The following is a 72089-nucleotide window of genomic DNA, read 5'->3' as shown; positions in this document are numbered from 1 at the left end:
TGGAACTAAAAGATTATGATTGAGATTCCTGATACATAATCCTGTTACCTCACCATCACCCATCAGATGGATGTCCACAATCTGATCACATACCCTACAACTCTCTGTCTAATGTTGCCTTTACAATCTCTTCCCTGAAATTTGGACAGCTGTCTGTAAACCAATGAAGTTAAAATACATCCTCACGCCATACACAAAAATAAACTCAAAATGATTTAAACACAAATATAAGACATGATACCATAAAACTCCTGAAAGAGAACAACAGTAAAACAGTCTCTGACATAAGCTGTAGCAATGTTTCCTTTGGTCAGTCTATCTAAGCAATAGAAACGAAAGCAAATTTAACAAATGGAACCAAAGCAAACTTCTAAGGTTTTTCACAGCAAATGTTTTCATAAACAAAATGAAAAGACAAAATATGAACAGGGAGAAAATATTTGAAAATGATGAAGCTGACAAGGGATTAATTTCCAAAATACACAGATAGGTCATAAAACTCAATTTAACAAAACAAATAAATAAAAAAACACACAACTCAATCAAAAAGTGGGCAGAACACCTAAGTAGATATCTCTCCAAAGAAGACATACAAATAGCCAATAGGCACATGGAAAGATGCTCCCAAACACTACTTATTAGAGAAATGCAAATCAAAACTACAATGCGGTACCACCCCACACAGAGTGCTCATTATTAAAAAGTTTACAAATAACAAATGCTGGAGAGGATGTGGATAAAGGGAATCCTCTTATATTGTTGGTGGAAATTTAAATTGGTGCAGTCACTATGAAAATAGTGGCTAAAAGAATAGAGTCCTCAAAATAGGGTCATCGAAAAATAAAAACAGACTTGCCATATGATCCAGAAATCCCACTCCTGGGCATTTGCCCAGACAAAATTATAATCTGAAAGACTAAGCATAGCACAAGCATCTCAATGAAGAGCCTGGAATGTCTAAAAAGGCCCCTCCTAATTGATGTTCCTAAACTTTGATTTCACCACTGCCCCAAATAACTCAGGGTTGTTCAGCTTAACTTATAAGAGGCTCATTGATAGCTTTCTTCTGATTCCTAAAATTTCAGTTGTAGCTTTTTGTCATTGCATCAAAGAGGAAAACCAATGCCAAAAAATGGAGTTTACACTCTGTCGTTGCATCACTCTGGGATATTGACCAAGTCTAACTATCTGTTAACCTTGAATAAGATTTTGTTTACTACAATATAGTTCATCATAGCTAGAAGCGGAATTCTTGTTTATATTGATAAAAAAATATTTCTCTTTCTGAAATTACCCTAATATAGTGGAGATGGATATTTAAATATTTGAAAAAATATACCTCACAATTGGTTTTTTTCTCACTTGCAAGTCAAAAAATGTCTTAACAATAGATTCACATGTACAATGTAAGAAATATATAACAAGGAGCGATAACAACAACAACAACAACAACAACAACAACAACAAAAAACATCAACAGCATATTAACTACCATATGCCTGGGTTTTTAAACTTATGTCATTGCATAAATAAATCTGAAATATATGTCACTTTCTAGTTTTTGAACTGTGAATGTCTGCTTATTTTTGAGATTATCATAAATAACATCATGTTTTATGTTTCCTACAATATCCTGTTCTAAAGTTAACTCTTCCATGTATGTTCCCAAAGTACTTAGTACACGACTCTACTATTGCATTAACTGAGTCAGAGCTATCTAACTGTAGTCCTTTTTTCTTGCTAGATTATGATGCCTTTAGAATAAGAATTATATCTTACCCTTTGGGATAGCACAAACATTTATCACAGTGAACAACCAGGTGCTAAATATAATTCCTGATTCTTAATGCAGGATTCAGAAACAATAGTCAGAATGTCCATAAGTAGAGAACAGTAAGCCAGTGATTTTGGGTGGAAATAATAATTATACTTTACTAAAGTCTAAGTGAAATTGAGATTGATTATATTCTTTGCAGCCAAGATGGAGAAGCTCCATATAATCAGCAAAAACAAGACCAGGAGCTGACTGTAGCTCAGATCATGAACTCCTTATTGCCATATTCAAACTTAAATTGAAGAATGTGGGGAAAACCTTTAGACCATTTAGGTATGACCTATATCAAATCACTTATAATTATACAGTGGAAGTGAGAAATAGATTTAAGGGACTAGATCTGATAGAGTGCCTGAAGAACAATGGATGGAGGTTTGTGACATTGTATAGGAGACAGGGATCAAGACCATCCCCAAGAAAAAGAAAAGCAAAATGATTGTCTGAGGAGGCCTTACATAGATGTGAAAAGAAGAGAAGTGGAAAAAAAAAGGAGAAAAGGAAAGATATACCCATTTGAATGCAGAGTTCCAAAGAATAGCAAGGGGAGATAAGAAAGCCTTCCTCAATGATCAGTGTAAAGAGATAGAGGAAAACAATATAATGGGAAAGACTAGAGATCTCGTTAAGAAAATTAGAGAGACCAAGGGAACATTTTATGCAAAGATGGGCTCAATAAAGGACAGAAATGGTATGGACCTAACAGAAGCAGATAATATTAAGAAGTGGCAAGAATACATAGAAGAACTGTGCAAAAAAGATCTTCATGATCCAGATAATCACAATGGTGTGATCACTCACCTAGAGCCAGACATCCTGGCATGTGAAGTCAAGTGGGCCTTAGGAAGCATCACTATGAACAAAGCTAGTGGAGGTGGTGGAATTCCCATTGAGCTATGTCAAATCCTAAAAGATGGTGCCATGAAAGTTCTGCACTCAATATGCCAGCAAATTTGGAAAACTCAGCAGTGGACACAGGACTGGAAAAAGTCAGTTTTCATTCCAATACCAAAGAAAGGCAATGCCAAAGAAGGCTCAAACTACTGCACAATTGCACTCATCTCACACGCTAGTAAAGTAATGCTCACAATTCTCCAAGCCAGGCTTCAGCAATAAGTCAACTGTGAACTTCCAGATGTTCAAGCTGGATTTAGAAAAGGCAGAGGACCAGAGATCAAATTGCCAACATCTGCTGGATAATTGAAAAAGCAAGAGAGTTCCAGAAAAACATGTATTTCTGCTTTATTGACTATGCCAAAGCCTTTGACTCTACGGATCACAATAAACTGTGGAAAATTCTGAAAGAGATGGGCATACCAAACCATCTGACCTACGTCTTGAGAAACCCATATGCAGGTCAGGAAGCAGCAGTTAGAACTGGAAATGGAACAACAGACTGGTTCCAAATAGGAAAAGGAGTACGTCAAGGCTGTATATTGTCACCCTGCTTATTTAACTTATACGCAGAGTCCATCATGAGAAACACTGGGCTGGAAGAAGCACAAGCCGGACTCAAGATTGCTGGGAGAAATATCAATAACCTTAAATATGCAGATGACACCACCCTCCTGGCAGAAAGTGAGGAAGAACTAAAGAGACCCTTGATGAAAGTGAAAGAGGAGAGTGAAAAAATTGGCTTAAAGCTCAACCTTCAGAAACCTAAGATATGGCATCTGGTCCCATCACTTCATGGCAAATAGATGGGGAAACAGTAGAAACAGTGGCTGACTTAATTTTTCTGGGCTCCAAAATCACTGCCGATGGTGATTGCAACCATGAAATTAAAAGACGCTTACTCCTTGGAAGGAAAGTTATGACCAACCTAGATAGCATATTATAAAGCAGAGACATTACTTTGTCAACAGAGGCCCATCTATTCAAGGCTATGGTTTTTCCAGTAGTCATTTATGGATGTAAGAATTGGACTATAAAGAAAGCTGAGTGGAAGAATTGATGCTTTGAACTGTGGTGTTGGAGAAGACTCGAGAGTCCTTTGTACTGCAAGGAGATCTAACTCATCCATCCTAAAGGAGATCAGTCCTGAGTTTTCATTGGAAGGACTGATGTTGAAGCTGAAACTAGTACTTTGGCCACCTGATGCGAAAAGCTGACTCATTTGAAAAGACCCTGATGCTGGGAAAGATTGAGGGCAGGAGGAGAAGGGGACGACAGAGAATAAGATGGTTTGATGGCATCAGGGACCAAATGGACATGATTTTGAGTAAACTCCGGGAGTTGGTGATGGACAGGGAGGCCTGGTGTGCTTCGGTTCATGGTGTTGCGAAGAGTCAGACATGACTAAGCACCTGAACTGAACTGAACTGAAATGAAATGAAATTTAGTATTTTCCTTGGTTATTAATTTAGGTAATAAACAATATTATTTAATAGTATGAGCAGCAGCTATGACTTTTATTACCAAAAAATCCAAGATATTTTTATAGCAAATTAAATTTTTCTTAGAGAACTTGAAATACAATTTAAAGTCCCTAATTTATTTATTTATTTATTTATTTATTTATTTATTTATTTATTTTTTGGTACTAAAGCATTTATTCTTTATCTTTGCAACCCCGTGGACTGTAGCCCACCAGGCTCCTACGTCCATGGGATTCTCCAGGCAAGAATACTGGAGTGGGTTGTCGTTTCCTTCTCCAGGGGATCTTCCCAACCCAGGAATCGAACCCGGGTCTCCGCATTGCAGGCAGACACTTTAATCTCTGAGCCGCCAGGGAAGCCCTAAAGTCCCTGATTTAGAATAATGGTAAATTACTAGATTTTTTATTTACTACATTAACAGAGGAGTTATAGATGATAGATAAATAAATCAATCAATACAAAATAGAGAATTGTTTTAATATATTTATAATTCTATGTCATTCATTTTAGATATTTAAAAACATCACTCTGAGAAGATGGTCCTTAGACTTCACAAGAATGACAAAAGAGTCCATGGCAAAAAAAATGTTTATGCCCTCCTGGGAAACATACTCGTTTGAAGGGAAACTATCAGCAATACATCTTTACTGTCAGGAAGTAATTTGCCTTCTTTTATACTGATTGTTACACTTTGCCATTGACTTTTGAAATTCTGTTTTAGTACAGCTAGCTTATTTTAGAAAAATAAAAACTAACCTTAACATCATGATACTTGGTGCTTTGACAAAAAGAAATTTAGACAATATGTTCATTTCTTAAAACATGATACATTAAAATCTTCAAAATGACAGTCTCAAGCAGAGAAAGCATTGAAATGTTCATGTGTGCATTTATTTACTTCTGTTTGCCTAAGAAAAACCTTTCTTTCTTACATCATTCACTAATTTTGAAAACAGTAGAAAACTAGAAGTCACATACCAGGCAGCTCTCTTTTTCTTTCTGACTCTCTTTCTCTCTGTCAGTAAAGAAATAAAAATCTTGGTCAAACTTTTGAACATTCCTCAGAATTTATGGCCTTAATTCAAGAAAATACATAACTGCACTAACACTTAATTATAAGAAATCATATTCAATTAAACTGTGAACTGAAAAAAAGATGATTTACTAGTAATATAATTATGAATCACTTTTACTAATCCATTTTGTGTTTTCCATTTAGATCATAGTCATGCAAATTTAAAATCTTAAATAAAATAGAATCATTTACATGTAAAGTTAAATGTTTCCTATTCATTATTTATTTGATAAAAGCATTCCCAGTTCAATATTTACCTACAGTTCAATAAAAATGCATTCCCAGTTCAGTATTTACCTACATTTCAAGATTTCATGTAAAATATGAGTATCATATGAGAATAAGTAACATTGTGACTTAAAATAGTACAATTAAAATTATACACATTTTAATCAGAGTACAATCTAGTGTATTAAAATTAATACACAGAAATTATAATCTGAAAGTAATAAAAAATACTCCAGAAAGAAAGTTTCTTTTAACTTTAATATATCAATTTTTTAAACAAGGAAAGGAAGAAGGAATGACAGAAAGAGGGGGAAGGAAGGGAGGAAAGGTGAAATGGAGGTAAGAAGAGGACAAAAGCCAAAGTAAAAATCTGGAACAGAATGGAAAAAATATATAGCTACATCCATAATTATTTACAATGTATTATAGCTTTACAGTCTTAAATTTCACTGCTCAATAGTTGTACCTGTTGAAGTCCTTTACCATAAGGTATACTTTACTGCAGAACAGAGCCTTTCTCTAGAATCAATTTTCATTTACTAGTGGGTTAATAAAGGTGCTTATTAAAAAATTCTATTTTTTGGAGTATTCTTAAGAATTAAGATGTAATAGTCTTTACACATGCCTTAAAATGACGGTGAAAAACTTTAATTAAGTAAAAAAATTTAAAAAAAAACAAGAAATCAGAATCATATGTAAAAAATATTTCCCAAGGAAATTAGGATTTCAGTGCATACTGTGCTTCTATGTGAAGTCAAAGGCTGAAGTGTTGCATGTGAAGTCCATTTTTTCTATTGTAATATCTTTTCTACAAATCGAATATGGTCAGGTGTCACATAAATCTTGAATAAGAAGGTATGATGTTAATTTTAGCAAAGCTCCAACTGATCATAAAACAGAATAGCTTTAAGCAGAGGCCTCTGGGGGCTCTGCTTCCACTAGTAGAGATACAGGTAAATTGTAATCTCCGTTGCTGCAGAATTCATAAGTTAAACAGTAGTCATTTCTATAACACAAGCATTGGAATTAAAATGAGATTTCACAACTTGATCATTTTTGGTATATTAAGTTTCTTATACTGTGTGATGAAATTCATAAACAAATAATAGTCTAATCGACTTGTTAATTGATTGTCAAAAGTTAAAACAGTCTCCAAACCCCTGACAGACAAGGTTGCCCATGCAACATACTCATAATTACTTGCTTACAAACACTCAAATCTATTCTTATCTTCCCCGTATAAGTGGAAATCCTTAGGGCTGAACTTGGGGCCTGTGAAGGTCTTATCCTCCTGAAGAATAAAAATAAAAGGTTAAGAATAAAGGCAATTTGGGTCTTTCAGATCTATGGTGGCAAGAAGTGTAAATTTTAAGACACAGAGAAACAGAAGCCTCCAACAACATGAGAATAAAGCCATGTGTTAATGACTGAAGGATCAAGTTCCCTGATAAAAAGCAATTCTGAGCTGCAAAACCAGGTCCAAATTCTTCTCCCTTAACTTCTTGTCATTCAATATAAATAAACCCATTATCTGATTTTCATTACGTTTAGTGGACTATATTCCTAAAACTCACATATCACTCTATCATATAGTAAATCCTCATCATTCTTCATGGAAATCTTCTGAATTTTATAATCATGAAAATTATAATTCCTAGAATATTGAATAATTTTATTTGCGATTATCATGTTACACTAAAATCTAAAATATATGAAAACAACATTAATAATAAATATTTTACATGAAAACCCATATACATTTTTAATATTTCTTTCCATTGTGTCAGCAGTATCCACTAATATATTGGCAACTTTTATAAGTAAAAATACATCCAATTCATACACACAGTCATTTATTCTTTTGAATTATACCATTACTTCATTGCCATTATAACATTTTATTATTTTGTAACAAATAATCATAAAAATAATAAAATTTATAATTATATATTATATATAATCTGCATATACATTATATGCATTTATAATTAATAAATATATTTGCTTAGCAATTTATAAAAATAAAAAAATTCAATTAAATCATGGTCTTTCATGAAATTTTCAATTAATTTAAAGACTGACCAGTAGCTACAAATGAATACTATTCTTCATTTTGCTCCTAGACACTTTAATCAACCTGCAAGCATGTTGGGATCAATCAATTGCAGCAGTCGTGTTCATTCATCTTTGTCCTGCCATTCATCCCATGGCAGCAAGGAGCACACTGTGTAATTGAATTTGGTTGAAATCTAATATAAGGGCAAACTGTGACACAGTAGCTATAATCAGTTTGATTCAAAAATTTGAGCACAGATTTCTGTTGTTATTTTCAGCGAAAGGAGTAGGATACTCTATAATGGTCCCAGAAATGAGAGCTTTGGGGAAAGGGTACACAGTATACTTCAGGATACACCAGTGTTCAGATTTTCAGTTGAAAAATTACAGATGGTTAGCGGAAGGACAGTACCATGTACACTTTTTATAGAAAATAAGAGAATATAGCTAAGGCTTAAAAGTTTTTTTCAGGAAATGATGTCTTAAAAGTTTTCCACAAGTATTGTTATAAATTCAGAAAATGTTATGTGATACAATAAAGCCCTCTGCTTTAGAGATTTGGAGAATTTGAAATTTTTGCCTATACCTATAAACCTACTGTCATACCGATATTTATATATAATTGTGTTCTGAGAAGAGTTTTGTCTCTGTGTCTTTTTAAGCTTAACATGTATCAAAGTTAGCTGTATATGAGACAATAGCCTTCTGGAATTATTTGTTTACATATTTGAGAAAAATAATAAGATTTTTCCATTCCATTTCCAATTCAGTTCAGTTTGGTCACTCAATCACATCCAACTCTTTGCAACCCCAAGGACTACAGCACACCAGGCTTCCCTGTCCATCACCAACTCCTTGAGCTTGCATAAACTCATGTCCATTGAGTCAGTAATGCAAGTCCAAGATTAAAGTAAATCCTTAGAAAGTTTTTTAGTCTATATAATCAGCATTTTACTCAATAAATTGTTTTAGCTCATTTGCTGGGTTACATTTTTCATTTTCATTATATAAATGTCATTTCTTGTATCACTATAATTTTCTTACATATAACTGCACATGTTTTGCTCTCAAAATGATAAAGATTACATTCAGAGGTAAAAGATACACAGAGAAGTTTCTCTTAAGAAATAGTTTCAATGGAAAATGATCATTTCTAACTGGGTTTTTATCCCACTATTACCTTTATAATATAAACCTAAAGGTGAATATCTTTTAAATAATAGTCACTGTAATTATGTATTAATCTTTTTGTCCTTTATCATAAAAAAGAATCAAAAGAGTTTGATTTTAAAAGGTAAAAAAAAGTCAAATTAATCATCAAAATTTATTAAGTTCTTTAATCTGATATAAAAAATTTCAAAAGTTCCTTCTATCATTCTTTGAACCTGTGAATAAATAACTATGTAAGCCAAGCCATAGACTGCTCAGTGATTTTCTTTACCCAAAATTATATGCTACTTTTTAATTTCATGATACATTTGACTGACTAAATCATTTTATCTTTATTAAACAGCACTTTGTTTCAGTCATTCAGTTTTCTCTGGAATAAAAATAAAAAGTAGGTCTTATAAGAATATGACTACATTTTTTTCCTCCTATGAAACTCTACTGGATATTAGCTGTGTCTTCTTTTTTTCCATTAGAAGGGAGGGAGGGTTTGATGAGTAAAAAATGAGTAAGGAAAAATATACCTAGATTTTTCTACCAACTCTTCACTTTTCATAATAAGCCTAGTGAAAAAAAATTACATTAAGAATTTTTGTTTTTATTATGTTTTGTTTTATTTTTGACTTTGCTCTGACTATGAATTATCACTTCCATAAAATCAGTGAAAAAACAAGAAAGAGTCTCTAGAATCACTTCAGATCTTCCTTGTACCTCAGACAGTAAAAAATTTGCCTGAAAGGCAGGAGACCTGGGTTTGATCCCTGGGTTGGAAAAATCCTCTGGAAAAGGGAATGGCAATCCACTCCAGTATTCTTGCCTAGAGAATCCCATGGGCAGAGGAGCCTGACAGGCCACAGTTCATGGGGTCGCAAAGAGGCGGACACGACTGAGCGACTGAGTTCAAGAGAACTGTATATTTTCAAGAGGAATATATATCAACTCCAAAGAATTTTCAAGTCATATTAGTGTGCAAAGACAAAACATATTAAATTAGAAATATGAAATATTGTTCCCAGAAAATAAGTATGAAAACTTCTCATTCAAAATGAGTTTTGTTCAGTCACTGAATTGTGTCTGACTCTTTGCGACCCCATGAACTGCAGCATGTCAGGCTTCTCTGTACATCACTATCTCCCAAGTTTGCTCAAACTCATGTCTATTGAGTCAGTGATATCATCCAACCATCTCATCCTCAGTCACCCCCATCTCCTCTTGACCTCAATTTTCCCCAGCATCAGGGTCCTTTCCGGTGAGTCAGCTCTTCACATCACGTGGCCAAAGTATTGGATCTTCAGTTTCAGTATCAGTCCTCCCAGTGAATATTTAGGGTTGATTTCCTTTAGGATTGACTGGTTTTATCTCCTTGCTGTTCAAGGGAGTCTCAAGAGTCTTCTCCATCACCACAGTTCAAAAGCATCAATTCTTTGGTGCTCAGTCTTCTTTATGGTCTAACTCTCACATCCAAACATGACTACTGGAAAAACCATAGCTTTGACTACAAGTACCTTTGTCAGCAAAGTGTAACATAATTTATTGTACTAAATTATCCAATTAGTTGAAAAATGTTTCAAATAATTAACTGATATTTCTAACTTTGGCTCATAATTTCAAAGAAATCAATATTAGTTAATTTTGATGAAGTTGTTAGGGAATCATTTTTTTTTTAATTAGTTGGAGTGACTATGCCATTAAACTGCTTTGAGTTAATATAGTATAGTATACTGAATTTTGTATAGTAAAGTATGTATCAAATGCATTTTATCGCATGATCAGCAAAAATTTTACTAGTAAAATATTATTTCTCCTTGTACTAGTTAAAATAAATACATTAACATACATTTTATAGATTTATCTAAGGAAAGACAATAATGTAATAAGTAAACAGCAATGCTCGAGTATATGTGTGTTAGTTGCTCAGTTGTGTCCAATTCTTTGCATGGACTGTAGTCCACCAGGCTCTCTGTCCATGGGATATGAACATAAAACTGAAAGAATTGTGTGAAACACTTCTGGTACTATCTCAGTCTGTAGCTTTAAAATTTTAAAAATAGAATAAAACAGTAGAAAGATAAAGATAAATTTCAAGAAGTTATACATGCAATAATTTAAAACTATAGTAATTTGTGTATAAAATATAAAAGATTCATTTATTTTATTTGTGGTAAGTACCACACTGTGCTCCATAGTGAGTGGAAGAGACAAAGCTTCACATATTTACCTTTTATTAAAAATTGGCTGGTTGGTGAAAGCAAAGGATAGCAGATGGTAACTATTAATCCTAAACATTATTTGAGGATAAAAGTATGAATATCACTAAAACTTCTTTAAAATTTAATTACTCTGAGAAGATTCAGAAACTGTTTTCTTATTAAAATAAAACCCACAATTTTTGTGATCTACAACTTTACACTACTAATAAACAATTAGATGAACTGGAAATGTCAGTTAATTTAAATGCAAATGACTGCAAGACTTCAGAAAATTAAACATAAGAATACATGCAGATTTGTTATTGTTGTTCCATCCCTATGTCCTCTCTGATTCTTTGTGACTCCATGGACTGCAGCATGGACTGCAGCATGCCGGGCTTCTCTGTTTTTCACCTTCTCCTGAAGTTTGCTCTAATTTATGTCCATTGAGTTGGTAATGCTATCTAACCATCTCATCCTCTATCACTCCCCTTCTCCTTTTGCCTTCAATCTTTCCCAACATCAGGGTCTTTTTCAATGAGTTGGCTCCTACCATCATGTGGCCAAAGTATTAGAGCTTCAGCACCAATTCTTCCAAAATTCAGTTTTGATTTTCTTTAGGATTGAATGGTTTGATCTTGTTGCTGGCCAAGGGACTCTCAAGAGTCTCCTCCAGCACTACAATTCAAAAGCATCAATTCTTTGGAGCTCAGCCTTCCTTAGGGTCCAACTTTCACATATGTACATAACTACTGGAAAAAACATAGATCTGACTATATGGACCTTTGTAGGAAAAGTGTTGTATCTGCCTTTTAATATGCTGTCCAGGTTTGTAATAGCTTTCCTTTCAAGGAGCAGGTGCCTTTCAATTTCATGGCTTGCAGTCACTATCTGCAGTGATTTTGGAGCCCAAGAAAATAATATCTGTATCTCTTTCCACTGTTCTCCCTTCTACTTGCCATGAAGTGATGGGACCAGAGCGATGATCTTAGTTTTTTTTTAACGTTGAGATTTAAGTCAGCTTTTTCACTCCCTCTTTCACCCCCCATTAAGAGGCTCTTTACTTCCTCCTCAATTTGTCATTAGAATGAGATCATCTGCATATTTGAAATTGTTGATATTTCTTTCAGCAATTTTGATTCCAACTTCTGATTTATCCAGTCAAGTATTTGGAGTAATGTACTCTGCATAGAAGTTAAATAAGCAGGGTGACAATATACAGCCTTGAAGTACTCTTTTCCCAATTTGGAACCAGTCCATTGTTCCACGTCTGCCTTTATTACTTCCTGATTCACACACAGATTTCTTGGGAAGATGGTTTGGTATTCCCATCTCTTTAAGAATTTCTCACACTTTGTTGTGATCCACACAGTCAAAAGGCTTTAGCTTTCCTTGCTTTCTCTGTGTTACAATGAATTTTGGCATTTTGATCTCTGATTCCTCTGCCTCTTCAATGTTAGTATTTCTACTAGTTCAGATTGTAACGAATTTGCCTGTTATGAGGGAGACCGGTGTTTGATTCCTGGGTTGGGAAGATTCCTTGGAGAAGGGAATGGCTACCTACTCCAGTATTCTTGCCAGGAGAATTCCAGCCACAGAGGAGCTTCGTTGGCTATAGTCCATGGGGTCACAATGAGTCAGATATGACTGACTAATATATACTATAGGGTGTGCATATGTGTATACATATCTATATCTACATCTATCTATGTCACTGAAATTACTTTAAGGAGTTGACTCAGTGATTCTGGGGAATAACAAGTCTGAACTAGGTAGGAGACAAAGTTGATGTTGCTATTTAGAATCCAAAGGAAATCTGTTGTTGTTCAATCGCTTAGTCGTGTCTGACTCTGCAACCTCTGCATGCCAGGCTTTCCTTTCCTTCACTATCTCCTTGAGTTTGCTCAAGCTCATGTCCTTTGAGCTTACAATGCCATACAACCATCTTATCCTCTGTCACCCCTTTCTACTTCTGTCTTCAATCTTTCCAAGGATCAGGGTCTTTTTTCAATAAGTCAGTTATTGGCATCAGGTGACCAAATAATTGGAGCTTCATCATCAGTCCTTCCAATGAATATTCAGGACTAATTTCATTTAGGATTGATTGATTTGATCTCCATGCTTTCCAAGGGATTATCAAGAGTATTCTACAGCACCACAGTTCAAAAGCATTAATTCTTCAACTCTCAACCTTCTTTATGATTCAATTGTTACATCCATATGTGACATGTGGAAAAACTATTGGAAAAACTATAGCTTTGACTATACAGACATTTGTTGGCAAAGTGATGTCTCTGCTTTTTATTACACTGTCCAGGTTTGTCATAGATTTTCTTCTAAGGAGCAAGTGTCTTTTAATTTCATGCCTGCATCATTGTCCACAGTGATTCTGGAGCCCTAGAAAATAAAGTCTGCCACTGTTTCTATTTTCTCCCCATCTATTTGCCATGAAGTGATGGAACTGGATGCCATGACCTTAGTTTTTTTTTTTTTTTTTTTAAGTTGAGCTTTAAGCCAATTTTTTTGCTCTCCTTTTTCACCTGCATCAAGGGGCTCTTTAGTTCCTCCTTACTTTCTGGGATCAGTGTGGTGCCATCTGCATATCTGAGTTTATTGATATTTCTCCTGGCAGTCTTGATTACAGCTTGAGTTTCAATCAGCCCAATATTTCATGTGATATAGATGTACTCTTCCTATAAGTTAAATAGACATGGTAACAATATACATTCTTAACATACTCCTTTCCAATTTTCAACGTGTTTTTCCACTTCCAGTTCTAACTGTTGCTTCTTGACCTTAATGCAGGTTTTTCAGGAGGCAGATAATGCAGTCTGGCATTCCCAACTCTTTAAGAATTTTCCACACATTAAAGGCTTTAGCGTAGTCAATGAAGCAGAAGTGTTTTTCTGGAATTCTCTTGCTTTTTCTATGATCTAACTGATGTTGGCAATTTGATCACTGGCTCCTGTGCCTTTTCTAAATCCATTTTGTACTTCTAGAAGTACTTGGTTCATGTAATGTTGAAGCCTAGCTTGAAGAATTTTGAACATTACCTTACTAGCATGTGAAATGAGTGTAGCTGTGTGGTAGTTTGAATATTTTTTGGCATTTCCCTACTTTGGGATTGGAATGAAAAATGACCATTTCTCATTTTGTGGCCACTGCTGAGATTTTCAAAATGCTCGCATATTGACTGCAGGACTTCTAACAGCACCGATTTTTAGAATTTGAAATAGCTCAACTGGAATTCCATCACCTCCACTAGCTTTGTTCATACTGATGCTTCCTAAGGTAAACTGGACTTCACACTCCAGGATGTCTAGCTATAGGTGTGATCACACCATTGTGGTTATTTGAGTCACTGAGACCTTTTTAATACAGTTTTTACATGCATTCTTGTTACCTCTTCTTAATATCTTTTGCTTCTGTTGGGTCCATTATTTTTTTTTTTTCCCTTTATTGTGCCCATCTTTGCATGAAATGTTCCCTTCTTAGCTCTAACTTTCTTGAAGAGATCTCTAGCCTTTCCCATTCTGTTGATTTCCTCTGTTTCTTTCCATTGTTCACTTAAGGCTTTCTTACCTCTCTTTGCTTTTCTTTGGAACTCTGCTTTCAGATGGTTTTATCTTTGCTTTTCTCTTTTGCCAACCCCATGAATAGTATGAAAAGGCAATCTATAGGCAAATTTTTTCTTCCTTGGAAAGAAATGATAATCCACTTTACTCAAAGTCAGCTGATCTAAATGTTAATCATCTTAAAAATAGATTCACAGCAACAGTCAGCTAGATGTTGCAACATCTAGCAACATCTAAACACAGCAACTTTAAGGCATCTTTGTTTTTTATGGTAAATAACAATAAAATGTGCATATATTTGTTAAATAATTATTCATTTCATTAAAAGATACATTAAACTAGAAAGTTTCATACCTAAATAATGGATTTAAAGAAAACAGCACTACTTAGTTAATAATAATAATAAGAGAGAGTAATTTCTATGTTCAAAGCTAAATTACCGGCAGTGAGGACAGACCTGAGATCATCATAGACAATATAGAGAAAATATAACTCATTTAAGCTACAAGTAAGGAGACAAAACCTATAGAAGAAACATAAAGACAAATCAACCATATATACATCTCTCTTGGGAGTTGAGAAACTAAATGAATATAACAGAAATTTTACATTAAGCTGAGATGAAGAAGTATTTTCCTCCACTGGAAACTCCAATAAGAGAGCTATTTCAAGTGTATATTTCATAATAAGGCTGTAGTGAACAAATTGGTATTACAATACATTCTCATTATACTTTTGCTGGGCCAAAATAAAGACTTTATTTTTGACTTTCAAAGAAGTGCTATGGGGGGCTGGTAGGGAACACAGGCCACCTGAAGTAGAGAAAATCCTGGTGTGTCTTTTGATGTTTTTAAAAGAATTTTTAAAGGCAAACAAAGGTAAAGCAATATCCACAGTCTTGAGAACAAAAGACTACAATCTTGCATCATACTTCCTGTCATATGTGCATTTCCATGGCCAACAGCCTTTTGTTGTCAAAAAATTGGAGATCTTGGTAATTTGAATGTGCATTCAATTTCTCCAGAGGAAAAAATGTAGTGTTAAACATAAAATGTAATCAAACAAGGCAAAGAATGTAATCAAACCAAGAATGTAATCAAATAAAGGAGAATAATGATAGGAAGGAACCGGTTTCTATTTCAATATATTAATGAGTTTCACTTTATTTATTATTATAGAAAAAGGATAAAATATAAAACACCTTTAAATATTGATATAGTAACTGACTTGAAAATCTGGATTTATGGGAAAGCGTATATCTGAGAAAATAAAAGAATATAACCATCCATTTTTCACTCCTGAAAAAATATTTAAAAGGTTTTATACATAATATTTTATACCTTTTGACCTTGAAACATTTACTCAGGAACTAGTACTTTTTATGTTGGATAATTTAGCATTAATACCATTTGATGATTTTCTATTTTCTTTTAAAATGAACAAATTTATTTTAAAACAGTTATTTTTTTTGTAAATATCAAGCATGATATCTACCATTCTGTTATCATATGTTAATGGGAGACTGAAAAAGTTGGCTTAAAGCTCAACATTCAGAAAACCAAGATCATGGCACCTAGTCCCATCACATCATGGCAAATAGATGAGGAAACAGTGGAAACAGTGTCAGGTTTTATTTTGGGGGGCTCCAAAATCACTGCAGATTGTGATTGCAGCCATGAAATTAAAAGACGCTTACTCCTTGGAAGAAAGTTATGACCAACCTAGATAGCATATTAAAAAGCAGAGACATTACTTTGCCAACAAAGGTCCATCTAGTCAAGGCTATGGTTTTTCCATTGGTCATGTATGGATGTGAGAATTGGATTGTGAAGAAAGCTGAGCACTGAAAAATTGATGCTTTTGAACTGTGGTATTGGAGAAGACTCTTGAGAGTCCCTTGGACTGCAAAGAGATCTAACCAGTCCATCCTGAAGGAGATCAGTCCTGGGTGTTCATTGGAAGGACTGATGCTGAAACTGAAGCTCCAATACTTTGGCCACCTCCTGCGAAGAGCTGACTCATTGGAAAAGACCCTGATGCTGGGAGAGATTGGGGGCAGGAGGAGAAGGGGACAACAGAGGATGAGATGGTTGGATGGCATCACCGACCAGATGAACTTGAGCTTGAGTAAACTCCAGGAGTTGGTGATGGACAGAGAGGCCTGGCATGCTGCGATTCATGGGGTCGCAAAGAGTCGGACACGACTGAGCGACTGAACTGAACTGAACTGATGTTAATGAAAGTAATACATATAGTGGAAAAAACCAAATGAATGGCAGCAGAGTAAGAAAGGCCAGAATTAATTCCCTCCATGGAAACAATAATTCGGCCAGCAAGAATCATCACAGTCAACTATTTTAGAATTCTGGAATCCAGTCAAAATTTGCAGGTTTAAGGGATTGCTTAGTAAAGAACCTGGTAAATTTTGATTAATTTCAGTATCTAGTGTTGGGATTCTCTGGTAGCTTGTGAAAGTAAAAGTCACTCAGTCATGTCCGACTCTTTGCAACCCCAAGGACAGTACCCTGGTAGCTAAGACAGTAAAAAAAATCTGCCTGAAATGTAGTTGACCCAGGTTCCATCCCTATGTCAGAAAGATCCCCTGGAGAAGGGAATGGCAACCCACTCCATTATTCTTGCCTGGAGAATTCCATGGACAGATCGTGGGGTCACAAAGTATGACACGGCTTAAGGCCTCAGTATTTAGTGTAGCAGCCACCATTTTCCAGGCCCATTAAGTAGTCATGGGGGATTTGGCCTGCATTTCATGGTTCTGGTTTGGACAATAAGGACCTTATTCTCCAAGGATCAGGGTCGTGTCTTTTCACCTGCTTGAGTAGCCAGTACAAGGAACAGCCATTGTTTCTGTCCCCTCCATCTGAAGTAGCTTTCCTGATGGCACCGATTACAAGGAATTTAAAAATACAGACTATTTCCTTCCCCTCCACCCTTCCATTCTCCTTATGTTAGGTAACTGACTGACTATGGAAATAACAGAAGAGAGACAACTGGCCATGCAGAACAAGAAAAATAGCCCTTGCTGAACAGTTTGAAAAAGTCACTAAAAAAATGGAGTATCACAACTCTGTGTTGGTAACATAAGCAATCACCAGAAAAAGGGGAGAATATGATTTCCAGAGTTAGCACATTATATTACTAAAAAATGTCCAGCTCTTAACAACAACAAAATTAATTTCAAATAACAGGAAAAAAAGAAAAAAACAAACAAACAAACCAAAAAAAAAAAAAAAAAAAAACACCAAACAAACAAACAGGAAACTACAGTCTATTCACAGTTAAAAAAAACACAAGTTAATAAAAATTATCCAAGAGAAATCCCACATATTGGACACCCTAGAAAAGAACAGAACTCTCACATTAAATGTGCTTAGAGGGTTGATGGACACCATGGACAAATAATTAAAGGAAGGCAAAGGAATGGTGTGTTTGTGTGTGTGTTAGTCACTCAGTCGTGTCTGACTCTTTGCAACTGCACAGACTGTAGCCTGCCAGGCTTCTCTGTCCACGGAATTCTCCAGGAAAGAATACTGGAGTGGATTGCCATTCCCTTCTCCAGTGGAACTTTCCAACCCAGGGATCAAACCTTGGTCTCCTGCCTCACAGGCAGATTCTTTACCGTTTGAGCTAAAGGGAAATATCAGTAATGAAAATAGAGATTATATAGACGAAGCAAACAGAGATTTGGACCTGGAAAATTCAATATCTGACATGAAATTTTCATTTAGAGGGGTTCAGCAGTGGACTCAAGCAGGTTTAATAAAGAATTAGTAACCTAGAAAATGTGACAATTAATACCATGCAATCTGAGGAGCAGAAAGTAAAAGAAGGGAGAAAAATAAATATGGCTTAAGGTACCTGTGGAACATCTTCACACACACACCAATACTTATTATGGAAGCTTCATAAGCAGAAGAGAAAAAGAAAGCAGCAAAATAATATTTAAATAAATAATGCTCCCAAACATCCTAAACTTGATGAAAATCATTAAATTCCAAATTTAAGATCAAGGGAGTTCAAGGAGGATCAGTTCTAAACTACAGCTTACAGTAACACATTATAATCAAACTGTTAAAAGCAAAAGTCAAAAAGAAAATCTTGACAGCAACAAGAGAAAAGTGACACGTCAAGTGCAAGAAATTCTCAATAATATTGACAATTCACTTTTCATTATAAACCATAAAGGCCAGGAGGCAAGAAGACATATTTATTGTGCTGAAAGTAAAATTAAGAATTCTATATTCAACAAAAACAACCTAGAAAAGCAAGGGAAAAATTAAGACATTCTCAGATATACAAAAGCTAATACAGTTTGTTGGTATTAGATATGCCAAACAAGGAATGCTAAATTCAGTCCTTTAGGATAAAGAAGAGGAAACAAAATGGTAGATCAAAGCCATTTGAAGAAACAATGATTTCTACACAGATAAACATAAAAACTAGAATTATTGTAATTTTGGCTTAAAATGCTTTTTGCGTTTCCTGTATGCTTTAAAATGCATAAAAAATAATAAATACTGGCCTGCATTAATGGGGACACATTGTACAAAAGTAATTTGTAACAACAGTAACATCATAAAGGGAGAGAAAAGAGCTGGAGAGAAGCACAGTTAATTTGGGGTTGACCAGAGTTTCCTTGAGTTTTTAATTAAAAATAAAAGACACATTTTTTATTTTTACTAATAACTATTGAACAGCATCTTCACCATTTTGTTCCACTACCTTCTGCCATTTTGCAGGAAACTTCGTAATTCCAATTCCCAAAACTTTTTATCTTTTTGAGCAAAGAACTGTTCCAGGCGTCTTTTACAGTCTTCCAGGCAATTGAATTTTTTTCCATTAAAAGAACTTTGCAAACACTGATATAAATTGACATCCAAAGGTGCAATGTCTGATGACTGTGGTAGATGAATAAGAAATTCCTAGCCAAACGGTAATAGTTTTTGCCTCATCCTTGTTTTCCTAATGGAAGATTGTATGTTTTCTGTTGACTAATTGTGGATACTTTTTGTTGAGTGCTGCTTTCAATTAGTATAATTAAGAACAACACTAGCTGGAATTAATCATTTAGTTTTCTAGAAGGAACTCATAACAGAGTATTTCTACCAATTCCATGATATACACAATATCTTCCTCGGATGGGGACAGGTATTTGGTGTGGTTGGTAATGGCTCATTTCACTTGGCCCATGATCTCTTCCATTCCACATTATTTTAGTGTCCACTATTCATCACCTGTCACAGTTTGTTTTAAAAACAGAATGGTTGAGTAACAGGAGTATCCACCAGTTAATAATCCTGAAAAAAAAAAAAAAAAAAAAACCACAGAATGCTTTTGTTACATTTAAGTAGAGAATCACATGGGGAAATACAGTCTAGTAGATTTTTTTTCTTTTTTTGGCTTAACTTGTGTGGAATCCAAACATCAAAGTGAGTAACATAACCAAGGAGGTGCAAATGATTTTCCTTGTGTGACTTGGGTACTTTGAGTATGTCAGTTATTTATGCATGGGCTTCCCCTGTGGCTCAGTGGTAAAGAATTAGCCTGCAATACAGGAGCCACAGGAGACCCAGGTTAATCCTTGGGTCAGGAAGATCCCCTGGAGAAAGAAATGGCAACCCACTCCACTGTTCTTGCCTGAAGAACCTCATGGACAGAGAAGCCTGGCAGGCTACAGTCCATGGAGTTGCAAGGAGTCAGACAAAACTGAATCAACTTAGCACGAGTGACTAACACTAGCAATGTCTTGATTTGATCACTACTAACTTCAACTTGTCTACCAGACTATGGAGCATCATTCAGAAAGGAATATCCAGTATACAGCTTGACAAACCACATCTGACACATTCGATCTCTCACAACACTTTCTCCATGTGAAAGAAAGTAAAAGTGTTAGCTGCTCAGCTGTGTCCAACAAGTTGCAACCACATGGACTGTAGCTCACCAGGCAATTCTGTCTATGGAATTCTTCAGGCAAGAGTACTGGAGTGGGTAGCCATTCCCTATCTCAAGGGGATCTTCTCAACTCAGGCATTGAACATGGGCCTCCCTCATTGCAGGAAGGGTCGTTACCATATGAACCACCAGGGAAGCATCATCCAGCAAGAAATCTCCAGTACAAAACTTGGCAAACCACTTATGACACATTCCATCGGTCACAGCACCTTCTTCATACACGGCACAAATCTTTATTGTGTGTGTTTCAGTTGTGTTTTGCTTTTTTTGAAATAATAAAGCATAATATGCCCCAAATGTTTTTTCTTCCATCTTCAACATTAAAATGGCTACACAAAATTTTACCAGTTTTGATAAGTTTTTTTAATGCATCCTGATACCACAGTTGTCACATTACAATCTAACAAAATTGTTTCAAAAGAAGTTAAATACAACTAAGCTCTACTACAGCCATCTTAAGGAAAAAACTGAACAAACCTTTTGGTAAATCCTAAATATATGCTTTGCAAGCCTTGCAGAATAAAAGAAGCCACACAAAAATCAGATACACCCCCACCTAATCACGCTGTCTGAAAATGGTTGAGCTTGTTTGTGGCTTTAAACAACAAAATAAATGAAAAAAATTGTTTTTCTTCAAATGGTGTGACTTACTGCAGACCCGGTGATGTGTTTTGAATGTTTCAAAGCATATCATGAGGGATTTAGAACATGAAACTCAATAAAACTAATGGTTTTCTTGGCAACCCATTTCTGTTTTCTGTATTGTGTACCTGAAGACACATCAGAGCAAAATTCCTCTACTCTGGGACTCATCTAGGAAAAACAAAACTACCATTCAAAATTTTATAAGGTTTGAAGCTTCTTTCTCAGGCAAAAGCTACACCAAAACAAACAAAGAACTTTGACTTGCTTTGAAAGAAAATCATCTGCAAAAAAAAAAAAAAAAAAGAAGAAAAGCATCTGCAATATTTGGCAATATATGCAGTCTAGTTAAATTTTTACTTTAAAAGAAAGATCATTGTGTTCCATTTCAACACACATGGACATTAAATATAAGCATTAAAAGTGATTTGTTTTAAAGAAAGTGAGAAAATCATGCTAATATCCCAGAGTTTGTGGCATTGAGATAGTAAATTCTGAAGCACAAAATGATTTTCAGGTAGCAGTATGATTTCCTAAAAAGTACAAAGGATTATTCTCAGGTATTTTGACCAAAGTGTTGCTTGTTTTTGAATATATGTATTTGGTATGAAATGTTGATACAAAATGATATAAATACATGGCAATGAAGATAGTATTATGGATGTAGCCAAAGAAACACTGGCTTTATGACCGAGGAGCTGTTCTGAAAGGATGGTGATCATGAAGTCGCTAACCTTTAGACATGTTTCTGGTGCTGATATGAGAAAAGTTGTTTGTCATTTTTACAAAATTTTTTTTTCAAATGAAGACTATCTCTCTAAATCCTTAGAAATTTAAAATATCTATAAGGAAAAAAATATCTATAAGAAAGAACTCTCTTAAATCAAATCTATATGATAATTATAATGTCAAATTTTATTATTTATAAACCCATATAAATTATTTTTAAAGATATTACCAATTATGCAGTTATTGACTTGAGATATAAAATTGATTCATCATGTATGCAGTAATTTGGGTTTTATATGATACAAATTGGCTTTTACGTAAAAAATAAGTTAAACATTTTAAATTTCCTTTACTATTGATTACTTTCAGTCAGGACTGGTTTGTAACCCATGTCATAAAGGAATCAGTTGCCTATTATACTCGGCAAATTTTAGTTCTCATTAAAGTAACTTTTGTCATTTGGGATAGAATTTTCTCTTAATTAAAAAGAAATCAATACTTAAAGAAAGTGAAACCTGTAGAAAGACAGTAATAAATAGTTCATAAATAAACACTTGACATGACGTGGAGGTACAAAAAGTTAAATTTTGATTTTATGTAGGGAAATTTTCTCGGGAAGCCATTTCTGTGAATTTTTCTGAAGTTTGACTCATAATTTTGATGATTTTCATAATTTGTGGTGTAATAAAAGCTAATAAACTCAAAAGTATATCTTTCCAATAGCTAAATTTTAGCCTTCATTATTCACACTCATATTGTTTTAAAATTTGATAGGTTTTTTGTTGCTGTTATTGCTTAATAATCCTTCAGTAATCATTAAACTGGTTTGTATTTCAATTCATCAGTAGGCTCTGTTAGTGCAGATGCTGTGCCTAAAAGGCAAAGTCCAACTGAACAAAAATTTACCAATATATCTAAATTGTTTGAAAAAAAGAAAGTTCTTAATCAAAATACAATTTTAGACCCTATTTGTTTAACGAGTTTACCCTTTTTTCTGTTGAGCTGGTCTGGCATTCGAGGTTTTAAAATGTGAATTCTCCACTTTACAATGTGGAAAGTCAATTAATGATCTCTACATTAAGTGTTAAGAGCATAAAGTATTGATCTATTAAAATCAAGTGCTATAAAATAAATATGCACAGTTTTAATACTAGATTGTTTTTGCAAAATATAATTACATTGACTTTTACACTGCAGTTAAAAACATTAATTTGAGAACTACAATTATTTAATCTTATTATGTATCAACCTTTTGTTTTGTTTTGTTTTGTTTGTTTGACAGATTACTCAATCTGACAAGATGATTTACGTATTTTAGAAAATGACTAAACCTTTTTGGCTTTTACCCAATTCTACTTTTTATTATCAGCCTGTTAATCAATTAAAACATAAGATGGTTAAACTGCTTCTGATAATAATGCTAGATTAGGTAGATATTTCTTAAAAGTATCTCTTGGCAAATGATTTTATTAAATCATTTAGATACATCTTCAGCTGTACGGGAAAAAAAAAAAAAATCAGTGACTGATCTATCAAATCCAAATAATTTCCAAATCTCTTACACCTCTGATACTTTTTCCAACATAACAGCCTATTCTTTTCTTCTGGGAGAGGTGGTTTGTTTTATATTCACACATAGCTTTTCTTCCAAGGAGCAAGCGTCGTTTAAATTCATAGCTACAGTAACCACCTGCAGTGATTTTGGAGCCCAAGAAAATAAAGTCTCTCACTGTTTCCATTGTTTCCTCACCTATTTGCTATGAAGTGATGGGACTCGATGCCATGATTTTAGTTTTTTGAATGTTGAGTTTTAAGCCAGTTTTTTCACTCTTCTTTCACCTTCAAGAGGCTCTTTAGTTCCTTTTGACTTTCTGCTATAAGTCATCTGCATATCTGAGGTTATTGATATTCTCCTGACAATCTTGATTCCAGCTTCTGCTTCATCCAGTCTGGCATTTCTCATGCTGTACTCTGCTTATAAGTTAAATAAGCAGGGTGACAATATACAGCCTTGTTGTACTCCTTCCCCAATTTGGAACCTGTCCGTTGTTCCATGTGTGGTTCTAACTTGATCTGCATACAGGTTTCTCAGGAGGCAGGTAAGGTGGTCTGCTATTCCCATCTCTTTAAGAATTTCCCACAGTTTGTTGTGATCCACACAGTCAAAGACTTTAGCGTAGTCAATTAAACAGAAGTAGATTTTTTTTTCTGGAATTCTCTTATTCTTTCTATGATCCAATTGATGTTGGCATTTTGATCTCTGGTTCCTCTGCCTTTTCTAAATCCAGCATGAACATCTGGAAGTTCTCGGTTCATGTACTGTTAAAGCCTAACTTGGAGAATTTTGAGCATTATTTGCTAGCATGTGAAATGAGTACAATTGTGCAGTAGTTTCAGAATTCTTTGGTATTGTATTTCTTTGGGATTAAAATGAAAACTGAGGTTTTTCCAATCTTGTGGCCACTGCTAAATTTTCCAAATTTGCTGGAATGTTGGATGCAGCACTTCAACAGCATCATCTTTTAGGATTTGAAGTAGCTCAGCTGAAATTCCATCATCTTCACTAGCTTGTTCATAGTAATGCTTCCTAAGGCCCACTTGACTTCACACTCAAGGATGTCTGGCTCTAGGTGAATGATCACACCTTTGTGGTTATCTGGGTCAGTAAGAACTTTTTTGTACAGTTCTTCTGTGTATTCTTGTCACTTCTTAGTATATTCTGATTCTGTAAAGCCTGCACCATTTCTGTCCTTTATTGTACTCATCTTCGCATGAGAAGTTCCCTTTTATCTCTAATTTTCTTGAAGACATTTCTAGTCTTTCCCATACAATTGTTTTCTTCTGTTTCTTTGCATTGTTCACTTAAGAAGGCTCCTTATCTCTCCTTGATGTATTCTAAGACTAAATTAATTTCTAGCTATGGACTTTTGAAATAAGAGCAAAGAAAAAAAAATCAGTTTCTCAAATAAAGTGATGTGACAGGTATAGTTAGACATTTCCATTTCAAAAGAGAAAAAGTGGAAGGAATAAGGTGGTTATTGGTCCCAAGCAAGTTTGAAATACCCCAAGCAAAGTCCATTATGTTTCAAGCCTATGAATAAATCCTCTGTAACTTGATCATCTGACCACAGGCATGCAGCAGCTCTGGTTTCTACTCCTCTCACAAGAGTCCCACCCCCCTCTCTACAGTGTAAGGAGGCTCTGCCTCCATAGTGAATCTTCCTTTATTGAAGGATAGATTATCGTTGCAGCTATGTAGCTTTTTAAATCCATTCCTGCCTTTAGAATTTTGGAAGTCTGATGTCTGGTATCCTTCTCATGCTCCTTTCAGTCCAAGGAGGCAGTTTTTACTCCTGATATAGAATTCTCCAAAGCTTTCTGATTCTCCTGTGTGGAACAGGGTTACATGCTATTATATAAGACAGGCATCTACATATCTTTCCTTATTAAACCCATCTCTATTCCTGGCTTCTGCTGAGATGGTTGAGTAGATCCTCGAGTCACACATCCAATCAATAAAAGCTTTTGTAGCCACAATTTTGGCTTTTTCTCCAGAGCATGCTTTTCCAGTCGTGCATTTCCTAATCTCATCATTCCTTGAAGACTGCATAGGCTAAGAACTCCCCAAATCATCAGGTGTTGTTTCTTCTTTACTTAATTTATCTTTTTCCTCTCACATTTTACAATGTGTAGCAAGAAGAAGCCAGATCACATCTCCAAAATTTACTAGGAAGTCTCAACTAAATATAGGTCCATGTCTTAAAAGTTCTACTTTCTATACAACCACAGAACAAATTTCAGCCAAGTTTTTGCCCTCATAACAAGGGTGCCTATTTTCTTCTACTTAACAGGTGCTGTGCTGTGCTTAGCCACTCAGTCATGCTTGACTCTTTGCGATCCCATACACTGTAACCACTCAGGCTCCTTTTCCCATGGGGATTCTCCAGACAAGAATATTGGGGTGGGTTGCCATGCCCTCCTCCAGGGGATCTTCCCAATCCAGTGATCAAACCCAGTCTCCCGCATTTCAGGTGGATTCTTTACTGTCTGAGTCTCCAGGGAAGCCCACGGTCTTCCATCCAAGTACTAACCAGGCCCAACTCTGCTTAGCTTCTGAGATCAGGAATGTTCAGGATGGATGGCTATAGACAAATACCTTCCAGGTACATGTTCCTTATTTTCTTCAGAGCTCTTTTCAAAAGTGCCTTTAGCATTCATATTTCTGCCAACATTCTATTCAAGACAATCTAGGCTTTTGATTTCATGAGCCTCAAAACTGCTGCAGCCTTTACTCATCTAATTTCTAAGCCATTTCCATATTTTTAGTTATTCGTCACAGCAGCACTCCATTTCTAGCCGCCAAAATCTGGAGGCTGTTTTAGCTCTCTGTGACTTCCTTAAATTACAGCAAATAGTTTAAAATAACAGAATTCATTCCTTCACACTTCTGGAGCTCAGAAGTTTAAAATTATGTCACCAGCCTTGTATTCTACCAGGTTTGTCTCTCTTCTAAGAGAGAATATACCTCCTTACTTCTAGTTCTGGTGGCTCCAAGTGATTCCTGTTGTGTGACTTCATAATTGTAATTTCTACCTCCATCTTCACACGGCCTTCTTCTCTTCTTCATGTGTCTCTCATAAAAACATTTATTGTATTTAGGACCCACTGGAATAATTCAGGGTGATCTCATTTCAAAATCCTTAATTTAATCTGCAAATAATTTTGCTCCCCAATATAGTCACATTTGTAGGCTCTAGACTGTGAACATGTCTTTTGGGAAGCTACCATTCAACTAAACACAGGGACAGTAATAGTGTCATCATTCTACCTTTTATTAGGTATATGGTAGTGGGAAAGTTCCCTTACTTCTCCACATCTTAGTTTTCTCAACTGAACATATAAAAAATACCACATGCCAGATTCAAGGGTCATGCTCAAAAGGAAAATAAAATTCAGTTTCCTTTGAGAATAATGAGAGCATGTTGAAAATTTTGTAAACTCTAAATAAATGAAAAATATATTGAATTAATGAAACTAGAGCAAACAGACAAAAAACAGAATATTGTGCCATAAAAATACTTATGTACATACAAAATGTAATTCCAGTATTAAAAATTATGGTTGCTGAAGAAAATAAGTGATTATATAATAGAAACTTAGTAACATAGAAAATAAAAATAAAATATAAATTATAGGTAAAGACATGAAGATACAAGTTTTGAAATATATGGAAACAGAGGATTATAGAAATGGAGAAAGTTTCTTAGTTATTTAATCCAATTAGCCCCCAAAAGAGATAAAGGGAGGAATAAGTATAAGAAATGATTAAATAAATAATTTTTAAAAGATGAATTGAGAGATTATGTGAATTTGCATCTTTAAAAAGGCCACCGATAACTTTAATTAATTTAAAAAAAGGCTACTGACAAATCAGGTACAACTTAAAAAGATAACATCTTGTTTGCAATACGTTGTTATTGCCTCTTGCTAATTTTGTATTTTTGTTACTGTATTTTGCATTGTAGGTGAATTGTGTGTTAAATCAGTACTCTGGAAAATGAACTAGAACAAGCAGATGCATACATGCATGACAGCAAATAGAAAATTTATTTTAGACCACTTACAATACTTAACTTCAGAAGACACTTTAACAAACTTGAGAGATTTTGAGGGAAAAAAAAGACTGTGGACTGAATAATATACCCAGAAATAGTCGCCTTCAATGTACAAGGGGAAAGTGTTTCGACACATGTATGTGTATGTGTGTATGTCTGTGTATTTTCAGGAATAGGACAGTTCAATAAGTATGCATCTATAAAATGCTACTTTAGAAAATGACCAGGTAACTAAGATCAATCAAAGTAAAATAATTTTATATTTGACATATCGTGGTAATAGGAATAAAAGTAGTTTTAGGCTAAGAAAATGTATAGATGACTTAATAAAGATATAAACAATGTAACATATTAATATCAGCAGTCACTTTCAATAAATAATAACACAGTAACAGTGATAATCCCACTCCAAAATTACGTATGGGGCAAAGTGAGATTATTAAAAAATTTGTATGTTTGGAAAATTTTATCTTCACTAAGAACAATGACACTTTTAATTTTCCCCTAAACTTTTTTTCTGTTCTAATATAAACTACAACACCATTATCTCTCTTAAGACAGTTTATTAACTTGGTAATTCATTATGTGTTTTGTATCTTTTATTCTAGGAATTGTTTTCCCACTCAAACACTTAACTTTTTTCTGAACTTGACTTTTTAAAAAAAATAATTCAAATAAGATTCTTATAGAAATTCTCATTCTATGAGTTTGTCAGATTGCTCCCCCCTAATGGAATCACGTTAAATTGCAATGAATTATGAAAAATATATAAAGTCATGAAGTAAAACACTCTTACGGTAGAAAGGAAAGAGGAACTAAAGAACCTCTTGATGAAAGTGAAAGAAGAGAGTGAAAAAGCTGCTTAAAACTCAGCATTCAAAAAACTAAGATCATGGCATCAGTCCCATCATTTTCAGGCAAATAGATGGGGAAACAATGGAAACAGTGACAGATTTTATATCCTTGAGCTCCAAAATCATTGCAGATAGTGACTGCAGCCATGAAATTAAAAAAATACTTGCTTCTTAGCAGAAAAGCTATTACCAACCCAGACAGCATTTTAAAAAGCAGAAACCTTACTTTACCGACAAAGATCCATAGAGTCAAAGCTATAGTTTTTCCAGTAATCATGTATGGATGTGACAGTTGGACTAAAAGACAGCTGAGCTCATTAGAAACGACACTTTTGAACTGTGGTGCTAGAAAAGACTCTTGAGAGTCCCTTGGACAGCAAAGAGATCCAACCAGTAAATCCTAAAGGAAATCAGTCCTGAATAATCATTAGAAGGACTGATGCTGAAGCTGAAGCTCATATACTATGGCCATCTGATGCAAAAAATTGACTCATTAGAAAAGGCCCTGATGCTGGGAAAGATTGAAGGTGGGAGGAGAAGGGGATGGCAGAGGATGAGATGGTTGGATGGCATCACTGACTCCATGGACATGAGTTTGAGCAATGGATGGACAGAGATGGACAGAGAAGTTAGTGATGGACAGAGAAGCCTGGCGTGCTGCAGTCCATGGGGTGGGCAAAGTGTTGGACAAGACTTAGCGACTAAACTGAACTGAACTGATAATAACTCTCATATAATATTGTGTCATGAGTACCTTTAAGTCACATAAACTCACATCGATTCTGGAAAACATTTGCTTGGTAATACACATTTAATACTTAATACATATTTAATGTTCACTGACTCATTTTAAGTGGCTTCCAAGTGGTACAAGGGTAAAGAATCTGCCTGCCAATGCAGGAAACTCAGGAGAGATGCTTCCATGATTGGATCGAGATCTCCTGGAGTAGCAAATAGCAACCCGCTCCAGTATTCTTGCCTGGAAAATTCTATGGACAGAGGGTCCTGGCAGGTTACAGTCCATGGGGTCGCAAAGAGAGTCACACTCTACTGAGTGGCTGAACATGCACACACGCACACATATTTTAAAAACAGATAATAATAAATCTTAAGTTTTGGTCAAAATAACCAAGACACAACTTCATATATATGCTATGCTTTTGTTTCAAATATATAAATGTAATAGGGTACAGGCAGACATACAATTAATATTTGTGATAGTGACAAACCAGTATGTCAATTAAACATGTCACAACCAATACAAAGCATAAATGATATAGTCAATTATACTGATCTAACCCAGAATAAATTGTAGTGCTTTTAAATAATTTTCAAATGGTAAAATCATTAATTTCAGGCAAACATATAAAATAAACATTGGTCAGTATTTAATTCAACTTATTAATTATATCATGAACCTTTAGGATGCTGTGTCTGGTTCAAGCATCATCTAGAAAGCTGTGATTTTTATAGGCAATTTAACATAGAGTGATAGGATAAGCTTGTGTGAAATATAAAAACAGTTTTATCTAACAGGCCCTAAATCTTTGAGATTACCTTATCCATGAAATAAAGAAATTATTTGCATATCAACTGAACAGATCTCTAATTAACAAGTAAGTTTACTAGTCACTAAGACCTTAAAAAAATTGAAAACAATGACCTGGACTGAACAGAGTCCAAAGAGACAATATTTGGGTGTCTTCAGCTTCTGTATGTATTTTGATGAATGTGGTACCATCTTTAAAAAGAAATTATTACCAAAATTGGGATAGCTATTCTGATATAATGAAATGCACAAATATTTATTATCAGGGATTAGCATAATCATATTATGGTAAAACTCAACACATCGAGGTTTATATAAACCTCAGTATTATGTAACTGAGGTTAGGTAAACTTTAATGTTAAAAAAAAGGAAATGTATCCAATGAAAATTATTTGTAATTTTATTATCAGATGAAAATGTAGATCAGTTTGGAAAATAATAATGATGCAAGCAAATAATTTTCAAGAATTTTTAAAAATGAAATTACAAAATTATTAAATTGTGAGTAAAAAAATAGCAACTATGAGATCACAAATATTAGTTAACATTGATTATCCATTATTTATATATTAATATATACATTACCATAAACTGTGAAGTTATTTGAAGAAAATTACTGTATAAATTAAAATAAAGGTAACTATTATGACAGATAACCCTAATTTTCTTTTTAACCCTAATTATATGACAAGCTTTTTTGTCATCCCTTCTGCTGTCCTGCTCATCTTAATATTAAAGATTTTTTCATTTTTCTTTTGAGTACTCTCTATGTTACTGTTAAAAACATCTGTGGGATTAGAATTGTTTCTCCATAAATGTTCTCAGTAAAGGAATTTCTAAAATAAGGTGAAAGAGTGAAATATTATGTCCTTTAAGAGCTATCCAACTGTACTCTTTTTTTTAGTGTGAATATTCAGTCCTTTTTGCTGTAATTACACCATAAAAATCAACTTGAACTTTTCATTTGACTAGAGAAAAATTATGTAGATTTGATTTCCTCATCTATTATTAACTTTGAGAACTGGACAAACTGAATTTACCCTTGAGATTTATGCTTATCTTTCATAATAAAAAGACAGCCTTTAAAAACTACCTTAAGGTTGCCATGCAAAATCACACAATAATAATTGGTGCTATACAGATTACTTACTATAATTACTAGATATGTTATTTACAACTCACAGAGAGGTGACATAATCCCTCAAGCATCCATTCTTCTTTATCCTTGATGATAAAACTGTTGTTTTGATTTAACTATCTTTATTATGGTCAGTAATATATTTTCCGGATTTGATTAGAAGTTCATATAGGCTTCCCTGATAGCTCAGTTCATAAATAATCCACCTGCAATGCAGGAGACCCGGGTTTGATCCCAGGGTTGGGAAGATTCCTCTGGAGAAGGGAAAGGCTACCCACTCTAGTATTCTGGCCTGGAGAATTCCATTGACTATACAGTTCATGAGGTCACAAAGAGCCAGACATGACTGAGCGACTTTCCACTTTCAAAAGTTCATATAAATAAGGATGTGTGAGTAATTAAAATAATCCAATTTATTTCCAAGAAACTCAAGTAGCTAAACTATATTTTAACTCTATTCTTTTAAGTTTTCTTTGAAGTTCTTCCTTTTCTTCCTAGCATTAATGAGGAAGGGTATTTGAGAGGAATTCTGTATATCTTCACTAATGATCTAGTGCTCTCTTTATTTAATAACAAAGACGTTAGATAAATGAAAGAAATTGAAGAAAATAGTAGCACTGATGCGAGTAGAGCAAATGTTAATTTAGCTATGCAAATGGAATTTTCCTATGTCAATAGTAGTTTTAAATGTTTTATAAGTGAAAAGTGAAAGTTTCTCAGTTGTGTCTGACTCCTAGTACCCCATAGACTCTACAGTGCATGGAATACAGGCCAGAGTACTGGAGTGGGTAGACTTTGCCTTCTCCAGGGGATCTTCCCAACCCAGGAATCAAACTCAGGTCTTCTGCATTGCACAGTGGATTCTTGACCAGCTGAGCCACAAGGGAAGCGGAAGAATACTGAGGCGGGTAGCCTATCCCTTCTCCAGAAGATCTTCCTGACCCAGGAATTGAACCAGGGTATCCTGCATTGCAGGTGGATTCTTTACCAACTGAGTTATCAGGTAATGTTTTGAAATAGTCAGTTAATTGAAAGCTGGCCTTGGTAGAACTATGCCAAGGCAGAGTTTTTTGTTTTGTTCTGTTTTTCAATTAAAGAATAGAGCACAGTTTTAGGTTATGAACAGTCTGCAGAAATTAGTATTTCACATTCAATTTAATTTTTGTTGAGTAGATACACACATATTCTATAAATACACTCACACATACATAGATGTAAGTGTCGTCTGTACATTTTTTGTGGTGGCTGTTGATTATGAAGCATATTCATTTCATTTTAATCTTGTGTACATTTTATGTGGAGATGTCATTGCTTTCACTGTTACTTCTCTCATTACTTTTTAGCACCTTCAGTTATCATGGTACAATTATTCAAGTGTCCTAAACAGTAAGAACAACTTGGCTACAATACCATAATTATATGACATCTAAGATTGATGACACTGCTACAAGCAATTCTTTAAATCCGTCACTTTAGGATTCTCGAGATGATTAGGAATTACTCTTCTATTGCTATCGTTTACAAAGTGCAGTTAGCTGAGGCATATAGTACATAGTAGAGCAGAAAAAATGATCAGAAAATGAGAATTCAGAAATTGTCAAATGTAGAGTCTTCTTGACTTTGAAAATTTATTTTACCTCAGTTTTACAAACGCAGTTTAAGAAATCTCATGGAAAACAGCAAACGTACACTTGGTTAAAATCTAACATATTTTCTTACAACAAATACACATCTTTTCTGAGACTCATAAACCAATCAAACGTGTATGACTTTTTGTTTCATACAAAGCTAAGACTTGATTTTTATTCAGAGCTAAGTTTGTAATTCAAAGTGAGATGTGGATTAGCTAGGTAACAGACCAAACAAGTGGCCAAATCAAGAAGTGGTTAGTAGTTCAATCAGATCTAAAAAGGAGTATTTGTGTCACCAGGAATTGGTGAACAAGTAAGAGCAGAAATGCATAAAAGTAGATGAAAGTGAAAAGTAAGTAAGCTCTGAGGGATTCTTGGGAATAAATTAATGTGTTTGTAAAACTACATTTTTAAACACCTAATCAGAGAAGACATGGCAAATGTGTCACTCCATTATCTATGCATGCTGTGGTAAAATACCAGAAATTTTCAGAAAATAGTTAGTAAGGGGATATATTATTCTTTAGTTCTGTACTTCTTTCATTCTGTTATGTCAAAAATACCCTATAAAAGTAGAAAATGGCTGAAATGCAAATAATGAATTCACAGAATCTTGAAAATAAACTGTGAAAAATACGTCTCTACCCAAAGAGTTAGTAATAGAAACAACAAGAAAACGACATGAACCATTACAGGATTATAACAAGTTTCCAAGATACAAGGTACAAAATGATATAGAAATGTTAACTATTTATTTATATACTATCAATGAACAATCAGACTTCAAAATTAAGAATGCAATACCATTTAGCACAAAAAAGTTAAAAGCTTCAGTATAAATATAACAAAACATTCACAAGGTCTACATAAAGAAATCTTAAAAATAACAACAACAACAGCAACAACAACAAAAAAAAAAAACAGTGCTATGAGAAGGCAAAAATCTAAATAAATGTGAGATATCCCTGTTTATGAGTTGAAGGAATCAATGCTGTTAAGGTTCTTCCCAATTTTATCTACAGATATAGCATAATGCCAATCAAAATCCCAGCAAGTTCTTTTTTTGTATATATCAATAAACTGATTCTAGAGTTTACATGGAAAAGCAAAAGATCCAGAATAGCCATCACAGCAGTGAAGAAAAACAAATTTAGAGAACTGACATGGACTTCAGGATTTACTTAAATATACACTGATCAAGATGGTGTGATGTGGCAGTAGTGGTTTATCTGTTAAGACATGTCTGACTCTTGTGACCCGATGGAATGTAGCCCAGCAGTCTGCTCTGTCCATATAGTTCCCCAAGCAAGAATACTGGGGTGGGTTGCCACTTCCTTCTCCAGGGGATCTTCCCGGCCTGTGGATAGAAGGGGTCAATCCTGCATCCCTTGCATTGCAGGCAGATTCATTATCGCTGAGCTATCAGGGAAGCCCAGATAAGACGGTGTGATATTGGCCAAAAAAACACAAAACAGTCAAATAGATCAATGGAACATATAAAAAATTCAGGCATATATAAATCCACAAATAAACAGTGAATTCATTTTTGACAAAGGAGCTAAGGCAATTCAGTGGGAAAAGGGCAGCTTTTTCAACAAACATGCTCAAATAACTAAAATTTTACTGATAAAAAAATGAATATATACTAATACCATATGCTCTTTAGAAACATAATCCGAAATGCATCAAGTACTTACATTTAAAATACAAAACTATAAAACTTATAAAACTATTAAGTAGAAAATCTAGATGACCTTTGATTTGATCATTTTAGATACAATACCAAAAGTAAAATCCATGAAGAAAAAGATAAATTGGATTCCTAATCAAAAAATAATTTCTATTCTGCAAAAAAACAATTAAGAGGACAAAAATGAGCCACAGATTGGGAGAAAATATTTTCAAAATATATATTATACAAAACGATGGTATCCAAAATATACATTTTTGAGAACTCTTAAAACTCAACAATTAGAAAATAAACAATCTAATTTTAAAATGACTACAAATCTGAATAAACACCCCACCAAAAAAGGCATACAAATGTCAAATAAGCTTTTGCAAAGACATCCAACATCAGCATTATGTTATTAGGTAATTGCAAATTAAAACAGCAATGAATTATCACCACACAACTATTAGAAAGGCTAAAACCCCAAACCCTGACAATACCAAATCCTGGTAAAGACATGTATTAACAAGAATTCCATTCATTGTTGGTTGAAATGCAAAATGCTACAACCACTTTGGAAGACAGTTTTACACTTTTGTACAATATTATATATAGAAAAACAGTATAATAGAGCAATCGTGCATCTAGGTACTGATGTGAATGAGTTGAAAACTTAAAACCACATATAAACCTGCATATGAATGTTCACAGAAGCTTTATTTTTAATCACTAAAACTTGGAATCAATCAAGATATCCTGCAACAGGAATATGGATAAGTAAAGGTGGTGTTAGCGGTAAAGAATCTGCCTGCAATGCAGGAGACGAGATACAAGAGACTTGGGTTCAATCCCTGGGTTTGGAAGAGCCCCTGAAGGAGGCAACCCACTCCATTATTCTTGCCTGAAAAATTCCATGGACAGAGGATCCTGACAGACTACAGTTCACAGTGCTGCAAAGAGTTGGACATGACTGAATACACACACACACACACACACATACACATACACAAAATATGATGCATCCATATAAGAGAGTATTATTCAGAAATTTTAAATAAGCAAAAAAAAAGTAATGAACTATAAAACCACAAAAGGAATGTGGAAGACTTCAAATGTGTATTGCTAAGAGAAAGAAGTCAATCTGAAAAGGCTACATGACTCTAACCACAAAGCATTATGTAGAAGGTAAAACTATGGAAAGATCAAAAACATAAGTGATTGCTAGGGTTTCAGCAGGAGTGCAAGACAGTGAATAATGGAGCATACAGCAATTTTGGGCTGCAAAATTACTCCATGTAATACTTTGAGGGCACACACATGATTTCATGCATTTTCCCAAATCCTAGAACTACATAATATAAAACAGCAAACTAATGTAAACTATGCATTTAAATTAACAATAATATATCAGTATTGATCAATCAGTTGTAACTCATGTTAATGCAAGATGTTGTTAATAACAGTGGCAACTGCTTGTAGAATGACAGTGAGTATATGAATTATCTGTCCTTTCTGCATAATTTTTCTGCAAACCTAAAAAGCTCTCTAAAACTAAATTCTATTAAAATTATTAGAATGCATTTTTGGACTTTTTAAACATACACATATACTTTGTTCTCCCTGTCTTTTTTTTTCCATTTATTTTTATTAGTTGGAGGCTGATTACTTTACAATATTGTAGTGGTTTTTGCCATACATTGACATGAATCAGTCATGGATTTACATGTGTTCCCCATCCTGAACCCCCTCCCACCTCCCTCCCCATCCCTTCCCTCTCCCTGTCTTATTGTTTTAATGAGACTTTTGTAGCAGAGTCAACTTAAGGAGAAAAAGGGCATCTCTATTAGCCTTGACTTCTATGTATTTTTTTTCTTTCTATTTAGTTAAACAAGACAGTGTAAATATAATGAATACTTGTGACCTCCAGTACACCAAGTGTTGTTCTTAGCTCATCCAGAGCACTGGCAAACAGTTATTTCATAGAGGTACACAGGAAATCAATCAGAGATAAAGTGGCTTTCTGAGAACATAAGACACAAATTGTCACATGTGAAGTAGGGTCTTTAAATTAAAACATTTCCAAAATATGTTGTGCTTTGATGTTATCTTCTCTCTTACACCTTACTCTGAAATCATGAGAACAACACATTAAACAAAATGAGTGCTGAAATGGTCACTACTTTACATCAATAACTTATGCATTAATTCCAAAGGAATAACACAATTTAAACGTTTACAGTCACTGCTTTTTCAGACACTTATTTCTTTAAAGATTGCTTCATTTCTTTAGTATGTCAATTTGAATTAATAAACTGTTCTAACTTAACCATGTTTTTAACATATATAAGGAATGCTTCAGAAATTTGTATGCATTAGAGATGATTCATTTTAATGTAGCATCACATTGAGATAAAACAAAAATGATATTTAATTATAAAATATTATGTGTATGGGGTATACATTTTTCTGAAGATGACAACAAAGATTATACACAGTGTGTACATTTTTCCTAATTTGGAAAGATTAATGTTATAGTTGGGGAACAGAAAAACAGAAACTATAAAGTAATTGATCTTAGTCATTCTTATTCTCTTCCATGGCAATCTGCCTATCAGCATGAAATCAATACTCATAGGTGAAAATAAATTGAATTGAATTGAAGTTGCTCAGTCGTGTCCGACTCTTTGTGACCCCATGTACTGTAGCCTACCAGGCTTTTCCATCCATGGATTTTTCTAGGCAAGAGTACTGGAGTGGGTTGCCATTTCCTTCTCCAGATCTTCCCGACCCAGGGATTGAACCCGGGTCTCCCACATTGAAGGCAGACGCTTTACCGTAAGAGCCACCAGGGAAAATAAATTAAGTTGGTATAAAAAATTCTACTATACATATTAGGATTCCTTCTTAATTTCCTTATGTGTATCATATAAGTCTATCTTAATTTTTTTCTTTTTTTATTCTATTTTATCTCACTATATTCAGAAACCACATGTAAACAATATGGTTAATAAATAAATTCTGAGTTTAATGCAATTTGTCTATTCTCCATTGACTCATGTTCATTAAATTGAGTGGTTTCATTATCTTTGAAACAGAAAAAAAAATTCAGAAAAATGAAATCTTTCTAGATATTTCATGTAAACATATGTTAAAATTTACTGAAGGGAAGGACATCTAAGTCTCTACATCCTAGTTTCCATGAGCTGCAGAAAAAGTCTTGCTGGAAGAACACAGACTGAATTTGTGACAAGATAATTTTATTAAAATAACTTTGCTTCTAAAAATATTTCTTTGAAAATAATAAAGCCAAAAAATTGGAGTCAATTATATAGAGAATCATGTTTCTATAGAGATAAAAGATAATTTAGAGCTTATTTACTACTGAACACTAAAGAAATAATAAAATAGAAACTTGGAATAATGTATCCATTTGGAAATTCTAACATGAAAAAATGTATTTACTTATGTAAAATTTACTTAAAACTAAGCCTTTAATGTTTACAAAATAAAATTTGAGGGGAAACACTAGTTATATCTTTAATGAAATGTATTACTTCTATGATTAACAAACATCTTATCTTGACTTGTATTTGCAAAAAGAAATACATATGCTGGAAGTATTCAGAAAATACATTTTTAATATTTCTATCTAAAATATGGAAGGAATAAAAACATAAGAATATACCTTTGCTTCTTCCCCTTTTTCAGGAATTTTATTCCCATTTCATTATTATCTTTACACATACAAGATTGACCAAAGCCTGCATTCTATCTGTCTCCATTTGCATTTAGTTTTCTCCATTTTCTGAATTTTTAGAAGTATCTTTCTGATAAATGTCTTTTCTATGCTTTTGTGTATGCCAAAGCCAATAATAGAAAACTTTAAATACTTATCAACTTCAAATGTCAATGGAAGACTATTAGTAATGAATACCATGGGGAGCTCTAATTACCTCCTGCTGCTCTCCTGCTTTAGGGGAGATGTTCTATCCATTCAGTGTGACATATTCATTAAATATTTTCTGTGTTAATATAAATTTGTGAAGTAAAGCAAACAAAAAATAATGCTTTATCAAAAATAATACCAAAAATAGAGAACTTACTAAATCAATTAATTTTATCTTAAGGAAAAAAAATAATTTACAACCATACTGACTGGTTTTATGCCATCTTTAATATTCTGCTTGGGAACAAATAAAGAGGAATTTATGCCACATGACACACTAAGGTAATTTTATTTGTCCTCCATCCTTTCAGCATGAGACATTACACTTTTGTAGACTTGTAAAGGAAAATAACTTTCACTAAATGAAAATGCATCTCTAGTGTCACAGGTTTCTTTTCCACTGTTATCATAAGACTGCTTTAAATATTTAATATATGCAAAATGTTCATTATTTATTGGGATATTTAGCACTTCCATAAAGTGAAAAGATCAAATGCACCAATTCTTTCAAATATGAGTCTATTTGTTTCCCTAAAAGATGAATTGTTAGAAAACAATTTGCATTGACATTTTTGATGGCAAATTAGCCTAAGAATTTTCAGATTTCAAGCATCTATCTTAGTTTAACATAAGAGAGAAAAAGCAAAGTGAACAAAAGCTATGTTCAAAATCATCTAGAATTATACACTTGTTAACAATATAATGAGAACAAAGATCATGCTTTTTTGCCACTGGATGAACTTAGTAAATTAGAAAAGCACACCACTTTTGGAAAACTGTCTATACCTTGAAGATTTTTAAGCTACTGGATATTCTGCTAACCATATGTATTTCAATGGTTTATTTTTTCATTGGTTCCATGTCTGTTATTTCCTTTTACACTAAGTCCTTCAAAAATCCATGACTTCTTTTTTCCCATGACCTACTACTGCAGGATCTACAAACTCTTCAAATTCTCATTAAAACTGGCAACATTGAAAATACATGATTTCTACTAACATGGTTTTCTTAATCTATTTTTTACACTTCATGATCTGGTTGTTTACTATATGAAAATGCAAATGTTTAAATAGCTCTCTCCCCTGCTAGATTAAAAGCAGCATGGAGACAGCCTGTGTTTGACTTATTATCCAATATTTTGCAGTGTTCTAAGACACAGTAAAATATGAAAATGGACTGAGTCACTGTCAAGTAGTTTTAACTTTGCATTAGCTTATTTGGTAATCTCAATAACATATATCTAGCTCAAACATCCAGATCATATTTTCAAATAAATTATACTAAAGCTTATCCCTTAATCTTAAAATATTTATATACAATATAAAATATTGCTGAGATCCCTAAGTAGCATTTTTGGGGGAGGGGCTCCAAGAAGCTCTGGTTCTGTGTCTCAGTGCAGAAAGAAATCAGTTAGAGGCAAAGTGATACATAAGAAGTTATTATTAGAACAGGATGCTTATGAGGCTTACAAGTGGGCAGATGAGAGAGTTCCAAGCACTGAGAACTTAGAGGGATAGAGTTTATAACCCAAGGAAAAGTGTGGACAGGATAAAGACCACTTCTTCCTCATTCTTGAGGAAACATCACAATTCTATCAGTTCCTCCTCCACATAGAACAGGGACATGTTCCTCTTCCAACATGGTCAAGTTGAGACTGTCAAATGCTATGAAACTGAGCAAACAGCAGTAACATTTATATCTGTTTGAAGGTGAAAGTGTTGCTAGCTCAGCTGTGTCCAACTCTTTGCAACTCCATGGACTGTAGCCCACAAGGATCCTCTGTCCATGGGATTCTCTACACAGATATAATGGTGTGTGAAATGCCAGGCTGGATGAAGCACAAGCTGGAATCAAGATTGCCAGAAGTATTAATAACCTCAGATATGCAGATGACACCACCCTTATAGCAGAAAGTGAAGAGGAACTAAACAGCCTCTTGATGAAAGTGAAAGAGGAGAGTGAAACAGCTGGCTTAAAACTCCACATTCAAAAAACTAAGATCATGGCATCGAGTCCCATTACTTCATGGCAAATGGATGGGGAAACAGTGGAAACAATGATAGACTTTATCTTTATGGGCTCCAAAATCACTGCAGATGGCGACTGCAGCCATGAAATTAAAAGACACTTGCTCCTTGGAAGAAAAGCTATGACCAACGTAGACCGCATACAAAAAAGCAGAGACATTACTTTGCTGACAAAGGTCTGTCTAGTCAAAACTATGATTTTTCCAGTAGTCATGTATGGATGTGAGAGTTGGACTATAAGGAAAGCCAAGCACTGAAAAATTGATACTTTTGAACTGTGGTGTTGCAGAAGACTCTTAAGAGTACCTTGGACAGCAAGGAGATCAAACCAGTCCATCTTAAAGGAAATCAGTCCTGAATATTTATTGGAAGGGCTGATGCTGAAGCTCCAATACTTTGGCCACCTGATACTGAGAACTGACTCATTGGACAAGACCCTTATGCTGGAAAAGATTGAAGGCAGGAGGAGAAGTGAATGGCAAAGGATGAGTTGGTGGATGGCATCACTGACTCGATGGACATGAATTTGAGCAAGCTCTGTGAGTTGCTAATGGACAGGAAAGCCTGTCATGCAACAGTCCATGGAGTCACAAATAGTCAGACATGACTGAGTGACTGAATCTAACTGATATTTGTTTATTTGTGCTCAATTCAGTCACTCAAGGCATTTTTTCATTAAACATTAGCTCTCCAACTAATTTTGATCTATATGGGATTTTAATCAGTAAGATTTACCTATCTCAAACAGATGTACACCTATGGAATGTTTAGCCTGGAGTGAATGTTTTAGATAACTACCAACAATATACTCTCTTATTTAAACATGCTGGCTCCCAGAATTCCTTTCTGGGCTTATAATGACTCTGGGAAGTGGGGAACTTATGCTAATAAGGCAACAAAATTTTTCTCATGGAATTCAAGAGCCCTGTGGCTCCCCTACTACTAGGCTCTGCTTTATGATTTTTAGTTGAAAACTCACTCTCGGATCAATCTCATGAACCAGGCTTAAGACACTTAGCAAATAACTCCAGCACTTTCATTCAAACCCCAACACACACACACACACACACACACACACACACACACACACACACACACACACGGTGGTGCCTGTGTATGCAAGTCATTCTTCTGTTTTTTCTCCGATAATACTGCATTAACCTTCCACAATACTAGAACACATTTACATTTATTTATCCATTAAATGGGGCTTCCCTTGTGCCTCAGCTGGTAAAGAATCCACCTGAAATGTGGGAGACCTGGGTTTGATCCCTGGGTTGGGAAGATCCCCTGGAGAAGGGAACAGCTACCCAGTCCAGTATTCTGGCCTGGAGAATTCCATGGACTGTATAGTCCATGGAGTTGCAAAGAGTCAGATATAACCGAGCAACTTTCACTTTCACTATCCGTTCAATGAGATCCCAAATCATTAGCAAGAGAAAATTGCCTTCTCTATTCTTTGAAGATGAGGACTGCATTTTGAAAAAATACCATGTGTTCCAATGCAACTATAACAAAATGGAATTAGAAATATATAACTTTAAAAGTACTACACAGAAAATAAATTAGTTATATCAGCTTTATTTAATATAATGGTTTAATGGATTATGGGTATTTGGTTTATTTTGGTATTGTGATTTTGCAAAAGATTTAGATACAATGTGTAGGCATAAGCTAATCTATAAAGGACTCAACTAAACCTCACTATGAAGATCAGTATGTAATCTTCAAAATTTTGGGATAAATAAAGATGAATTGCTTTTGTATGTATGTATCAGTGTGGACAAAATGTTTTTGAGAAGATTCACAATGAACATGAAAGCAATTACCTTTGGAGACAAATCACTACTTATCTTTAACGTAAGGGGACTCAAGACTTTAAACTTTTATTTTTCTGTGTGAAGTAGTTACTTACCCAAAGGTATATTCTCAGGAAGCTATGAAAGTGACCTTATTTGTGATAAAAGAAATAGTACTTGCAAATGTAGTCAGAGTTCAAGATGAGATAATCCTGAATTAAAATGAAAAACATTGGTCACTCAGTCGTGTCTGACTCTTTGTGACCCCATGGACTGTAGCCAGCCAGGCTCCTCTGTCCATGGGATTCCCCAGGCAAGAATACTGGAGTGAGTAGCCATTCTCTTCTCCAAGGGATCTTCCCAACCCAGAGATCAAACCTGGGTCTCTTGCATTTCAGGCAGATTTTTTACCTTCTGAGCCACCAGAGAAGCCCATCCTGAATTAAGAGGCACACTAACTACAAAGACAAGTGAAGTCCCCTTCAAAGACCCAGAAGGAGAAGACAGAGGCAGAGATCAGTGGCATGTCCATAAACTCTGGCATGGCAAAGATTTCTGAAAGACATAAGAAGCTAGGAGAGAGGCACAGAATGGATTATTCTCCCTTAAAGTGAAGTGAAGTCGCTCAGTCGTGTCCGACTCTTTGTGACCTCATGGACTCTAGCCTACAAGGCTCCTCTGTCAATGGGATTTTCCAGGCAAGAGTACTGGAGTGGGTTGCCATTTCCTTCTCCAAAATGAACATCTCTGCCAACAGCTTGATTACAGACTTTGGCTTCTAGAACTTTAAAAGAACAAATTTTTTTGTTTTTAAGCCACTGAGTTTGTGGTGATTTATTGTAGCAACCCTGAGATACTGTTATAATGTCTTTCAGTCCTGCTGAAAAACCTTAACTCACAGTAGTGCACAGGAAACAAGAATGCATGTAGGACTTTCATTTCACTTTTATATATTGACTGTTTTTATTTTTTAATCTGTATCAAACAAATAAATTTTAAACCAGACAATTAATATAACAGGAAGAGTGGACCTACAAGTTTGTTTGAAATTTAATTTTTATCCTTTAATTATAATTATTAGTGCTTCTGGTAGTAATATTTGTATAATTTTTATCTTATTAAAAGAAAAGTTTGCTGATTCATATCCTCTTATACATTCTTAGCAATTGAAATCAAAACTTACTGAGCCTTGCAAAGGCAATTAAAGTTTACTTGAACAACTGACCAAAAGTCATCTTCCATGTTAATGTACAGTTCCTGAGTATGGTCATTTGGGAAAGCAAAGCCCCATAATTAGACTATTTTTCAGTGCTCATTTCTTTAGAAAGTTCTGTAGTATAGAGAACAGAAGTAAATTCCCTTGGCTCAGGGTCCAGTGCCACTTTTTATTAGCTGGATGAACTAGGATAAGTGCCTTGTATCATTGAGTACAATTTTCTCATTTGAAGTCAGAAAAGATATATATCTTTTCTGATATATCTTTATATATACTATATATATGTATACACACCATATATATATATATATATATATCAGATACATATAAAAGGATATATATATATCGAGTTTTTATGAAAATCAAATGAATATATATGCATATATACACACACACATATATACACACACACATATATACACACACATATACATACATACACACATATGTATATCTATTCAGTCATCCTTGATATCCCTGTAATGTTGGTTCTAAGACCCACTGTGGATACCAAAATCCATGGACACTCAAGTTCTCCAGTCGCCCTCCATATCCACGGTTCCACAACCTTGAGTCACGTAGTACATATATGATTTTATTCAAAAAAACAGCTTATAAGTGACCTGCACGATTCCAACTCAAGGTGTTCAACGGTTAGCTATATATAAGCTAGAAAAAATTCTGGATTTCCTGCTTATAACTTTGAACTTGTTTACTAAATGCATTACATTTATCTAATTTATTAAAGAACTTTTCACACATATATCTGTGTAATTCTAACATACACCATCTAAAAGTTATTATTGGAATGGGATTACAATTATATGGGCCATTCTGTATGGAACTTGCTTTTGTGGTAGACTAAACAACTAGAACAGTTTAAACTTTAGAATGCAACTTCTTCATTCCCAAAACATGAATCTTTATTAGGAGAACTTTTATATCTTTCCAAATAATCTTTTATTTCTACAAACAACACACACACACACACACACACACACACACACATCTCATTTTCGATAAAAACATTCAACATCCTGTCAGTCAGAATACTAAATTAAATTTTATTAATGATCTGCAAAGCATATTATTTAAGAATACTGACTTGGGACTCAAATAGGACCCTGTATCTTTTGCCATGGTTCTTCCATTTATTAACTGCATTTTCCGCAAGTGGTATGTGCTTCTTAGGTTCAGTTTCTTCCAATAGCAAAAGGGGAATGAGTCACATAACACTGAGTGTGGTTATAAGAATTCAGTGAGATAATATATATGTCAAATGCTTGAGAACTTAGTAAAATCACAGTAAGTGCTATATTTATACATTTTATTTTTCTTTATTACTAGGTTTCAAAGCAGTCACTTGTAGAACACATAGGTTGAGAGAGATTCAGATTTAAGTCAACTGGACATGGTATGATTCCAAAAAAATTAGACATAAAAAATGTAGGTACTAGAAATCAAACTCTACAGAGAATTTATCATTTTGTGCTGTAAATTCTAAATATATTGATGGATATAATGTATTTAAACATTTCTCTGAAAATTATGAGTTTTAATTCACTCTGTGAGTAATCCATGGTAGTAAATGCATGAATCTAAAGATTCTCATAATTTATACCAAACATTATATTTGTATTTACTTTTTAAATCTTCAGTGTTACTCCAAGTTCGAGGACCTCATTTTGAGTTTTGTCCCATGTCTTTTTTCTTGGAAAATATTTATTATTATCCGGTTTATAAAGTCAATTGGAATGAAGGTAACATTTCCACTACTTTTATTAATTTAAAATATTATTCACCCTTTAAATGAAAAGAATATGAAGTAAGTTATACTCTAAAAAGAAGTTTAAATAATTGCTTTGGGATTTAAATTATTCAGTTCAGTTCAGTTACTTAATCATGTCTGAGTCTTTGTGACCCCATGGACTGAAGCACGCCAGGCTTCCCTGTCCATCACCAACTCTCAGAGCTTGCTCAAACTCATATCCATCGAGTCGGGGATGCCATCCAACCATCTCATCCTCTGTCGTCCCCTTCTTCTACCACTAACTTATTTGTTGAAAGTATAACTGAGGACAAATACTGACAAAAGGAAGTCTTATTCTATTTAAATAAAACAATGTTTTATTTTATTTACTGATACTTGAATTTGTGGATCTGCTTTACTAAGTTAAAATTTAAAAATACATATTATATTTGCTTATGTTTTGCTATCCATGAAAGTAAACTATAGAAGTACAGTTCACTACCCATTTATATTAATAGAGAGATTGAACAGATCATGTCTGTCTCTGATCAGGTAGTGATGAGATAAACTAGACTTAATTTACAAAGAAACACTGAAAGTTTGTCCATATATATGCATATAATACACATATGTATATGTATATATGTGTGTTACAGTTAGGCTTTGGTTTCTTTAATAAGGATTTAGAATGCAAAAACGAAAATGGGGCAACAACCAGTAAGTGGTCAGGAATTTAGATGATTGTGACTCCTCTAATAAATACTTTAAACATTCATATAGGCTAACTTTGGAAGTGAGCATAGTGGAGAGATCCTATTCTGCACATGACATCACTTTTTAAAGACAACTGTAGACTAACTAGCTGCTGGTGCTGCTGCTAAGTCGCATCAGTTGTGTCCGACTCTATGCGACCCCATAGACGGCAGCCCGCTAGACTCTGCCATCTCTGGGATTCTCCAGGTAAGAACACTGGAGTGGGTTGTCATTTCCTTCTCCAATGCATGAAAGTGAAAAGTGAAGTCACTCAGTCATGTCCCACTCTCGCGACCCCATGGACTGCAGTCCACCAGGCTCCTCCATCCATGGGATTTTCCAGGCAAGAGTACTGGAGTGGGGTGCCATTGCCTTCTGCTAGACTAACTTAATACCTTATAAATTGCTGTTCGCATAGTGGGTTTTACATATTCTGAATGGGAATATTTTTTTCTTTTATAGTGACCAGTTAATTATTAAAACTTTTTTCAGTTAATTAGATGGAAACACAAATGTGAATGAATGGTTAAAACATGATATGATGGTATGTACATGTCTATATATATAGAGACAGACACATTTGTATGCACACAGATTTATATTTACCTACAGACACACATATATAGATAGAAGCATACACACACATACACAGAGATTCTTATAGATACTCAATTGCATCTATTTGTATGCCTCTCAGTATGAAGAGAAATGCATCGTCAAATATAATGAACATTAATATATATTTAATCACATATCTAGATCACTCACACAACTATAAATAGCCAGTTAGTCATCCCCAACCTTTGAACACATTATAAGAAGTGGATTCAAGTTTACTTTAATCTTTATTTTAGCAAATATCCCTGAAGTTATTCTGCTTCACCTGTATAAAGTGATAATTTAAAATGAAATATAACTTATGCAGCATGTGTAAAATTAAGTACAATAATGTATGATATAAGCCTTTAAGGGCTTCCAACATGACACTGAGGTAAAGAATCTACCTGCCAGTGCAGAAGACGCAAGAGATGCAGGTTCAGTCCATGGGTTGAGAAGATCCCCTGGAGAAGGAAAAGGTAGCCCACTCCAGTAACCTTATCTGGAAAATTCCATGGACCAAGGAGCCTGGCACGCTACCATCAGTAGAGTCACAAAGAGTCAGATACAGAAGATATACTATATTGTGAAATATTATGCCCAATGTCTATAAACATAAATTTTTATTCTGCTATCATTTGAGAATTCTTTTTGCACACACTTTGACATTTATAATACAAATTTTAGAGCAAGAGCATCAGCTGCAGCAATCTCCTTCGTAGTTTTGAAGATAACTATTTTAGAATATCACTAATAAAATAAATCAAAGGCTCTTACAGTTATGTACTCTATATGGGACACTGTAAGTAACATCATTTTCTTTTGCAAACATATATGTGAATTTATAAGAAATAAATATGTATGAGTGCTCTTTTTCCAAGATTAACAATTTCCTAATGTATTGAAATATTATAATTATTTAATCACTCTAAATATGTCTTTAGTATTTATAGTAGTAATTTATATATGCATATATATATCATTTATTCAGCCTAATATAAAAAGAGAAGCCTTATATTCTAAATAAATTTATCTAGAATCAGAAGAGTTTACCTAGAAATTTCATATTTAAAATAAATCACTATTTTACTCATGTGGGATCTCTCATTACATAATCTTTAATTAAGTAATCCATTTTATGTTGAAGGAGGTGCCCTGAGTGGCAAATGACCAAGGGATCCACTGTTTTTCCTTTGTACCACATCACCCAGAAGTATTTGACAGAATACTGGAATGGCCAGCAAAAGGCTCAGCTCTAAATCCTGCGGGCTTTGAGTGCAGTTTTCCAGGATTCTGCAAACACACTGAAACAAGTAAGACTGACCTCCCCATCATTCTCAGTGTCCCACTTTCAAAGTTGTGTTTTTCATTACCACTGGAGGCTATAAAAACTAGATGCTGTTCAGTTAAATACTACTTTCTTCACCGCACTACTCACCTGTATGTATTCCATGATAGAGTGTGCTCTTCTGCTCTACTGATGCCGGACTTTGCAATGTAATGTGCTTGGCTCTTTGAAGCATAACCCTCTACATTTTGATTTGGGGCCCAGACAAGTGACAAGCATTTGTCAGTCAGTCAGTAACATTGATGAGACAAGCAAAGACTTGTTAAGCACTGCAGGGCCTTGACCTACTATGTTTCTGTCATTAGAAGAATATACCCAGAGATCCTACTAACTCCAAAACAACAAGAGACACAGGAGAAGAACCAATCCAGTAAACCAGCAGATCCTTAGATTAAAGCACAGCTTTCCCAATAGATCTGTGAGCATGATAATGGATGTTTTTTGTTGGATGTTTAAAATAAATACAATAACCTCCTCAGGTTATCAATAGATTCTTCCTAGTTGTTGTGATACCAACCTACATTCAAAAATTCAAACAAAAGATGAAAAATTCTGGAGGGTAAAGTCTATTTCTTATTCTTTGTCTACTTTATTTCTACTATACTCTTGGGGATATTAGATATTTTTAAAAAATTTGTTTAATTATAGGTTTTCTATATTTAGCAAAAACATGTGAGAAAACAGATAAACATATTAAAATACTAAATACAAAAGGAGATGCTATGCTGACTTTTCTCCTTTAGAGTATATTCATTGTTCCTGTAAAACACCAGTCAACTTTAAAAGTATTACTATGGTTGACCCAATAAATACCAAATATTCACATTAAAGTTCATACTGAAGAATTCATGAGTGGCTAACAACCTATGGATGATCCCCTGGAGAAGGGAATGGCTACCCACTCCAGTATTCTGGCCTGGAGAATTCCATGGACCATATGGTCCACGGGGTCGCAAATAGTCGGACTCGACTGAGCGACATTCACTCACTTCACTAACAACTTACTGTGAAGTGTATTTTTTGTGTCTTTCTTTTTGCCTCCAAGGAAGAAAACAGAAATAATCAGTTTAATTATGTGTGCTTGTAGTTCTTCCTTTGTTATCCAGGGGAAGAACATTGTTATTTGTAACTTATTCAACCTACTCTAAAATGTGCAAGTGAATTTCAGATGTAATTTTTTAATATGAAGTGGGTGAGCTTTAAGCTGTCAGAGCCCACGACGGGTATTTAAAACTTCTTTTGCTAGTTCTAACTCTGTTCTAAACATATTCAGAAAGCTGACATTTCTGAGCAGACTATTTTTTGATTCTGACTGGCAAGAATATTTACTAGAATAACTTATTCTTTATTGAATAAAAAATGTAGGCTAAAATTGAAATGACTAGAAAAATAACTTCTGCAATTAATGTAGCATACTTTCATTTAAATACCAAATTTTTTAAGTGCTAATACTGAATATAATTAGGCCAAACCTAACTCTGAGGCTATTACTATACAATATCAATCAATCTGCCTTTTTCCCTACCTCCAAGGAATTGATCTATCATTAGACCTAATATAATATTATTTCATTAGAAAAACAAAATTCAATATTTTCTATTTCTGTTTCACCTCTATGGAAAGGAAAAAAAAGTAACAACTTTGCATATACCATCATATAGTCAATAAATTGAACTTAAATTATACGTTGATTAAGAAACTAAATTTCCACAAGGAATGTTTTGTTACTATATCTGCAAAAGTTTCTTCTTATATTAAAATTCTTAAAAAGTGAAATACTCAGAAGTAAAATAGCAAATCCAATTATTTTAACTCAATATTTATGGCATAATTTATGTTAAATATCATTGGACTAATTATTTACCAGGTATCTTACTGTTAATTACCTAAAATCATGATATATGGTATGCTATCATATATAATGAAATAAATATAGCAATTAAAAACTTTGCTCTTTAGAAATTTTAATATTAAATACTTTGTTTAAGTGTAAATTTTCTGTTTATATTTATTTCTATATCTGACATAAGTGTTCTAATTTAATACCTTTAAATATTAGCAATTATTCAATGTCATTCCTACATCTGCCAATAAATATTGGTTGTTTCTGGCTCTGAAGGAATAAAAATTTAGTCTAGACTCTTAAAAAAAAAGTTGTTTATTTCAAAAGGATTTATAATAACTGGTTCTTTTGTGGAAAATATCAGAGAATTAAGACTATGAAAATAATATACTGAATAATAAAACCAGATGCAGAAAAAAACTGGGGAAATAAACTATACTGAAAATAGCAATAATATGCTGACAAGACTTATGGAAGCAATAGTGACTATTCTTAAATTCAATGGCAAGCAACAGACCAAGCCAGGGTCTAGAACTTACGGAGAAGAGAACACATTTAACATCTGAGATAGCAGTTTTAAGAAGAGCTCCAAAGTATATTCAAACCAAATCAATCCTTCTCCAGAAAGCTCCATAAGAGCAAAAGATTTTACTCTGTTGTTCACAATCACATTCCCAATACCTAGAACCCTGTACTGACAAATGCTTAACACTTGATAAATATTAAAATAATGATGAATGATTGAACTACTTAAGTAGAAGTCATTTATAAGTTAGACATAAAGGCAAAAATAGACATCTCATAAGGCAGGAATGGTGTCCTAAACTTGTATAGTTAAAAGGACAAACGGTATGAAGGTGAAAGTGTTAGTCTCTCAGTCATGTCCCACTCTTTGCCACCCCATGGACTGTATCTGTCGATGGGATACTCCAGGTGAGAAAACTGGAGTGGGTTGCCATTTTCTTCTCCAGGGCAACTTCCCAACCCAGGGATCAAACCCAGGTCTCCTATATTGCAGGCAGATTCTTTACCATCTGAGCCAGCAGGGAAGCATCATATTCTTAAGGTATACAAATTTCAAAGAAAGGGATATATTTAGTGCAATGTATATTCAAATATCTTTAGGTATATTAAACTCAGAAATACTGAACAGGTAAAGAGTAAAAGAATGTCTGTAAAACACATGAAAGAAGACAGAAAAATTAAAACAATGATAATTAAAAACTAGGAAGAACACTCCTGAACAAAATAAATACAATTTATTAGTCAGAGTAACAAAAATGTCTCAATTCTGTGGCAAGGAGGAGATAAGGGTTTAATATCAGAATAGTTTAAAAATCAATGTATTTTAATTTCTTTGTAATCTCAGGGCATATTCAAGTTAAATATGGAAACAATTTATAAGTCACTGCTTTTAGTGATCATAGTCTTATGCTCTTCTTGTTTTTAATGTCTGGTATAAAAATAAAACATAAAGAACTTCCAATTAATTTTACACATAAAATTTCTGAATTTTAAGGATTTTATTTCATAAAGAATCACAATTTTGGTTCTAAAATGAGATGGACCCATGCAAATATCACAAATTAATGAATGGTACCTTAGTTATGCTAAGAAATACAGTAAACATAGAGCCCAATCCCAATTATACTTGAAACCAGTGGATGATCTAAGTATATTTCAAAGGACAGATCACTTCAGGTTGTTCTGTGGTTATTTTTTTGTTTGTTTTATTCCAATAGTATTTAATATTTACTCAGGAAAAATGGCTAATAAATGCTCCTGAAAGAAATAATGTTTCAAGAAATACATTTCTACTCCAAATAAAAATGGATTTGTATTTTACTTAGTTTTGTATTCATGGACATTCTCATTTCCATTTGTAGAGATAAGAAAATCTAAACTTTGCTCAATTTTGTGCATTCTCTCCCTATATCAATCAAAAGTAAGCTAAGGTGTTTCCATAGTTCTTCAACGTTGCTCAAAGTTACCAAGCAAGGTTTTAGATTTATCTTACTAACAGTCTCATTTTAATTGGTTATTGTGTATGGATACTTCATTTAATATTTAAAGTGAAGCCTCTAGGATTATTCAGCGCCACAGAAATGCAGTTTATCAGGAATATATATCTTAATGGCCCTAAGCCTGGAAAGGGCTTGGATTACTTTCTGAATAAGAAAAAGGCCAGGGTGACACCAGCTATTATACAAGTGGTCTCTAGCTTGTTTGGTTGGCAGTCCCAGACCAAATAGAACTCTGTTGGAGTTGGGAGCATAGATTTTATTCTGAATTGAAACCACTGAACATACAAAGTAGGTAGTTGGCTTAGGGTAGGGGAGTGTTTGCTGATGTGCTGCTGCATAACCTAATATACACTGTAAAATTATCACTTGACTATTGAGGAAGAATATACTGGAAAAAGAGGCCTGGCGTGCAACACTCCATGGAGTCCCAAAGAGTTGGACACCAGTGGGCAACTGAACAAAAACAACATACTGGAGTTTGGAATTTCAGTGATTATTCCTTGTGTATTTTATTTATAAAAACAAATACCAGAACTTCTTAAAAACTAAGGCAACTTTTTCTCATATATTTTTTTTTACATATACTCCTTTAAAGTAGCATCATTAGATTAGTATTCTACTATTGAAGTATTCCAACTCCCTGACAAATACATAGTAAATTACAGGTAAAAGCATAACCTTACCACCACCACCAACAACAACAACTGCTTTGAATCTCTCCTACTATTTTTTTTTTTTATAAATTTAGTGTTTTATTATTGTGAAGACATATTGTTGAATTTCCTCTTTAAAAGTGTCACAGTTGGGGAGGCTGTTGCTACTGGAATCACGAGGGTCCCAAACAAGAATGATACATAGGGAACCTGCTCACAACAAAGAGTATTCTAGCCCCAAAGAGTAATAGCACTTAATTTGAGAAATCCAGGTCTACCTAGACCACGCAAGTGACATAAAATGAACTAGGGTCCAGAAACATATAACTTCTCCTCCTAAATATAGTATTAAAAAAAATCAAAGGTGTATTCACCTGCCTGAGGTAACTTCAGGCAGATGGCGGAATAAGAGGTCCCCTGCTGTAAGTCCTCCTCATGGGAACACCTATTAAGCAACTATCCACGAAAAATACACGAAATACACGAAAAAAAAATTCACGGGAAAGTTTACAGTTCACCACGGAGCAAAAACCAAACTATAAACAAAAATCTGAGTGGGGAAAAAAAAAGAAAAAGAAAGAAAAAGAAATGCAGTCAAAGCTTAAGAATACTTGCGTCTTACCATCATCGCGGCTCTCCCAAGCTGCCACAGCGCAGGACTCAGACCGGCAAGATAAGGCAGGGGTGAAGATTTCTCACGTGAGGAAAATGAGACCGAGGTAGATGTCCAACAACCTCCTCAGATACTCGCTGCCAAAACGGCCCACTTGTGCCAACTCACACAGACAGAACATGGGAAACTATCATGGTCCGCCCACCTGAGGACAGCTAGAAATAAGGATGGAGTCTTTGACGGCCAATCCACGCGAATTCCAGCGATGGCTCCTCAACCTTCTTCTCCATAGGAGCCACGCCAGCCCACCTGGAGCCTCGCTCCACCACAGAACTTTCCAGGCTGGTCACACACAAAGGAGCTGACCCCAGCCTCTCGGACGCAAGGCTCTCCCAGAAACCCAAGCCCAGCACGTAGCCGGTCCGGAGCCTCTCACTACCCACTCCACCAGACGTGCCCGTACCCTGCCGTCAGGGACCGCACCTACCCATGCCAACTTTGCATGTAGACTGTCAGAAGTCTTATTCCAGCCGCGGAACCTCGCCAGCAACTCCGCCCAGCCCTGGAGCGTGTTAGGAGCGAGCCTCCACCACGAAGGCCTTCTAGCGCCCGACCGACCACAGGGCCCGGCCTTTAGCCTCCGCGCCACACAGCCCTGTCCACTGGCCACGCCCTGCCCGGAAAAGCTAGCAGGCCCCACCGTGTCACGCAGAGCTCCTCGTGGTCTTGCCGAAAGGATGGTTCCTGCTGCGCCTGACAGCGGTGGGGTGACCCACCAGGGGCCTGTCCAGAATGCAGGACGGCAGGCTATTCCTGCTGGACAGCCGTGACCAACGACAGGGCACCAGCAGTGGCCCCTGCCCCGCTGTGGACCCTGCGCACCCTACCAGTGATCCCTGTCTAACTGCAGACCCTGATAACGGGTCACCCCCAAGAGACACGTCAGGCAGACCCTCGAGTGGACACAGCAAAGGTCACTGCAAACTGATCTGCCCAGAACTGTGGCCTGGTTCACACCGTCAGGAGCTTCCGGGTAAAAATGACACTGGTACCTGAACATGGAAGGCAGGGAGAGACAGAAAATAGAGGCGAACCGCTCCAAACCGGTAGGTGGAAATTTTCATAAGCAAGGAACTTAAATGCAAGGCTTCTCTTGAACGGTGTCAACAGACGTAGTTCTCCATACCTGTCCGCCAGAATCTTGAAAGTTTACATGGAGGTCTTAACTGAGTTCATTCATGTGTTCTGTTCAGATATGTCAATAACTCTTTACTATCTCAAGGTTGTGTCCTTAAAGTAGCTTCTAGCATCGGGGAGGCAAGTAGAATGCACATGCAGAGGACATGATAAGGGGTGGTGAGCTTTTATTCCACCCACGCCTAGTCTAGCTCACGGGTTCACTTTTGGTCAGGTCCTGCTGAGGACCTCCTCCAACATTCCACCCCTCAGGACTAGCTCTTGCATGCTCCCTCTTCCCGGATAGGCCTTGGGTCCTCTGCAAGGGTTTTACTAGCACAGTTTGTTTGGTAGCATAGGCAACAAAGTATAGGCAGGTACAGGAGAAAAGGCAAATTAGGATAATGAGTCACAAAATAAGTTAATTATTTGTTAACTACCCTAGACTGGGAGTCAGATCACTCAGGGCTTCACTTGTGTCCTCATGCGATTTAATAAAGGCGAAAACATTAGCAGACTCATCAGGTAGGGTGAATAATTGTATGAGTGCCTCCTTGAACGGCAGGGTGATGTCCAAAGCCATCCTATTTTGGAGCACAGCTTTGCCCCTTAGATAATTTTAGTGTTCAGAAAGGATAGACTTTGTTGGCTTTCATTTAAGGCTTGCTGAGTGAATACAGTAAGGGCTTCTATGTGTTCTGTAAAGTCCTCCAGGCCAATGAAGGATGCAAAGGTAGCGGTCAAATGATTGTTCCAGAGAAAACAAAATGTGCCCATCTGGCACCGAGGAGAGGAAGACTGGCAATTGTTACCATGGAGGAGGGGTTCTCCTCTATGCTTAGGGAAGACCCTAAGTGAAGAAGCCTAAACACCTAGGCGGAAGCCAAGCACAAAGTTTTGTGCCATATAATCAGTGGGATTCCCAATAAATACCTGGGTAGCACAACCAAGCAGTGCCAAACCAGTCACTTCCCTCTAATATGACAGAATGACTGCACAGTTCCCATCATATTCATCTCATAACCTTAATATAATTAGGTGAATTCTGTTTAGAGTCATTTTTTGCTCCCACCATAAGGATGCATGAGCGTTCAATGTTTCTAACTAAGGATAAGGCACATGAACTTAGCCCAAACCTGCGTGTAACCACAGATGGCTCTGCTGGTATTGTTAGGTTTCTTTGGATTAGCAGTTTGATGGGCTGCCAGTGTAGTTTGATTGACAGTAAAGAATAGCATGCCCAGTGTTATTGACAGTGTTTGCCACAGGCCAGATTTCTGAATCAGTGTTGGTAATTGAATTAAGAAGACTAGCCCTAGATGTTCTTTCTTTCTTAATGTACTGCTTCAGGGCCTTCTAATCTCCTCCCTGGAGTGGCAGTTCTGACAGGCTAGGGAGGGGCAGCTTGCCATTGTACCCAATGAAAAGATTGATTCATTTGCTGATCACACAAGTGGGCCCACTGCAGAGAGGTATTTTCATCAGATGCCCATCTCCTAAATGGTCACCACAGAAGCAGTGGAAGTCTAAGATCAAAAAAACAAATAGGTAGTAGGAAGTTGTATAAGTTCTTACCTTCTATAAGAAAGACACTTGTGCCCTGATACTTAGATGTTAATGTAGCTGCACCTTTAGGAATTTGACCTAAATTTGACCTTTAGGAATTTGACCTAATTAGTTATGCATGCCGTATATGTTGGCCCTGAGGCAGCACTGTCAGGCAGGAGGATTTGTACTGGCAGAAGGATATACAAGACCAGGACCCCTACCTTCTCCCCACTTTTAGTGTTCCATTTCAGTTATAGTGCTTTTCAACAGGATCAGCTTGCAGCAAGACAACAGGATCCCAGTGAAGATTATAAGTGGTTCCCCGTCATCTAGGATTGTAGAGTCACTCACTCATCCCAGTGGAATGTACCATATCAAATTCCAGTAGTCAAAGCTTTCCCAGGTATAATGGAATTTGGTGTTCTCAGCAGTATAGCACATTGATCTATACTGAGAGGCAGGGCATCAGTTGTTTCCTGTGACTTCTATACCTTTATCGTGTTGAGTGTCTCAACAGGTGTCAGAGTCTGGCACATGGAGCAACAAACCTAACTTGCTGATCATTTAAATGGATTAAAACTTGGGATAGTAAATTAGTCCACCCAGCCCTGGTGGGTTGACCAGGTTAGTAATGTAGTATACTGCTTTAATATTCTAGAGACCACTAACTCCGCGGCTTGCAGGTTTACAGGGAAGATGGAACCTTCATTCACTGTCATGTTCTTCAGCCCAGTCTTGCACATCATGACCTTTGAAATATGACCCCTAATCACTGCTGTTTGATAAGGATATTCATACATGCTACTCAGGTTCTCTAATCCCCTAATAGTGGCAACTTGGTTTGCAAGGCAACTGGAGATGCTTGGGTTAGGCCAGATACAATATCCATACAAACCAGATCATATTTGGAACCCTCACTCAGAGGCCAATATAATCAATTTGCCAGTCTCTCACTTGTTGGGAACTTCACTGGATGACCTCAAAGTCCTTTGGAAGTTGCCTTGGGCATTGTTTAAAATACAGAAAGCATATTGTTACTGCATTAAACAAGTTGTATTTCAAGGGCAATCTGGTATCCTTGGCAATATACCATCCCACCTGGATATTATGGTGGCCTCATTTTATGGATCCATTCTGCTTGTATCTACCGAGGGTTGTGTTGCTAGGGCTTGTTATCTGAGCTAAGACATCAGCTTCCTGTTTGGCAAGAAATGTCAGCTCCTTATGTGCCAGTATATGGAAGACAGTAAGGACTGCCTCAGGCTCTTGCAAGCAAACTCAAATGTCTCTCCATATATCCTGACTCCACAAGAACTTATTCATAATCATGCAACCTCTGGCTTCCCATTGTCCAAGCCATAGAATCAATCCCTTCAGGACAGCCCAACTGTCAGTGCAAAGGGAGCTATTATGGCCTAGATTTATGAGTGATCACCAGCAAGCGTAACCTCTCTGAGATGAGCCCCCAGCTGCTGAAGTTTATCCCTGTTTCTAGTGCAAATATTGTTATTGTTGAGCTGAATAGTGACTGCGGTCCATGTGAATGGAATGCCAGACTAGATACATTAGTGTACCAGGCATCAGCAAGAATTTCCCCTAGCCCCTTTCTACATGTCACAGGGACTACCACGAGATAGAGACAGGGGTATTTCTTGGCCCTACATTTTTCACAGGGCCTAGTAACACCTGCAGTTCTGGTGACAGTGTATGGCAAATAGGGTGCCACTTAGTCAAAATGGGAGTTTGAGCTATAGTGGAGGTAGATCCGTGGAGTATATCCTCAATCCACCACTTGATTGGAAAGGAAATTCTTATTACACAGTCTAGCTTTGTGAAGTGCTCTTCCTGGAGGAGTACTGTATGCGTTGCTAGGACCAATTTCTCTAAGGGGAAATTATCAGGTTTCTACCCACTTCCAGAGTTGGAACCAAAATCCTAAGAGTACACTCTTATGTTGTCTCTGCCACAGTGCCCAACTCATACCTTCCGGGATCACAGATACATTCAAGTCAAATGATAGACCTTTTTGGGAGATGCCTAGGGCTTTAATCTGATTCAGTAGTATTTTGACTTTTTTATTATTAATTTACTTATTTTAATTGGAGAATAATTGATTTATAATATTGTATTGGTTTCTGCCATACATCAACGTGAATCAGTAATAGGTATACATATGTCCCCTCCCTCTTGAACCTCTCTCCCACCTCTCACCCTGTCCCCTCCTCCCCAGGGAGCTTAAATCTGATGCTCTGTTTTTGACTTCTTAAAGGCAACTTGCTTTTCTGATTTCCAGTCCTATACTTTACAAGGCAGTACAGTGGATGTAAGTGCTGTGCCAGATGGAGAATAAAAGTCTTCCAAAACCCCCAAATCCCTACCAAGCTTGGTATCTCATTCATATTCTTAGGGTTTGGATAGCCTTTCACTTTATTAATCACAACTTCTGAGACAATGCACATCTTACTTAACCAAAGAACTCCCCAAAACTCTATGGCAATGCCTGGGTACTGAGGGGGGCCAGGAAACTTCTGTGGGTTACCATGAACTAGAATGAATTTGGCTCTAGTTTCAACCAAAACCATTACTTTTTGTTTATTTTGGGAAAACCAGTGAATATGGAGCTCAACATGGGGCTCACCTGAAAGCCATCTTGGGTATTGTTTTTTACCTGGTACATGGAAGGTACCCACCCTGAACTGGACTGTATTTGAAGTCTGCTAAAATAGTAGGAGCATCAGGGCTGATAAGGTCAAGCAGGGCAGCTCTGAAGTATTCTTCAGATTTTGGAGAGAACAACAATGCATTTGTGATGTCTTATTTTTTAAATGTCATCATCAAAACCAGACTTAAAATATGGGATGGCTAAGTATGGTTCAAATAAATTATGTGTAGGCTTATTTCAGCCAAACATAGTAATATGGAGGCCTTTTCTGTCGCTTCAGTCAAGTCCAACTCTTTGCAACCCTGTGGACTGTAGCTCTCCAGGTTCCTCTGTCCATGGGATTCTCCAGGCAAGAATACTGGAATGGGCTGCCATGCCCATCTCCAGGGGATCTTCTTGACCCAGGGATCAAACCCTTGTCCCTTGCATCTCCTACATCGGCAGAAAGGATCTTTACCACTAGCACCACCTGGTCTTTAATGACTACCAAAAGCAGTTAACAATGTTCTATTGGTACTATAACCAACTTCCAGTTGCTTGGAAATCACAAGGAGGGGAGGATTCAAGGGAACTTACTATAGATAACCTTTTTGAAAAATTTTGATATGAAGATGAGATGAATAATGAATTTATAACTGAAAGGTATATGGATTCAACTTGGAATAAATAAATACATTTGAGATGAAATTTTAGATCCTATTTGTATAAGAATGATTTAGTAGAGCCCTAGATACAGAAAATGATAATATATCAGACAAAAGCCCTAATTTCAATAATGAGATCTTGAAAAGAGAAATATAGAATACTGAGCAAATGAAGGCCTTGATCTTACAGAGAAATTTAAAATTCTTATCTAATAGTTAAGAAAATAAAAAGGTATCAAGTATAGGAAGGATTGTCTACTTGGGAATGAGAAGAAAATATGTCTTTCTTTTTAGGTCAGAGTAGCAAATACTGGCTATATGTGTGTGTGTGTGTGTATGTATGTATATATATATATATATATATATATAAAATTCCTAGCTGTCCTGGTATTCTGATAATCACACTATATGCTTGAAGAAATAAATATTCTATATACATTGAATCACTCTGTATTATATAAACATTACTGACACTCTCAGTGTGATGTGTATAAGTTTTTTTTAATATTTAAAACATATATCATAGTTTCATGGACACACTTAACAATATTTATGGTATGTAGTATCATCCACACCAAATCCAGTCATCATTAATCTTATATGAAAATTATATTTTCTAATAGATGAATGGAAATTTGTTCACATTGAGAAAAATACCACTATGGATAAAAGTACATAATATGAGATAATATGTAGATAGGCTAGATAGATAGATAGACACAGATGATATAGTATATATATATTTACATATTTATATATAAATGAATAATGTTCTATATCAATAATTTGAAAAAACAAAGCATCTAGAGGAGAAAAAAATTAAGTAAACTTGAATAGATAAATAGTATTTGATTATAAATACTGAATTAATTGTTGAGTTAATATTGTTGTAAACAAAAGCATACAATTTATTTTTTGAATTATTGTCTCAACAAAAATCCCTTGAATTTTTTGTTTTTCTTAGTAGTTGATTTTGCACATGCCATTATCATTTTAACCTGCTTATCAACCAAAATTATAACTTGACCCAGAAAATATTGCTTCCAATTATCAGCAATAATAGAATTATTGTTGATTCTGATATATGACAATTTCATAGCTACAACTGTTTCTAAGACCTATGAAACTAACTTCCAACAAAAGAATTTTCCAAGCTCTGTTCACAGCCATACTCATATCCATCAAAATGTTAATAGTTATTTTTCAAAATTCTTCCATTGCCCAATAAAATTCAGTAGTCAGTATTTTTGCCTTTCTAAACATTTTCAGGTCAAATTAGTATATTAAAAATATGCTACTAATGAGATGGATGAAACTAGAGCCCATTATACAGAGTGAAGTAAGCTAGAAAGATAAAGACCAATACAGTATACTAACACATATATATGGAATTTAGAAAGATGGTAACGATAACCCTATATGCAAAACAGAAAAAGAGACACAGATGTACAGAACAGACTTTTGGACTCTGTGGGAGAAGGCGAGGGTGGGATGTTTCAAGAAAACAGCATCAAAACATGTATGTTATCTAGGGTGAAACAGATCACCAGCCCAGGTTGGATGCATGAGACAAGTGCTCAGGGCTGGTGCACTGGGAAGACCCAGAGGGAGTGGGTAGAGAGGGAGGTGGGAGGGGGGATCGGGATGGGGAATACATGCAAATCCATGACTAATTCAAGTCAACGTATGACAAAAACCACTACAATATTGTAAAGTAATTAGCCTCCAACTAATAAAAATAAATGAAAAAAAAAATTAAAATAAATAAAATGGTAAAAAAAAAATAAAAAAATAAAATAAAAATATGATAAATCCTACAGTAAATAAAAATTACTCTCTACTATATTGTATTAAAATGTGTTTGGTGACAGAAGCCTTATTTATCCTCAAAGATAACCTACCAATATTCCTTGAGATTTGAGATATTGCTCTTTAGGCATTGGGAAGTAAAATGTTATTTTAGAATATTCACTGTGCCTTCATATTTAAGAATAATAACAAAACCAGATATTATAAATATACCTTTCATTAAAAAAAAGAGCAATTTTGTGTTTGTGTGTGTTTATTTTAGTGAAGTTCTCTCTTTCCCTGGGGAGTCAACAACATAGTAAGGAATAAAGTAAAATTCGTCTGACTTCACACTTAACGTGTGATGCCTTTTTAAAAAAATCAACTATATCACTCTGCCATAAATTACTTTCTGCCTAGTCTCCTGGAATCAGAAGCTTTTCTTCCCTCCCTATTATGCAATTGGATTTGATAAAGAATAAGAAGAATTTTGACAAACTCCAATAACAAGGACATAGAGGAGTAAGAAAAGCCAAGTAGAAGGGACTTTTTAAAAAGGATTTTGTTTTCTGAAACTATTCATTTAATTTGATTAAAAAATAAGTAGGAAAATCTGGACTTCCAGATGGTGCTAGTGGTAAACAACTCGCCTGCCGATGCAGGAGACCAAGGTGGGTTTGATCCCTGGGTTGGGAAGATCCCCTGGAGAAGGGCATGGCAACCTACTCCAGTATTTTTGCCTGGAGAATCCCATAAACAGAGGAACCTGGCGGGCTACAGTCCATAGTGTTGCAAAGAGTCAGACAGGACTGAAGCAACTTAGCATACACACACACACACTGAAGCACACACAGACAGGAAAGCCAGATACCCATATTCTTGGGTTACATTTCATGTCTACTGATTCAGAATATCTGGAGAGTGTTCAAGAATCTGTTTTTCTTAAGTTGAGGTTTATTAATTTGCAACATTATATAAGTTTATTTGTATAGCAGAATAATTCACAATTTTTGAAGGTTAAACTCCATTCATGGTTATAAAATATTGGATATAATCCATGTGTCATATCATATATCCTTTAGTTTGTTTATTTTATATATAGTAATTGTACCTCTTAATTCCCAAACAGTATCTTGCTGTCTAGTCCCAGCCCCCTCCCTCTCCCCACTGGTAGACGTTTGTTGTCTATGTTTGTGAGTCTGTTATTTCTGTTGTTGTTGTATTCACTAGTTTGTTTTGCTTTTTGTATTTCACATATGGTGGTGATAAATGTCTTTCACTTTTTAAGTTATTTCACTAAATCCTAATGCTCTTCAAATCTGTCTTTGTTGCAAATGGCAAAAACTTCATTCTTTTGTATAGCTGAATAGTATTCGATTGCATATATTTACCAAGTCTTCTTTATCCTTCATGTATTGATGGACACTTAGATTGCTTCTGTGTTTCTGTGTCTTGGCTATTCCAAATAGTGCTATAATAAACATTAGGGTACATCAGTCAGGTCAGTTTCTCAGTCATGTCTGACTCTTGATCCCATGAACTACAGCACTCCAGGCTTCTCTGTGCATCACCAATGCCCAGAACTTGCTCAAACTAAAGTCCATCAAGTCAGTGATGCCATCCAACCATCTCATCCTCTGTTGTCCCCTTCTCCTCCTGCCTGCAAGCTTTCCCAGCATCAGCAGAATGTTCCAGTGAGTCAGTTCTTCTCATCAGGTGGCCAAAGCGTTGGAGCTTCAGTTTCAGCATCAATCCTTCCAGTGAATATTCAGGACTAATTTCCTTTAGAACATTCTGGTTTGATCTCCTTGCCGTCCAAGGGATTCTCAAGAGACTTCTCCAACACCACAGTTCAAAAGCATCAATTCCTTGGCACTCAGCTTTCTTTATAGTCCAACTCTCACATCCACCACTAAGATTGCTTCTGTGTTTCTGTGTCTTGGCTTTTGCAAACAATGCTATAATAAACATTGGGGTGCATGTTTCTTTTCAAATTAATGTTATTGTTTTTTTCAGATATATACTCAAGGTTGAAATTGATGGATCATAAGGTAGTGGTATTTTTAGTTTTTTGAGGAAGCTTCATAGGGTTTTTCATAGTGGTTGCACCAATTTACATTTCCACCAAAACTGTACAATGGTTCCTTTTTATCTACATTCTTGCCAATGTTTATTGTTTGTGGTCTTTTTGATGATAAGTATTCTAACAGGTATGAATAGCATCACTGATTCAGTGGACATGAGTTAGAGGAAATTCTGGGAGTTAGTGAAGGACAGAGAAACCTGGCACACTGGAGTGTGTGGAGTCACAAAGACTCAGACACAAGTTAGCAACTGAGCAACAACAGTATTCTGACAGGCATGAGGTTATTACCTCACTGTGGTTTTGATTTACATTTCTGTCATAATTAGTGATGCTGAGCATCTTTGCACATGCCTATTGACCATTTAAATGTCTTCTTTGGAAAAATGTGTATTTCAATCTTCTGCCCATTTTTGATCCAGTTGTTTATTTTCTTGATGTTGTAAGGGCTATTTAAATAATTTGGGTACTAATCCCATGGGTATTAACTTTATTTGCAATTTTTTTTTTTTCCCATTCAATAGGTTGTTTTTTGTTTTGTTCATGATGTCCTTTGCTGTGCAAAAGCTTTAAGCTAAATTAGGTCCTTTTTTTTTTGTTTTGCTTTTGTTTCTTTTGCCTTATGAGATAAATATTTAAAAAAGCTATGATTTATATCTAAGAATATTATGGTTATGTTTTGTTTTAGGAGTATAATGACTCCTGGTCTTACATGTAGGTCTTTAAAATCCATTTTGATTTTATTTTAATGTATGATGTGAGAAAATGTTAACCCTAGTTTTATTCTTTTACATGTAGCTGTACAATTTTCACAGCACCACATACTAAATAGACTGTCTTTTCTCCATTGTGTGTTCCTGCCTCCTTTGTCATAAATTAATTGACCATTAGTCTGTTAACTTTGGTCTCCTATTCCATTGATCAATGTGTCTGTTTTTGTGCCAGAACCATACTGATTTGATTGCCATAGTTTTGTAATATAGTATGAAGCCAGAAAGTATGATTTCTCCAGGTCTGTTTTTCTTCCTCAAGGTTATTTTGACTATTAAGGTCTTTTGTTTTTTCAGAAAAATTTTAAAATTAATTTTTTCCAGTTCTGTAAAAAATGTCATTTTTGGTAGAAGTTGCACTGAATCTGTAGATTTCTTTGAGTAGTGTAGTCAATATTAATTTTTCCAATTCAGGAACACTGTGTCATTTTCAGTTTCTTTCATCAGTGTCTTATAGTTTTCTGAATAAATATCTTTCAGCTCCTTAAGTAGATTTATTCCTAGTTATTAAATATGTTATCTTTGATATAATTGTAAACAAGATTGTTTTCTTAATTTATCTTTCTGAGAGTTCGTTGTTAGTGTATAGAAATCCAACACATTTACCTATATTAATTTTATATCCTGAAATTTTATCAAATTCATTGATAAATTCTAGCAGGTTTTTGGTAGTAGCTTTAGGATTTTCTGTGTATAGTAAAATGTCATCTGTGAATAGAGACAGATTTATGCTTCTTCCTTTCCAGTTGAAACTCTTTTTATTTCTTTTTCTAATATGATTGCTGTGGGCAAGACTTCTAATACTGTGTTGAACAAAAGTGACAAGAATGAATATCCTTGTATTGTTGCTGATTTTAGATGAAATACTTTCAGCCTTTCACTGTTGAAATCCCATAATGTATGAGATTATTATCTTAAAGTATATTCTCTCTATACCTACCTTCTAGAGAGTTCTTATCATAAATGGTTGTTTTATTTGGCAAAAGGTTTTCTGCATCTATTGAGATGATCATATGATATTATGTGGTATATCACATTGATTTGTGGCTACTGAAAAATTCTTGCATCCCTGGGATAAATCCTGCTTGATCAAGGTGTGTGATCCTTTTAATGTATTGTTGTATTCAGTTTGTTAGAAAATAACAAAATAAATCCTTATTTTATTGAGGATTTTTTCATCTGTTTATAAGGGATATTGATCTATAATTATTTTTGTTTTTTGTTTGCTTTTTATGGTATATTTATTTGGTTTTGGTATTAGGACAGTCTTGGCCTTATGAATGAGTTCAGAAGTATTCCTTCCTCTCAAATTTTCTGGAATAGTTTGAGAAGGATATGTATTAACTCTTATCTAAATGTTTGGTAACATTCATCTATGAATCAGGTCCTAGAGTTTGTTTGTTGGAAGTCTTTTTATTATTACTCATTTAATTTTAATACTGGTAATTAATCTGTTCATATTTTTTTTTATTTTTAGAAGTAGAATAAATTCCATTTCTAACTGATGCCATTCATTTCCTTCTATCGTCAGTCATACTTAAAACTTTGAACCTAATCAGTCTTCCCAAAAGATATAAACTATGGAATCTCATATTCTCATTTTAAACCAATTTACTTAAAATTTATAAAAGTTATCTTCTGCATATTATTAGTTTATATACCACTGAATTTAATTCTGACTTGTTGAATTGTAATGTATATGAAAAAGGTGTATTGACACTTTTTTACTGTTTATCCTAAAATATGTTTCTAAAATGAAATATGCTATTCTAACTCCTATGAAAACTTGGCATCTCCTGTTAGATATAATCTTTGTCCACCCACTAATTGTTATTATAGCATGTAAATGCAAACTCCTTCACATTGGATCCCGGTTACATTACTAACTAGACTGGTCTCTATGCCTCCATTTTGCTGCATTTGAAATGGACATTATCATAATACTTACATCATAATAGTGTTTTGAGGATTGATATAAAATGCTTAGGCTAACATCTGAACTGTAGTGTATGATAAATTATCATCTATTTGTTTAAATTGTATCTATCTACTTTCAACTTCAAAATGTAATTCACCACATTAACCAATTTAAAAGAGAAATCATAGATAATCTAAATAGAAATAGAAAAGCATGCAACAAAATCTAATATCAGCTTCTAATTTAAAAATAATCTCAGCAAACATAATAAAAAGGAACTTAAGCCTCATCAAGGGCTTCTGTGAAAATCCAGAAGATAATATCGTATTTAATCTTGAAAGACAATGTTTTCTCCTAACATGAGGAAAAATACAAGAATGTCTGCTCTACTCAATTCTATTAGCCATTATATTAAAGGTTCTAGCTAGCACAATTAGTAAATAAATTAAAAAATGAACATTAAAACTGGAGCAAAAGTAAAATTCTTTTTTCATTATAATATAATCATATGTGTAGAAAATTCTATGAGATATACGCAAAGGGGCTTCCCAGGTGGTGCGGATGGTAAAGACCCATGTGCCAATGCAAGACATGCAGGAGACGTGAGTTTGATCCCCTGGGTGGAGACGGTCCCTGGAAGAGGGCATGGCAACCCACCCCAGTATTCCTGTTTGGTGAATCCAATGGACAGAGGAGTCTGGCCAGCTACAGTCACAAAGAGTTGGACAGAACTGAAGCATCTTAGCACACATGCATATACAAAAGGTTATTGGAATTAATAATTGTCTTTTTAAAGGGTAAAAACACAAAATCCATTTTATTTCCTAGCAATTAAAAAACAGAATCAAAATTCTAAATAATTCATTTCTTAAAACATTATGAAAATATGAAATACTTAGAGATAAATCTGTTAAAGAGCATAAAGGACATGTACAAAAAACTATAAAATACTTCTGAGAAAAATTTAAATGGACCTAATTAAATGGGAAGCAATACCTTGTTAATTTGTTGAAGAATTGAATATTATTGAGATGTTATGTCAATTCTCTCAAAATTGATCTATAAATGTAACACAGTCCTAAACAGAGTCCAGAGACTTTAAAAATTATAATATCCAAGCTAAATTTCAATCATACGTAAGTGCAAATAATTTAAATACTCAAAGCAAATTTGAAAAAGATAAATAGTATTGAAGGCAAGTCTCACCAAATTGTAAGATTTATTACAAAGGTTAAGAATTAAAGAGATTGTAATATTGACATCAATTGATAAATGGAAGATTGAATCCAGAAATAGATCTCCACATATAGGGACAACTGATATTTCATAAAGCTACAAAGACAAGTTAATGGAGGAAAAAAAAAAAAAAAAAAACTGTTCTTTTAAAAAAATAATGTTAGAACAGTTGCAAATAAGGCAGCTTTAATCCATATGTCACAATATATTCAGAAAGCTAACTCAAAATAGATCAAAGATAGAATTGTAAAATCTAAAACTATTAAGTTTCTGGAAGAAAATATAGAGGAAAAATTATATACCTTGGGTTAGACAAAGATTACTTAATTTGATACCTAAAACCATGATTCATAAAATAGCAAATTGAAAAGTTAAAATTTCATCAAAATTAAAACCCTCAGGTCTTCAAAAGACATTGTTAAATATTAAATAGGCAAGTCACAAACTGGGAGAAAATATTTGTAAAGAACATATCAAATAAAGACGTATTCAGAATATATAAAAAATGCTCAACTTAAAATGAGAAAGCAAAACTCTGCATTGAAAAATTGGCAAAATATTTGAGCAGACACTTTACTCAAAAATACATGTGGCTATCAAATCATTAGTCATTAGAGGAATGCAGATTTAAGTCACAATGAGATATAAGTAAATATCTTATTTTACTGGTTAAAATTTCCAAAGATTGACTATAACTAATGTTGGCAAGTCTGGAAGAACTATTCATAGAATCATACTCTTGATGGAATCATAAAATGACAAGTTGATTTTGTAAAACATCTTGGGAATTCCTCAAAAATGTCTTATAATGGAGTAGTTTATTTCCTCGTGGTGTAAGTCAGGAGATTCCAGCTGCTACTTCACCTTTTTTAAGAGCTCACATGATTAGGCTGGGTGCTCCCAGCATAATCTCCCTCTAGATACAGTTAAGGCAACTGATCAATAACAACTCATGAGAGTGATAACCCATCATATTCATAGGTGTTGCCCATACCTGCATGGAGTGTTTTATAGAAGGGAGGACTATAAAGATATGTTGCTGTTGTTCATTCCCTAAGTCATGTCCAGCTCTTTGCCACCCCATGGACTGCAGCACACCAGGCTTTCCTGTCCTTCCCTCTCTCCCAGAGTTTGCTCAAACTCATGTCCATTGAATCAGTGATATTATCCAACCATCTCATCCTCTGTCATTGGATATCAGCTTAAAATTCTGCCTACCGTGATCCTCATGTAATCTCATCCCTACAAGTGATTATGTAACTTTAAAAATATTGTTCATAAAACATCAGAAGATATTAAGTTTTTAAAATGAACCATAAAGTACAAATGGAATGAGAGTACTCAACCACTTTGATAGGCATAATTAAACTGCATTGGTGAGTTTCTCTGAGAAAAACAAAAAGTAATGGATGAATGAGGTGAGGAAGGAAGATGGGGCAAGGGAGGAAGAAAGAAGGAGAGAAAGAAACAAAAATCAGTAAGCTGGTTCATGTTTTGTGATGATGTCTTAAAATCTGTCATTTTTAGGACAGTACTTTAAAATAAATAATAAATCCAGAAGCATATGCATTTAAGTTTTAAGAAGCAATTTGTGCAGTATACTATGATTTGTTATTCTTTCCTATTTCACAGTTAATCATACAAACTAGAAATCAAGTGAAGTGAACTGGGAAAATTTGTCTTCTCTCTCTGCTCCTGTTATTCTTTCCTGAACATGAGAGAAGCAGTAATTTGCCAAGCAAATGAGTTTTGCATAAACAGTGTGTATGTTCTACTCATTTACTCTGGGTACTTCTTTATGGATTTGCCATTGGATAGGACATTACCTTGCTCTCATTCCCAGACCATGGAGGATTTTGTTTGGGAGATCTGTGGTTGTCCACTTCTGATTCGTCATTTGATAGGCAGAGACAGAAATACTAGTCATTGACCCTTCAAACATCAACAACCATTAAAAGCATTTAGCGCCTGTGAATATAGAATGATGAAAGTCAAGGAGAATGTACGTAGAAGGTCAAGTTCACATGCAGTACAACACTGAAATGAGTTGATAGATTTAATATGCTGTGCTCCTCTATTTTTGAATTTTGTTCTTTGGTGACAGACAGGCATTTTAATCTTTTAATAGCTTTATTTCAATTTTGCTAGTTATCCATATTTTGCACCTGTTTCCACAGCTGTTAACCACTGTCCCCTCCAGAAACTTTTTGGACTACATTTTAAAAAAATTTTAATTATTCTATGTTTCTCATTAGTACTCTAATTTGGTGTCACAGTGTGAATTTCCACTTCTGAACTGATGACATGATAATTTGCCCAGAACATAATTTCTGAATACCTGAGGAATTTTGCTTGATGCCATTTTTACTGTAAGGCATCAGAGTTTGAACATCAGGTAATTGGTTAGCTCTTGATATCAGATAGGCTTGATTGCATTCATAGGGCTGTTGGCATAGCTTCGACACCTGCCTCCTAATACTATTGAATTCATAGAGTGTAATACATTGGCCCTCCATTGTGTTAACCAAGTTAATATAGATTTCCACTATTTCCTCATTAGATGCAGCAGTAAGGATGATTTATGTCCAAGTATGCCTACATACCCAAAAAAGATGTCTTTTTCATTATAGGGGACTGGAATGCAAAAGTAGGAAGTTAAGAAACATCTGGAGTAACAGGCAAATTTGACCTTGGAGTACAGAATGAAGCAGGGCCAAGGCTAACAGAGTTCTGCCAGGAGAACACACTCGTCAGAGCAAACACCCTCTTCCAACAACACAAGAGAAGACTCCACCAGCCCAGGTGGGATGCATGAATCAAGTGCTCGGGCCTGGTGGGCTGGGAAGACCCAGAGGAATCGGGTGGAGAGGGAGGTGGGATGGGGGACCGGGATGGGGAATACATGTAACTCTATGGCTGATTCATATCAATGTATGACAAAACCTACTGAAAAATAAAAATAAAAAAAAAAAAAAAAAAAAAAAAGAGAAGACTCTACACATGGATATCACCAGATGGTCAACATAGAAATCAGATTGATTATATTCTTTTCAGCCAAAGATGGAGAAGCTCTATACAGTCAGCAAAAAAAAAAAAAAAAAAAGACCAGGAGCTGAGTGTGGCTCAGATCATGAACTCCTTATCTCCTTATTGCCAAATTCAGACTTAAATTGAAGAAAGTGGGGAAAACCACTAGACCATTCAGGTATGACCTAAATCAAATCCCTTATGATTATACAGTGGAAGTGAGAAATAGATTTAAGGGACTAGATCTGATAGACAGAGTGCCTGATGAACTATGGGTGGAGGTTCAAATCATTGTACTGGAGATAGGGATCAAGACCATCCCCAAGATAAAGAAATGCAAAAAAAAGCAAAATGGATGTCTAAGGAGGCCTTGCAAATAGCTGTGAAAAGAAGAGAAGCAAAAAGCAAAGAAGAAAAGGAAAGATATTGCCATTTGAATGCAGAGTTCCAAAGAATAGCAAAGAGAGATAAGAAAGCCTTCATCACCAGCCAATGCAAAGAAATAGAGGAAAGCAATAGAATGGTTAAGACTAGAGATCTCATGAAGAACATTAGAGATACCAAGGGAACATTTCATGCAAAGATGGGCTAAATAAAGGACAGAAATGGTATGGATCTAACAGAAGCAGAAGATATTAAGAAGAGGTGGCAAGAATACACAGAAGAACTGAACAAAAAAGTCTTCACGACCCAGATAATCAGGATGGTGTGATCACTCACATAGAGCCAGATATACTGGAATGTGAAGTCAAGTGGGCCTTAGGAAGCATCACTATGAACAAAGCTAATGGAGGTGATGGAATTCCACTTGATCTATTTCAAATCCTGAAAGATGATGCTGTGAAAGTGCTGCACTCAATATGCCAGCAAATTTAGAAAACTCAGCCATGGCCACAGGACTGAAAAAGTCAGTTTTCATTCCAATCCCAAATAAAGGCAATGCCAAAGAATGCTCAAACTACCGCACAACTGCACTAATCTCACACTCTAGTAAAGTAATGCTCAAAATTCTCCAAGCCAGGCTTCAGCAATACGTGAACTGAGAACTTCCAGATGTTCAAACTGGTTTTAGAAAAGGCAGAGGAACCAGAGATCAAACTGCCAACATCCGCTGGATCATCGAAACAGCAAGAGAGTTCCAGAAAAATATCTGTTTCTGCTTTATTGGACTATGTCAAAGCCTTTGACTGTGTGGATCACAATAAACTGTGGAAAATTCTGAAAGAGATGGGAATACCAGAACACCCAAGCTGCCTCTTGAGAAATCTGTATGCAAATCAGGAAACAACAGTTAGAACTGGACATGGAACACACTGGTTCCAAATAGGAAAATGAGTACATCAAGCTGTATATTTAACCTTGCTTTTTTAACTTATATGCAGAGTACATTATGAGAAACACTGGGCTAGAAGAAGCACAAGCTGGAATCAAGATTGCTGGGAGAAATATCAATAACTTCAGATATGCAGATGACACCACTCTTATGGCAGAAAGTGAAGAAAACTAAAGAGCCTCTTGATGAAATTGAAAGAGGAGAGTGAAAAAGATGGCTTAAAGCTCAACATTCAGAAAACTAAGATCACGGCATCTGATCCCATCACTTCGTGACAAATAGATGGGGAAACAGTGGAAACAGGGGCTGACATTTTTTGGGGGGGTGCTCCAAAATCACTGCAGATGGTGATTGCAACCATGAAATCGAAAGACACTTACTCCTTGGAAGGAAAGTTATGACCAACCTAGATAGCATATTAAAAAGCATTGACATTATTTTATCAACAAAGGTCCAGCTAATCAAGGCTATGGTTTTACCAGTAGTCATGTATGGATGTGAGAGTTGGGCTATAAAGAAAGGTGAGTGCCAAATAATGGATGCTTTTGAACTGTGGTGTTGGAGAAGACTCTTGGGAGTCCCTTGGACTGCAATGAGATCCAACCAGTCCATTCTAAAGGAGATCAATCCTGGGTGTTCATTGAAAGGACTGATGTTGAAGCTGAAACTCCAGTACTTTGGCCACCTCATGCGAAGAGCTGACTCATTTGAAAACACCCTGCTGCTGGGAAAGATTCAGGACAGGAGGAGAAGGGGACAACAGAGGATTAGATTGTTGGATGGCATCACCCACTCAATGTACATGAGTTTGGGTAAATTCCAAGAGTTGGTGATGCACAGAGAGGCCTGGTGTGCTGCAGGTCATGGGGTCGGAAAGAGTCAGACACGACTGAGCAACTGAATTGAATTGAAGTGATGCCTATAGAGTATGGCTATAGCCAAATAATACTTTAAAACTACTAGTTCATATTGTTTTTCAATGCTTCCAAAATCTTATTCACTATATGGGTTTTAGCAACATTCTGTATCCTAAA

The sequence above is a fragment of the Muntiacus reevesi genome, chromosome 22 (assembly GCF_963930625.1).
Source record: "Muntiacus reevesi chromosome 22, mMunRee1.1, whole genome shotgun sequence".
NCBI lineage: Eukaryota > Metazoa > Chordata > Mammalia > Artiodactyla > Cervidae > Muntiacus > Muntiacus reevesi.
This window is presented reverse-complemented; position numbering follows the sequence as displayed.